This window comes from Rutidosis leptorrhynchoides, chromosome 9, assembly GCF_046630445.1.
Source record: "Rutidosis leptorrhynchoides isolate AG116_Rl617_1_P2 chromosome 9, CSIRO_AGI_Rlap_v1, whole genome shotgun sequence".
Lineage (NCBI taxonomy): Eukaryota > Viridiplantae > Streptophyta > Magnoliopsida > Asterales > Asteraceae > Rutidosis > Rutidosis leptorrhynchoides.
This window is the reverse complement of record NC_092341.1, coordinates 127284930-127357018: the sequence shown is the minus strand read 5'-3', so window position 1 is coordinate 127357018 and position 72089 is coordinate 127284930.

The following is a 72089-nucleotide window of genomic DNA, read 5'->3' as shown; positions in this document are numbered from 1 at the left end:
TTTCTATACAAGAATGTATATTGTTGTGAGATTTTGGGAGTATAGTTGATGATTTGCTTAATCAGATTCGAAAAATGTAATATATTAATTGTGAATTTATATATCTCTCGGGTATTACCTACCCGTTAAAAAAAATTTCACAATTAATATTTTGTACAACAGAATTTTATTACAGTCTTTATGAAAATATATATGTGCATATTTTCTTCAGATGTAACATAGATTTAGTGAGTTAATATTAAATTAAACTCATTTGATTTACGGTTGAAACTAGAACTGAATAATCCCTAAAGACTTTAGAAATTACATAACTTTTACGGAGTATTTATTCAATAAAATTGAAATTATGAATTAATACTTCGTTATTTGTTGGTGTTTGTAACCCTTGCACCATATTCTCTAAAGCCACTACTCGAGCGCGAAGCTCGTTGACTTCTTCTATTACACCGGGGTGATTGTCGATTCGGACGAGCGGATAAATAAAATCTAGAATTTGATGTAGTATATAATTATGACGAGATACTCTGAAAATGAGAGAGAAAATGGTGTTTTAGATCGGTTCGCCGGTAAGTGCTTCAGGTTCATCGCCAAGAGGGCAATGTGGTGGATGGAAGGGATCACCTTCTTCTTGTCTCCAATTATTGAGGAGGCTACGAACCTATCCCCAATTTATCCAGAATAGATGATGGCTAATTGGTTGATCCATTCCAGTCACACTGCTTTCAGAGCTTGAGTGGGATTCCATATCGGAATTCGAGGGACTTGAACTAATGACGAATTCCATTTAGTTCGATTGAATAAAGAATTTTTCGATATGAAATGATTTTTTGGCTATCGGGTGGTATTCTAATTACATAGAATATCTATATATATAGCGCAAAAGATTTCGTAGATTACAGAGGAAATTACGGGATATGTCAGGCAAAGTTTACAGTAACAGATACGCTAAGATATGAATTAGCAGATACGCTAAGATATGAATTTTGTCTATACACTATTCATGCAATCAATACAATAAGATATGTCTAGACTAAGAATGATAAGTAGGTAATTTCTGACAAAAATGATGAGCAAAACTTTTGACATGCAGACACGGTCGAAGTCCAGACTCACTAATGCATCCTAACGACTATCAGTTAGACACACTAATACAGACCTGGTTCGCTAAGACCACCGTTCTGATACCAACTGAAAGGACCCGTTCATATATATTATAAACGATTCACAATAGTTGATTACATTGCGAGGTATTTGACCTCTATATGATACATTTTACAAACATTGCATTAGTTTCTAAAAGACAAACTTTCTTTACAACGAAAGTTGACGGCATGCACACCATTTGATAATACATCCAACTATAATTGACATAATAATAATCTTGATGAACTCAATGACTCGAATGCAACGTCTTTCAAAATATGCCATGAATGACTCCAAGTAATATCCTTAAAATGAGCTAATGCACAGCGGAAGATTTCTTTAATACCTGAGAATAAACATGCTTTAAAGTGTCAACCAAAAGGTTGGTGAGTTCATAGGTTTATCATAACAATCATTTCAATATATTAATAGACCACAAGATTTCCATTTATAAATATATGTACACTCGCAAGTGTATAAGAGTATTCTATAAATTGTAGGCACCCGGTAACAAGCCTTAACGTTCATGTTTTACCCTCTGAAGTACACCAGATCAGGTGTGTTTAAAATAACCTCGAAGTACTAAAGCATCCCATAGTCAGGATGGGGTTTGTCAGACCCAATAGATATATCTTTAGGATTCGCGCCTACCGTACATAGACAAGTAGTTTAATGTTACCAAGCTAAGGGTATATTTCTGGTTGAAACCCACATAGAATTAGTTTTAGTACTTGTGCCTATTTCGTAAAACATTTATAAAAACAGCGCTTGTATTCTCAGTCCCAAAAATATATATAAAAAGGGAGCAAATGAAACTCACCATACTGTATTTCGTAGTAAAAATACATATAACGTCATTTAACAAGTGCAAGGTTGGCCTCGGATTCACGAACCTATATTAATTATATATATTTATATGTTGGTCAATATTTGTCTAACAATTTTTGGTCAAGTCATAGTGTACCACAATCCTAATGCTCGAGACTAATATGCAAAAGTCAACAAAAGTCAACTTGACCCAAAATGACTTCTAAAATTTATACGTGTTTATTATATAACTTAACTATAGTCGTTTTATATATTTAAATATATTTATTAGATTTTATAATAATAAAAGTCATTTATTAATAAAAATTTATATTAACGTTTATATATGATAAAATATACTTTTATATATCTTAAGTAGTAAAATTTATAAAGTTCACTTAATATCTTAAAACTATAGTGGTAAGTATTATTAATGTAATTATATTACGCGTGGTGAAAAATATCTTTGTATCCCCTATTTATTTGATAAAATAATATTGATCATAATAATAATAATAAGTAAAAGTTGTATTATTTTGTAATAATAATTATTATTATTCTATAACAATATTTATATTTACTAAAAATGTTATTATGATAAAATGATAATACTAACATAATAGTAATAATGATATTTTATAATAACAATGATATTTCTATTAAAATAATAATGACGATAGTAATAATAATCATTTTAACAATAATACTAAAATTCAGTTGACTATAACTTCAAATCCGTTCATCGAAACCATTCGATATCTAAATGAAAAGTTCTTAATTTTTTCGCTAGCTTTCCAATGACATGCATAGTATATACCCTATCTCAGTAGCATATGTATATAATTCAGGATTCAACAAACCTATCTAAGGACAATATCGAATGTACAAGCATGCATAATCCTATATACTCGAGCACTAGTCAGGGATACACTATTGATATATAAAAGTTAAGTTATGAGTGCTCACGTATCAATATTGAGATTCAATATTGCAGGAAAGTACGTAGATGCAACGGAGATGATAAACACTAGATTGACCTCACGAGCATACCCATGAACCATGCCCATCACCTCCATAGCTACAACCCATAATTTCCTTAGCTTCGACTCATTCAAAAAACTATTTTGAAATCACTCGGACATCACTCCGTCGTAATATTTTATGTATACTAATAATATCTTGAAATAATACAGAGCAAATATATATATATATATATATATATATATATGTATATATATATATATATATGTATATATATATATATATATATATATATATATATATATATATATATATATATATATATATATGTAAATCGATTGAGAGAGTTTAGAGAAATATATTTTTAAGTTTCTATGAAATAATGAAACCTATTGAATTCTATTTATAATAGATTTTTGAATTATTAAAGTGAATTATTAAAGTATGAATTATTAAAGTGAATTATTAAAGTATGAATTATTAAAGTGAATTATTAAAGTATGAATTATTAAAGTGAATTATTAAAGTATGAATTATTAAAGTAAATTATTAAAGTATGAATTATTAAAGTGAATTATTAAAGTATGAATTATTAAAGTAAATTATTAAAGTATGAATTATTAAAGTGAATTATTAAAGTATGAATTATTAAAGTGAATTATTAAAGTTAAAGTAAAGTAAAAGTAAAGTAAAGGTAAAGTTAAAGTATAGTAAAAGTATAAAAACAATGTATGTATAATACGCGTATAAATATATATAATATTAATTTAAATCGTTATATATATTTAATGAAATAAAATATAAATATCGTTATATTTATTATACTGGTTAAGTAATGAGTTGTCAAAAGTGATTCTAGATATTTATAAAAGTTATATACGTTTTAATAATAAAGTTCTTTTTAAACTGAAAACGTTTTTGTACGTTTGAAAATAGATTAATAGAATATTATGGAAACCAATTCTCCACTAGCTTTTGTCTAACTTTCGTAAATGACACTTTTTATTTTTATTTATAAATAGCTTTACAAATTATTCTGAATATCGTTAAGAGGAATAGATTTTTCAAATCATAGTGGACCTCTCAACAGAGACTTGTAATCATAATTCAATGTTTCTGATAATTCGATCATTTAATATATATTTTTTTAATTTCGTCGATAATCATATTGAAACAAATACGTTCATATAAAGCATTATACTTTTAAATACTTTGTTGACATTTTCAATTTATAACATATACACATATACATACATATTCATATATGTTCATTTAATGGTTCGTGAATCATTGGAATTTGGTCGAGGTTTAAATGAATGTATAAACATAGTTTAAAATCCTTGAGATTTAACTTAACAAACAATGCTTATCGTGTCAGAATAATATAAAGATAAAGTTTAAATTTAGTCAGAAATTTCCGGGTCGTCACACACACACACACACACACACATATATATATATATATATATATATATATATATATATATATATATATATATATATATATATATATATATATATATATATATATAGTTGTATTGTTGTGATGTAGCTAACCCTCCGGGTATAGCTTGATGGCGTTGATCTTATCGTTGTTCGTGTACTTACATTGTTGATTTATTAGCTTGTTGTATAGCGATCGTACGGTATGCTTAGATTAGCTTGCCTTTATGCTCGGACTCCGGTATGTGCTACTTGATTATTGTTGTGTGACGTGTCCATTTTATGCATATATATGTATGTAGTATATTCTTACTCACTAAGCATTAGCTTACCCTCTCGTTGTTTACATTTTTATAGGTTCGCAAGGTGGCGGCTTGGGTAAGCATGGGGACTAGTACTTTGCGGGTTGCTTTAGAAGATTGTGCTTTAGACTTTTGATTAGGATTGGGCAGCGTTCCCAATCACCATGCTCGGTTTTGTTGAAAAGTAAAATAGTCGGGTCAAGGTTTACCTTTTGGTTATGTCAAACGGGTCTTGGGGTTGTATGCCCGTTTTGTATTTCAACTTATGTAATGTATGTTTTAAAGTCGATTAAGCTTACTATTGTAATGAAGATGTTTTTGGAAACATAATTGGGACCTAAATGTTGTAATTATTATTACGTTAAAAAAATATATATGGGCCGGAATACGACGGGTTAGGTCGTTTCATCAGTTGTTCGACAGCGATGGACAACACTATTTAGTGCACTAACAACTCCCCCTTGGACATTGTTGGTGAATCCGTTGCTGTCGATAAGTCATTGAAAACACCTCTTGCAATCTTCAGTCAGTCTCTGCAGTGGTACCGGGTCTTTTGAATCATCAGGCTTCATTAAAGATCTTCTTGAATGCATGTAATACAGAACTTCGCATCTCAATGCTTTTTGGTCATTGAGATTCCGCCATTATGAATTGCCGTTTGATATTCTCGAAGAAACTTCAAATCCACTTGCACTTACCCATATAACCAATTGCAGCAGTACTCCCCCTAAGACTGAAATGAGATCAATCTTTGTCTGACTTGAGTTGAAGTGTCGAAACTCTGAAGCTTCCCCTTAAAAGTACATGGGCTCATCTTTAAAGCTCGATCATTGGCTCCCGCAGGTAGTCCCAATGATTTCGTAGTCGATCAATGATTATTGGTTTGGTAGGTTGATCATCAAACTCCCCATATGATGTAGAAACTTCTTCGAATCTCTAACTTAACCAGTCATTCAGATTACCATCTCACGAAACTGATATCTCTGACGAACTCTTCAGATAAAAGACACTCCCAAAGTATCTTGACGGTAGATTCTTCTTTCTCAGCGTTCAATGTATTCCATTCTCTCAAAAATTTGCTCAAGCATAAACGTCTTCATCAAGACTTGCCTACTGTAATGGACAAAATATCAGAGAAATTCGATCCACAGTTTATTTGATTCATCACATGTCGTCAATCTGGTATCTCATGATTGCGCATCACTTTCACCAATTCTCTTGAAAGAGTGGAATCTTCCCAATCAAATGCTCTATATCCAGCGGAATTTCCACAACCAGGTTCCTTCACACGGTGGAAAACCCAAAATTGCAGAACTTAAATCGTTTTGGCCCATAAATAATCAGATCGTTCTGATTACCCCACAAAAAACTCTTCATAACACTCGTCTCTCGTGTATTCATCTTACACGGACGATGCAGAAACAAACACGTCATTGGCCCATAAACAGTCAGATGCTCCTGGCTGCCCCACTAATCTTCGCATAACACAAGTGCTTTACATAAACACTTACTGATAACTCCTAAATTATACAGTTTTTTGATAACATTTTGAGGAGTTATCTTAGTATTTTTGAGTCATTTTGATACCAAAACACACTAAAATGGGTAAAAATGGGAAAAAGATATTTCTAATGATTATGTCAAAGTTATGTATTAAACAGGATCAAAAATGAAGAAAATTGCAGATCGGCTGTATGAAGCCGCCGGCATGGTTCTAAGGAAGCCGCCGGCTTTGAAGGAAAAATACCAGAATGTTCCAGAATCGATAATAATTGAAAGAACTTGTTGATCAAGAAAAAGGCAAAGGAAGCCGCCGGCTTCCCAATGAAGCCGCCGGCCTATTTTACACGTTTTCTCAACTTATTGATCAAGTTCAAGTAAAAATGAAACAAAATCAAGATAAAATCAGAAAGATCCGGCGAATCAAGTGAAGCCGCCGGCATGGCTATGAAGCCGCCGGCTTCAGTATGACGGTTATAAGGATTGACTTGCTAATCAAGTTTAACTTGCACGAGGAGTTACCGACTCATGGCAAGCCGCCGGCTTCCCAATGAAGCTGTCGGCTTGGCAAACCGCCTCAGAATACTTTAAATTGAAGCTCCTGGTCTCAGTTTTCATATGTTCAAAAGTTCAGAAGTTTGTAGAAGTAGATAGTTCGTTTTTAGGGGTTTTCTCTAAACCCTTAGGTTAGATTTACTCTTTTGTAATCAAGATTCAAGATTTTATTCAAGTAATTTTACATCTACCTTCTTTACAAGGTATGATTATATCTTTAATTTATTGTTTTGTCTATTTTATTTTCTGTAATTATTTCTGTTCGTCTTTTGTCATGAACTAAACGTTCATAGTGATGACGTGGATGAAAGTCAAACTTCATCTGGAATTCAGATGAAACCGCCGGCTTCACACTCAAGCTGCCGGCTTAGTGTGAAGGAAGCCGCCGGCTTCGTGCTTCGTCCTGTGCAGTTTCTGGTTCTTTTCCAGATCTGTATGGTTGAGTTTCTGTGATGATCTTTAAACTGTTTTGAATCTTTTTTGCTTGATTACACTTGTTTGCCATGCTTAATGTTTAAATAACATGATTTTAAGGTTGATTAGTCCTTGATATGATAAATCTATTATCTGACTCATGCTACTTGTTTAGATCTAGTCCATTAAACTTGTTAAATTGAATTGCATGCAACTAAGTTAAAGAGTTTAATAGTGATAAATTTATTTGATTTGAATTACGCTTATATAATAGAGGTTGATATTGTTAGGTTTAATCGAAGATCCTTCGTTTGGATTTGTTTAATTAATGATTGCATGAAAACTTAGTAGTAATTGGCTTTCAGCTACTAACTTGAGTTGATCTACTTGGTGTTTAATAGCTTATATAATTTGTCAGTCTATTTGCATATTGATCCTCATCACAAGATTGGTATGTATTATGTAATTGAATTGAACATGAAGAATTAAGATGTTAGTTATGCACATCACATATCTAGCATATGCTTTAAATCATACTTATTGATTGATATGCAACACTTAGTTTAACCTATTAAGGGATAATAATTGGTCTATGATTGTTATTCTACTTTGTGTTAATATAAGTCGTGAATCTTATTTAATATGAATCCCGTATGAATTGATTGTCCATGTAATCACTTATATAATCACTTGTATAAGCACTTGTATAATCACATGTACACTTATTTGTATCTTTATCTTTATTTTTGAATCTTCAATTCCTTATGTTATTATGTTTATCTTTTAAAATGAAAACTCTTTCCTAAGAGAAATCTATCCTATAAAAGACATAAAAATATATCTTTAATTCTTTAATAAGAATTAAATAATAAAAACAACTCTTATCGACACCACCCGTCTCATGGGACGATAACCTTACATACTACCTCTGATCAGGTTTTGTTGCTGTTAGGGTGTGAAAGTGTAATAATTAAAAGGTTTTATAAATTTAAAAGTTGAAGATTAAGCTAAGCACTACTGCACACACTTTCAACACATCAACTTTTTGGCGCCGCTGCTGGGGATTGGCGTGGTAAATACGGAAATTGGATATACTTTGGTTATTGATATTTCTTGAAAACGGGTGATGACTGTCTTCCTTTAGGAGAGGGTTGTTGGGGTTCCGATTTAAAGGCTTCTGCCCAAACCTAGACGCTGACGGGTCACTTAAGTATTGAAAGATTTAATACGCCGTGTATGTTTGATTATTCGTTGTTATGCGATAAAAGTTGTTATTTAATATTTATATTATTAATTACGTCTCTAATATTTAATATATTTAATAATTTAAAATCTACTTATACTCTAAGATACTTCTTAAATAGAAAATCTAAATATATAAATCCTTTAAGGCTTAAAAGATTTTCTCCAAAACATTTCTTTTCATGATTCTAGATCAAATGATTACTCGATCCAAGAAACCGGTCTTACAAAGAACATTGTCAAATTCTGATATATTATTTAAACTTTCTAAGGATTCTAAAATAGTTAAGAAATTAGATTTCCAAGAAGGAACTACTTCTAGTGATGATTCGTTATCTAGCCCTCCATCTATTCCTGATTCTAATTTGGGATGTCTTTTTGGTTCAGAAATTAAAATGTTTGATTCAATGGAAGCGTTAATGAAAGCTGGTCGTGAAGGATTAGGTCATGCTATTACTCAGCCCAAAATTAAAGAGAATTTTGATATTAAGGGTCCTATTTTTCATTTGCTAAAAGATAAACAATTTAGGGGTACGGATAAGGAAGATGCTAATGCTCACATTCGGAATTTTAAAGATATCTGTAATCTGTTTAACATTAATAATGTGGAGGGTAATATTATTTATCTTCGTCTCTTCCCATGGTCACTATAGGATGAAGCTAGGGAATGGTTGAACTTGTTACCTGAAGGAGATATTACAAGTTGGGATACAATGGTTGAGAAGTTTCTCACTCAATTCTTTCCTGCGTCTAAAACTGTCACCCTTCAAACTGAAATTGCTAATTTTCGTCATAAAACTAACGAGTCTCTTTATTCTGCGTGGGTTCGATTTGGTCAAATGCTTAGAGGTTGTCCGCAACATGGTTTGGATAAGTTTAAAAAGGTAACTACTTTCTATAAGGGTTTTGATATTGCTACAAGAAGAGAAATTGATACATCTACTGGAGGAAACATTATGAGCAAAACTGCCGAAGAAGCTGAAACTCTTATTAACAAGTTGGCTGCTCATTCCCATGAATGGCACCAAGACTTAGATATTTCTCGTCCGGTGAAATCTGTTAGTTATGATTTTGAAGATATGGTTAAAGTAATGAATGTACAATTGGGTAATTTAGGAAGGCAGATTGAAAAGCTTACTAAGGAAATGCATATGATTAAGGTAGGTTGTGAAAAATGGCAAGGTCCTCATGCTACTAAAGATTGTGTTGCTAGTCTTACCATGGAGCAAGTCGAGAATGTTTCGTATGTTAATCAATTTCAAGGAAACCCGAATTACCGAAATAATTATAATACGCCTTATCCTGCTAATAATAATAAAAACCCACATGGTTTCTTTCCTGTTAGAGCACCCTTCATTCCAAATTCTTCTAATGCTCAAAAATCTAATCTTGAAGAAAGCATCATCACTTTTATCAAAAATCAAAATGAAGCTAATGATAACATAAAAGCTCAACTTTCCCAAGTACAAAATAATCATCAAGCGTCCATTCAAAACTTAGAACGCAACGTTACTAAGTTATTCAAACTTGTCGAGAGAAACGTTCCAGTTGAATCTGAAGTTTCTAAGGAAGTTCGTTTTGAAAAGGTAAATGCGGTTACATTTATTAATATAGATGATAGTGATGACAGTGAAGGTTCTGATGATTCTGAATATGATTTCGATAAGGGGCCTAGGGAAAATGATCCTGAATAAAATAGGTTTTGGGAAATTGTTAAGGGAATATCTTAAAGATAACATCTTGGAAGAAAAGTAGTCCGTGAATATGTAGCCTCTAGAGGAGCTGATATAATGTGGGAATATGAATTGACTAAGGAGGAATTGTCCAAAGAGGTAGAAGAAATGAATGGTGGATATCCTGATTCGGAGGAAGAAGATGTTTCTACCAAAACCAAATCCATTAAGGAAGAGGATACTGATTTAGATGAATATGTGGACAAAGTAGTTGAAGCAACCACTCGCAAGATAGATAATGAAGCCGAAGAAGTCACAAAGTTCGCTGAATCATTGGAAGGAAATAAGTGTTGGGTATTTATTCCACCACGTAATGAAATTCAGGATGATAATCTGGTTAAGGAAAAAGAATTTGTTAGTAAAGTACCATTAAAACCAATTAAAATCTCAATCTCTGACTTTCCGATAGTTCGTGCTAATTCTGGAAAATTTCATATCCCTTGTGAACTTAATGGTTCCACATCTGTTCGTGCGTTAGCTGATAGTGGGTCTATTGTAAATATTATGCCTTTTAGTATGTTTGAGCGATTGAAGTTAAACACGCAAGAACCTATTGATGGGATTGTTTATTTTGGTACTCAAAGTTTAAGTCGTCCAAGGGGTATTGTGAAAAATGTTAAAGTTAACATAGATTCAACTAAATTTCTTATTCATTTCCTTGTTATGGATATGGTGGAACATAAAATCACACCTATTCTTTTGGGAACACCATTTCTGTCCATATCCAAAGCCATCATCAATTATGTCAGTAATACTATTATTATTCATCAAGAACATAATAGTGAAACCCTGCCTATAACTTCAAAATCAGGTTTGAAAAGGAAGTTGAATGAGTATGAAAAAGTAAGTGTGAAGAGAATACGCCTAAGGAGTAATTCCGTGAGAAGAAAAGAGACGCGCAAACGACTCTATAATCAAAACTACCTATCTCTATATGTTTGTTTATTAGGACTATATTATGTCCAACTGTTTTAATTGTTTTATTACTTTATTATGAATGTAAGTGCAATATAGCTCCTAAGTGTTTAAATGTTTAAGTGATGAAGAATTATTAATAAAATATTATGTTCGTATTATGTTTGTGTTATTTAATATTCTTATCAAGTTATTTATTCAATTCAAAAGAAGTCCGCAAAAGTGCTCGCAAATCATATTATGATCCTACAAATTGAGTAACATCACTCTTTCCCTTATTTTTTTTTATTATATCCTTTGTTTATTTATTTCATTATTTTATTTATAAATGCAATGAGGACATTGCATAATCTAAGTGTGGGGAGAGAAGTGATTAATCACTTGAAAAAGTATAAAAAATACTATCAAATTTTCCCGAAAAGGTTGAAAAATGGGTATAATTTTAATTTTTTTTTTTCAATTTTTCGAAAGTATAAATTCCAAGTCAAACTTATGTATTTCTACTAACTTAATCTTAATGCTAATAAAAGAACTACTCTCAATTTTGAGATCAGATTACTTGTTTAAGATAAGGAAGTTAAAAGCCAAAAATTGTGAAACGAGTGCAAGCTTATAGCCACTACCATATGGCATAAGAAGCATGGACCACTGAGGCAGCAAAAGAGTCTTAAATAAAGGCCAATTTAGAAAATTGCCAAATGTAAAGTAAATGCTAAGCATGAAAGCAAAAGAAATGAAAAGGAAAAAGAGCCCAATGAAGGCCAACAAAAGAAAAGAGTTCCAATGAGAACCATATATTTATAAAGTTAGAAAACAAAAGATTCCAATGATGACCAAACTGTATAAATCTAACTTAATAAACCTTTAGGACTACTTGTAATCCTTGGTCTGGTTCAGACTAGTTCTTATGAATAATAAATACTAACTTCTTATTAAGACATACTTTTGACTTTGCAATTTTACTTTAATACCCATGATATAATTTATAAGGTTTACTTGAGGACAAGTAAAGGTTTAAGTGTGAGAAATTTGATAACTCCTAAATTTTACAGTTTTTTGATAATATTTTGAGGAGTTATCTTAGTATTTTTGAGTCATTTTGATACCAAAACACACTAAAATGGGTAAAAATGGGAAAAAGATATTTTTAATGATTATGTCCAAGTTATGTTTTAAATAGGATCAAAAATGAAGAAAATTGCAGATCGGCTGTATGAAGCCGCCGGCATGGTTCTAAGGAAGCCACCGGCTTTGAAGGAAAAATACCAGAATGTTACAGAATCGATAATAATTGAAAGAACTTGTTGATCAAGAAAAAGGCAAAGGAAGCCGCCGGCTTCCCAATGAAGCCGCCGACCTGTTTACACGTTTTCTCAACTTATTGATCAAGTTCAAGTAAGAATGGAAACAAAATCAAGATAAAATCAGAAAGATCCGACGAATCAAGTGAAGCCGCCGGCTTCAGTATGACAGTTATAAGGATTGACTTGCTACTCAAGTTTAACTTGCACGAGGAGTCACCGACTCAAGGCAAGCCTCCGGCTTCCCAATGAAGCCGCCGGCTTGGCAAACCGCCCCAGAATACTATAAATTGAAGCTCCTGGTCTCAGTTTTCATATGTTCAAAAGTTCAGAAGTTTGTAGAAGTAGATAGTTTGTTTTTTAGGGGTTTTCTCTAAACCCTTAGGTTAGATTTACTCTTTTGTAATCAAGATTCAAGATTTTATTCAAATAATTTTACATCTACCTTCTTTACAAGGTATGATTATATCTTTAATTTATTGTTTTGTCTATTTTATTTTCTGTAATTGTTTCTGTTCGTCTTTTGTCATGAACTAAACGTTCATAGTGATGACGTGGATGAAAGTCAAACTTCATCTGGAATTCAGATGAAATCGCCGGCTTCACACTCAAGCCGCCGACTTAGAGTGAAGGAAGCCGTCGACTTCGTGCTTCGTCCTGTGCAGTTTCTGGTTCTTTTCCAGATCTGTATGGTTGAGTTTCTGTGATGATCTTTAAACTGTTTTGAATCTTTTTTGCTTGATTACACTTGTTTGCCATGCTTAATGTTTAAATAACATGATTTTAAGGTTGATTAGTCCTTGATATGATAAATCTATTATCTGACTCATGCTACTAGTTTAGATCTAGTCCATCAAACTTGTTAAATTGAATTGCATGCAGCTAAGTTAAAGAGTTTAATAGTGATAAATTTATTTGATTTGAATTACGCTTATATAATAGAGGTTGATATTTTTAGGTTTAATCGAAGATCCTTCGTTTGGATTTGTTTAATTAATGATTGCATGAAAACTTAGTAGTAATTGGCTTTCAGCTACTAACTTGAGTTGATCTACTTGGTGTTTAATAGCTTATATAATTTGTCAGTCTATTTGCATATTGATCCTCATCATAAGATTGGTATGTATCATGTAATTGAATTGAACATGAAGAATTAAGATGTTAGTTATGCACATCACATATCTAGCATATGCTTTAAATCATACTTATTGATTGATATGCAACACTTAGTTTAACCTATTAAGGGATAATAATTGGTCTATGATTGTTATTCTACTTTGTGTTAATATAAGTCATGAATCTTATTTAATATGAATCCCGTATGAATTGATTGTCCATGTAATCACTTGTATAATCACTTGTATAAGCACTTGTATAATCACATGTATACTTATTTGTATCTTTATCTTTATTTTTGAATCTTCAATTCCTTATGTTATTATGTTTATCTTTTAAAAAGCAAACTCTTTCCTAAGAGAAATCTATCCTATAAAAGACATAAAAATATATCTTTAATTCTTTAATAAGAATTAAATAATAAAAACAACTCTTATCGACACCGCCCGTCTCATGGGACGATAACCTTACATACTACCTCTGATTGGGTTTTATTGCTCGTTAGGGTGTTAAAGTGTAATAATTAAAAGGTTTTATAAATTTAAAAGTTGAAGATTAAGCTAAGCACTACTTTCAAGGTTGGAGAACTCGGATCTCGGAGAGATCTCGTTTGGACATTTTTGGGGAGATCTCGACATCTCGAAAATTTCTCGGGGAGATCTCGGACGTTGACTTACGTTGACTTTTCAATTTTTTAATATAAATATAAATATATCTATAAATATTTGTAAATTTATATATACTATTATGAGATTTTACAAAAAAATTCAAAAAATGATTGAGAAAACCCGATAAAATTACTAGATTTGATGAGAAAATTCAAGAAATGACCGAGAAAATCCGATAAATTGTGGCTTTGACCAAGTTTGAGCTCGTTGACCGAGAAATCTCGGGAGATGGACATCTCGTCTCGGCTGTCTTCAAAAAAAGAGATCTCGGGGAGATCTCGGGGAGAAATAAGGAGATTTACAACACTGACTACTGTACAGACTTTCAACACATCACTTACTAACTAAGTTCAACGGACAAAGGAGGTTGTCCACTAAACTTTGTATATCAATGCTTTAGTGAATAGTAAACATCTTCTCTCGGTGTCAATAACGCTTGAGTAGGTCGAATGGTGATTGTGCGTCTTATAAATACACCCCACGAATAAAAATCCAAAGTAGCTTCGCACGAGTTCAAATCTTCATTCGTACAGATCAATCGAACCTATACGACTGAATTTAAGATACGTGTGACATCACTTAACGCATAACAGCAAAGGTTCACGGGCTCATGATGTCTCGTTGGTACTTCTGTCGTGCAAACCAAGGTCGGTCAGAATTATTATGATGCAAGAACCCAGTGAGTCACTAAATTCTTAAACGTGTAGCTTAATTCATATTTCCTGCATAAATCACCTCTCTTACGCTTCTCGATACAATCACATCTCAAATCATCTCGATCAAATCTCAATTACATCTCAATCACATCTCGATCACATCTCAATCGGTAAAACTGACTTTGTTGGTTGACAAACTCATAAGCACATGGGTTAATCGAGTTGCATAATCAAATCCGGAGAGATAAACTTGAACTTCCTTTTGTTTCATGGCTATTTTATTGAATCTTTAAGCATAAAGGACCATGGATGAAAAATATAGTCACTTACAAGCTTCAAGAACCATGGTTGAAAAATTCACTAAAGTTGAAGGACCAAAAATGTAAACTTTAAAACTTCAGGGGACCAAAAGTGTAAATTTTCCAAAGTTCAGGGGCTGAAAATAAAATTTTAAGAAAGTTGAGGGACTAACGGTGAAAATTCTGAAAAAGATTTCAAAATTTTGCATTAGAAGTCCCTTATAATTAACTGCCGTTAAATAAATAACAATGAAGGACTAACAGCGTTAAACATTTAATGGGTAGGTTGTTGGGTCAGAATATGGTTGTAAACGGGTTTGAATCTGGGTTCCATGGGTTGTTGGGTCATGGTGATTCTTTCTATGTGACAAGATATACGTATGTTTTTTTTTTTAAAGAATATCATCTTTCTAGAAGGCTGGGCTAAAGGGGACAAGGTACAACAAAATTCATGTGGTCCTTTGTGGTTTGCATAATTCACTAGACAAAACTGTTTAGTGGTGGGACCTGCGAGTCAAACTTCCCTAAAATTACAAAATTGCCATCGACTAGTCACTGTTTGTCTTTCTTCTTCATTGTGTAAACCACTCATACGCTTTACAGAAACAACAACAAAATTCGAATTTTTTTTAAGTTTAACCATACGGGTCATTTTCTACTCGTACGATTCAAAGTCCAAGTGCACATTTCAGTTACTTCTTCAACATCAAAAACATTAAAACGCATGGATCATCTATTTCAGCCCAAAATTCAATTTCTATCAACATTAAGCGTACGTTTTAGCTTTTCACTCGTATGGATTGAACCTCAATCGTATGTTTGAGCTATCACATGCACGTTTCACTATTCTTCAGCTTCTTCAACCATTTTTAAGAAATCCGACGAGCTTGTTGGTTCTCATGGTGGTTCATGGCGGCTTTCATGGAAACTAGCTCAAAACACAACCAAAATGGCTCAAATATTGCAGGGAGTAGCATTGGAACTCGTCAAACACAATCACAATTCCAGATTTCCCAAACAAACAACAATAATCACGGATTAATTGATTTTCTGTCCACTTTTTAAAAGACACAAAAATTTTCATAACTCGATCATTACAACGAATTGAGACCTGAAACTTTGAGGAATTAATCACTAGATGAATACAAAGCTTTCCCAATTCATAGTTTTATCCAATTCGTGCTAAATCACCAAAACCCAAAAATAGTAAACAAAAGTCAAAATCGAGACCCAAATCTGATTTTCATCAAATTGCTTCAATCAAATCGGTTCTTGTTTGATCTTAGGCTCTGATACCATTTGTTGGATCCCTTACATCAGTTGTTAGGACTTAAGATCAAGGAACAAGAATCGATTAGCAATTTGAGCATTAATATGAGATAAGATGATGAACAAGGATGAACATGAACAAACACAAATAACTCAGTGATAATCAGCTAATTATAGATCAAGATTACATGATATAACAATGAAGAACAATTACAATAACAATTACATGAATCTAATCTAGTCACTTTGTCATTTCCATGGTGGTTGGAGCATCAATCCACCATGGATCCTCTCCACCATGAAGGTGGAGAAGAGGAGCACACACACCTCACTCTCTCTCAAGTGTTTGGTGGAAAAGCCTCAAATGAACAAGAACAAGGAAAACTCTATTTATAGTGTCTGTCCACTATCAGCTTACACGCACGATTGAGTCCTCAACCGTACGGATGACAGTTATCACCCGTACGAGTGACTTCAGTCACTCGTATGATAGACCTATATTACACGTTTGGTCACATATGCTCCTGTGACATGAGTTTTCTAGTTCAAACCTATCCTAGGTGTACAACATAGACCTAAACCATTCTCAGGTTGTTCGACAGCAATGGAAAACTCCATTTAGTGCACTAACAACTCCCCCTTGGACATTGTTAGCTAATCTTGCTGTTGATAAGTCGTTGAAAACACCTCTTGCAATCTTCAGTCAGTCTCTGTAGTTGTACCGGGTCTTCTGAATCTTCAGGTTTCATTAAAGATCTTCTTGAATGCCTATAATACTGAACTTTGTACCTCAATGATTTTTGGCCATTAAGCCGAGACGCACGAATTGCCGTTTGATATATCGGGGTCGATGAATTCCTAGTTATTCTTGAAGATACTTCAAATCCACTTGTTACCCACAGAATCAATTGCAGCAGTACTCCCCGTAAGACTGAAATGATATCAATCTCTGACGAACTCCTCTGATAAAAGACACACTCAAAGTATCTTGACTGTAGACTCTTCTTTCTCGACGTTCAATGTATCCCATTCTCTCAACAATTTGCTCAAGCATGCACGCTTCATGACTTTACTATTGTAATGGGCAAAATATCAGAGAAATTCGATCCACAGTTTATCTGATTCATCACACGTCGTCAATCTCCTATCTCATGATTGCACATCACTCTCATCAATTCCGTTGACAGAGTGAAATCTTCTCAAACACATGCTCTAAATCCAGTGGAATTTCCACAACCAGGTTCCTTCACACAGTGGAACACTCAAAATTGCGGAACTCAAAACGTTTCGGCCCATAAATAATCAGATGGATCTGATTACCCCACAAAAAAACTCTTCATTAACACTCGTGTCTCGTGTACTCATCATACACGAATGATGCGGAATTAAACACGTCATTGGCCCATAAACAGTCAGATGCTCCTGGCTGCCCCACTAATCTTCGTATAACACAAGTGCTTTACATAAACACTTACTAAATAAGTTCAAAGGACTAAGGAGGTTGTCCACTAAACTTTGTATATCAATTCTTCAGTGAATAGTAAACATCTTCTCACTATCAATAACGCTTGAGTAGGTCGATGTTGATTGTGCGTTTTATAATTACACTCCACGAATAAAAATCCAAAGTAGCTTCGCATGAGTTCAAATCTTCATTCGTACAGATCAATCAAACCTATACGGCTGAATTTAAAATACGTGTGACATCACTTAACACATAACAGCAAAGGTTCACAGGCTCTTGATGTCTCGTTGGTACTTCTGTCGAGCAAACCAAGTTCATGTCAGAATTATCATGATGCAAGACCCAGTGAGTCACTAAATTCTTAAAAACGTGTAGCTTAATTCGTATTTCCTGCACAAATCACCTTCTTGTACGCTTCTCGATACAATCACATCCCACTCATCTGAATCTCATCACGATCATATCTCGATCACATCTCAATCCCATCTCAAACACACATCAATCGGTATAAATGACTTTGTTGGTTGATAAACACATAAGAACTTGGGTTAAATCGAGTTGCAGAACCAAATCCGGATGGTTTAAACTTGAACTTCCTATGTTTCATGGCTATATTGTTGAAAACTTAAGCGTATAGGACCATGGTAGAAAAATATCGTTGAACTTCCTATGTTTCAAAGACCATGGCTGAAAAATTCACAAAACTTGAGGGACCAAAAGTGAAAAGTTTAAACTTCAGGAACTAAAGTGTAAATTTTCCAAAGTTCAGGAGCTGAAAATAAAATTATCAGAAAGTTGAGGGACTAAAAATGAAAATTTCGAAAAAGTTTTCAAAATTTTGCATTGGTGGTCCCTGGGGTTTTAGCAGCCATTAAAATAAATTAACTTGAGGACTAACAGCGTTAAAATATCATGCGTAATGGTGTTGGGTCGGACCTTGGGTCAAACCCAGTTTGAATCTGATTTGGATCAGAATCCATAGGTTTGATTTAAGGGTTAAATGGTTTAAATGAATTTGGTTAAGAAATGTGACTAGGTTCAATATTTTGGTTTAGGAGACAAAGTGAATAAAGTAATGACACATGGTATAAGTAGGGTCCACGTACTTTTCTTCATTCCTTTTAATCAACCGACACAAGAAGAATTGGAGTGTAACAGGTGGGCCCAATATTCAGCAAAAGTTCCCCATTGCCATCCGACTCTTTTCTTCCTATTTGCTGTATCTGCTTCTGTATTTCTTCCCAAACAACAAACCAAATGTACGCTTCAGCTTTTTAACCTTCAAAAATTCGAGATTTTTCAATTCATTCATATGTTTCATGTACCACTCATGTATACAAGAAAATCAGACGTACATTTTAGCTGTTTGTGGACTTCTTCTTCAAAAAAAAAAAAACAACTCGTACGGTTCAACCTTAAATCATTAAAATTCGAATCGTATACATGTTAAACCGTACGATTCAAGTTCTCAATCGTGTACACTTAAGCTCAATCGTGTTTTTGAGATCTCAACCGCACGTTTCAGTGTTCTTGAGCTTTTTTAAATTTTTCGGTGAGCTTGGTGGAGGAGCACGGTGGTTCATGGCGGCTTTCATGGAAAAACACTCAAATCACAACCAAAACTCATGAAATTTGGCAGGAAGATGCATTGACCCGCTAAACACTTCTCCATTAACGTATTTTCCAAACAAACAACCCAAATTCACGAATTAATCAATTTTCAGTCCACTTTTCCCAAAATAAAAATTTCTTCAAAACACGATATAATCAACGAATTAGGACCTGAAATATTGAGGAAACAATCACTAAATGATTACAAACAATTCCTCAATCTTAGTTCTCTTTAATTCGTACTAAATCATTGATACCCATAAAAAGTCAACAAAAGTCAAACCGAGATTCAAATGTCAGTTTCATCAAATTGCTTCAGTTTAATCGAATCTTGTTTGATCTTTAGCTCTGATACCATTTGTTAGATCCCATGCATCAGTTGCTTGGACTGTTTGATCATGGAACAAGCATCGATTAGCAATTTGAGCTTAAACTAGTGATAAATGAGATGAACATGATGAATATAGAATGAACAATGAACAAACACAAATAACTCAGTGATAATCAGCTGATTATAGATCAAGATTACATGATATAACAATGAAGAACAATTACAATAACAATTACATGAATCTAATCTAGCCACTTTGTCATTTCCATGGTGGTTGGAGCATCAATCCACCTTGGATCCTCTCCACCATGTGGTGAAGAGGAGGAACACACACCTCACACACACTCAAGTGATCTTGGTGGAAAAGCCTCAAACAACAATGAACCTAGAAAACTCTATTTATAGTGTCTGTCTACTGTCAGCTCACACGTACGGTTGAAGTCTCAACTATACGGATGACAGTTTTCCCCCGTACAAGTGACTTCAGTCACTTGTATGATAGACCTATATTACACGTTTGGTCACATATGCTCCTGCGACATGAGTTTTCTAGTTCAAACCTATCCTACGTGTACAACGTAGACCTAAACCTATTCTCAGGTTGTTCGACAGCGATGGACAACACTATTTAGTGCACTAACACTAGTCATTATTGGCATTGGGTGATACTGGCAGAATTTGACTTAAGTCAAAGTTGGTCAAGGGCAATATGGGTCGTTATTGCCTAAGTTGGGTGATTTGGGCAAGTGATGTTTTTATGATCACTAACTAACTAGTGATCTAGTGTTGAGACCTAGGTTGGTCTATTTGGATTGAATTGTGCCTATTGGTGTGGGTACGGGTTACCACCCGTAGTTGTAATTTGGTTATGTCCATTTAGGTGATTAAATGGGCGGGTTTTGGCGAGCAAGGTGTGATCCCTCGGCTAAGGGTTGTTTGTATCGGGTTCTCTTTTAGAGAATGGTTATTTATGTGCATATTGTACCTATGTGTGATATAGGTGGCTACTTGCTCAAATTTGAGGATGGAGATCATGTTGTACATGACTTGTGCGGGCATTCCAAGGTGAGTGGAATAATTTTACATGTATGTATATAATGTATTTATTTGTGTGGGATGCGATGTGGGATTAAAGTTCGGGCGTGCGATACCACATCGTGTTGGCATGGGATGAGGGTTTAAAGTTCGGGCGTTCGATACCTCATCATCATGTGTGGCATGTGATATGGGTTTAAAGTTCGAGCGTTCGATACCATATCATATATATGGGTGGGCATGAAGTGTGGGTTTAAAGTTCGAGCATTCGATACTACATTTCACGAGACGGGTGGGTTTAAAGTTCAGGCGTACGATACCACCCAGGGGTTAGTGATATATGTCGTTGTACACTAATGGTTATTGTAAACACCGATAGGAAATGCGAGTACCATTCCCTTGTGCTATTGGTTAACCATGGTTATGTGTTGTAGTTTTAGCATATTAAATTGTGAACTATATGCTATTGGCGATGCTAGCTTATTGTGAAATGCGGATATTTAGTTTATGCATTGTGATTGCATGGTTATTGAATTGCTAGCTTGTATGAGGTATTTGTGTAAGTGAATGCAAGTACGTAGATTATATATGTATATGTATAATTATTGCATTCACTAAGCTTCATGATTACTCCCTCGTTGTTTACCTCTTTGTATAGGTACCGTTGGTTGTATTGGAGAATTCTATTAGCTTGGCTAGGTTGCTAGAAGTTAGCTTATGATAGAGTAGCATTGGCTTTGGATGTGGAGTGGGGTTTGGTAAAATCCCCAGAATCATGCTCATGGTATTGGGTTGAGATGTCGAGTCTTTATCCTTTGTTTTGGTGTAATTGGGTCAAAATTGTCACCTTAATTGTAACGGGACATTTTGTTGCAAATAATGATTGGTCATGGTTTGGTGAGACTAAAATGTGTAAACGGTGGTATTTTGTGTCATAATGAACTTGTGTTTGGGTTCTTGGAGTGTAAACTTATGTTTGTATAATTGGGTTGGGATGACACTTAGTCAAATTTAATCTGTAACATGCAGGTGTAAGAGCACCGCTTTTAATGGTAAAAGCGCCACTCCTGGTCAGTAACTGGTGGTCTTTTCAAACAGTCAGCAGAAGCACCGCTTTTGGGCTACAAAAGTGCCGCTCCTGAGTCACAAAAGCGCCGCACCTGTTGGATGGTGCGCCGCTCCTGTAAAAAAAATAGTCGGTTTTTAATTAAACGGTTTGGAGTCGTTTCAGTTCTTTCATGAAAAACAGGATTAACAACCATTTATATAGAATATTTGTTATCACAATAAAGAGGAACGGGGGTGGAAGACTTAACTTCGAGATTTTGAAGAACTTTCAAAATCCACATAATTTCACATATAGCATTACTCATAGATCTATACTCAGATTCAGCAGAAGATCTAACAACAACATTTTGCTTTTTACTTTTCCAGGCAATCAAAAACATTTTCCATGAAAACACAACAACCATTGACAGATTTTTAAAAGAAACAGTTTTTGCTCAATCAGCATCAAGATAGTCATTTAAATTTAGATTTTTAGACTTCACTATAGATACACCCTTTTCCAGGAGATGACTTCAGATATCTCAAAACATGTAAAGCAAGTTTAAAGTGAGATTGTAAAGGACAATGCATAAAATGACTTAAACAATGAACATCAAAGGAAATGTTAGGTCTAGTCATGATTAAATAAATCAATTTACCAACAAGTTTTTGAAAATGAGTAATACCATCAATAGGTAAATCATTTTATTGGCTTCAGTGTTACAAGAAACATTTTGCTCAATAGAAATAAACAAAGGCTTACAACCAAAATAAACCAAACTCATTTAACAACTCCAAACAATAATTTCTTTGATTCATACAAACACCATTATCAATACTTAAAATTTTAATACCAAGAAAGTATTTCAACTTACCTTAATCATTAACCATAAAATTAGAATTTAAGTATTATTTTAAACTTTTCAATCTTAAGAGTATCATTTCCATTTATGATAGTGTCCTCAACATAAACCAACAAGTCAAGAAACACATCTCCATCGGTTTTAGTATATATAGAGTACGTAATCATTAATGCTTTGAACAAAACTATTTTTCTTAAGAACACTAGTTAATTTCTCATTCCATTTTCTAGGAGCTTGGTTCAGTCCATATAAGCACTTAACAAGCTTACATACCTTCGTATCATCATCATCAATAAAGTAACCTTCAGTTAGTTTCATATAAGCATCTGTTAGTCCCAAATCTAGCTAAGATCGATCGGTTTTGTTAGTGTGAGTGGGTTTAGTTGTTAAGAGCAAGTATTATGGTGATAAGGTTGAGAGAAATACTTGCAAGTAGTGAAATGGAAAATAACTCAACTAGTTATAAATGGGTGTGGGAGGTTGCTTTTATACTAGCAACCTCCAAGTGGTAACTTGACATGGTAAGTTACATTTACCATGGTTAAACTAACTAATAACATAATAAGTAAACTACCTATGCTAACATTAAAACCACATGCCATATATAATAGACAATATTCATTGTCAACAGCATCTTCAACAATTTAACTAAGAAAGCATTATTCACATCAAGTTGAAAATAGGCCAGTCATTATTAAGAGCTAAAGAAATAAGACATCTTACAGTAATCATTTTGACAACAGGTGACAAAGTCTCCTCATAATCAAGACCCTCTTTCTGACTAAAGCCTTTATCAACAAGTCCAGCTTTATATCTTTCAATTTCACCATTGGCTTTATATTTAATTTTATAAACCCATTTAGACCCAATAGCTTTTCTCCTAGCAGGGAGATCCTATATTATTCATGTGTTATTCCTATTTAAAGCTTCAATCTCGGATTCATAACATCAATCCAGTGTTTATCATTACAACCGTCAGTATAACAAGAAGGTTCAATACTTTTTTCAAATTAGAAACAAAACACACATTCTCACTGTTCAGATTAGCATAACACATAACTTTATTCAGATCATATTTAGCATTACTATTAAGCACATAATCATTTAACTTAGTGGGTAACCTAGTAGGTCTACTAGATCTTTGGACCTCAGAAGTTTCATGAGTAACATGAGTTGGATTGTTTAAATTATTTTGATATTGATTGTTTTGAAAATTACCCTCAGGAGAACAAGTGCTATAACTAGTATTATCATCAAGTGTTGCAGTGTGAGTACCCTCTTCTGTTTCGCTATTAGTGTCACTAGAAGAGTTGAACTCTATGTCATCACTTACTTCAACATCATTTCCTCTCCTTTCATCATTGGGACTTTGGATATTGGTATTTTAACTCACAAAAATCACTTGAACAAAGAAATTTAAATGATTAAAATCTTTTCCAGAAACATCTTTAATTTGTTGTTTGAAAGGAATAACAGTTTCATAAAACTTAACATCTCTAGAATAAAAAACAGTTTTAGACTCAAGAATTAACAGTTTATAGCCTTTTATAATAGAAAAATAACCTATAAAAACACATTTTTCAACTCTAGAGCTAAACTTGTCACTGTTATTTAAAATAGTTGAAAAATGTAACAACCCAACTTTTTCCATTAACTTTTTGTTAAATACTTAACGACCGTTATTTATATTATATGATGTCTACGTTAATTTTTTTTATAAAACACCTAAGAATATTTCATGTTATATGTCTATTACATTTTATGGTTTTATGTTTCGATTTGAAGTACTCAAAAAATGCATGAAAACGTACGGTTAGTGGAAATCGGGAAAACGTATTTTTAGTAAGCAACGCATGATTATTAAATTTTAATAATTATCTTACAACTTTTGTAAATTTCATTTTCAGTCCCTGAACTTTAGAAAATTTACATTTTTGGTCATGAAGTTTTAGAATTTACACCTTTGGTCTCTTAACTTTTGTAAACTATTGGTACATGATCCTTGAGCTTATTTAAGTAATTATATCTTTCACCAATGGTCCTAAATGTTTACATATTCAACATTTTTGCCTAAAAACCTCAGTAAATTGTAAGACTCAAATATTTATTGTACATAATGTATTTATGGTGTACGATGCGTGTATGAAGTGTACGTGTTGCTTGCTCGAACGTCGAAGGAAACTGGACGTTATCCGAAGTGACAAGGTGTGTACGTATCTTTTCAACCCAAATAAAGTTTGAGTTGATGTTTCAAAGCCTTACCATTGGAAAGAATATCTTATTACGTTTCCAACGATATTTGATTCATCGAAAACGGATTTACGGTCGAGAAGTTATGGCCAAAACAAGTTGCTGAAACCTGTTTTGGGCTCGACCACAATTTCCAGTTATTTGGAGCGGCGCTCCACCTTCTGGTGTGGCACGCCGATTGCTGCAGAGGCAATTTTCAGCCTTTTTAAAAGTTTTAAATGAGGGGTACTTTTGAAATGTCCCGTTCTTATTGATTAAAAACGTTCCATATTAATTGATTTCGTTGCGAGGTTTTGACCTCTATATGAGACGTTTTTCAAAGACTGCATTCATTTTTAAAACAAACCATAACCTTTATTTCATAAATAAAGGTTTAAAAAGCTTTACGTAGATTATCAAATAATGATAATCTAAAATATCCTGTTTACACACGACCATTACATAATGGTTTACAATACAAATATGTTACATCGAAATCAGTTTCTTGAATGCAGTTTTTACACAATATCATACAAACATGGACTCCAAATCTTATCCTTATTTTAGTATGCAACAGTGGAAGCTCTTAATATTCACCTGAGAATAAACATGCTTTAAACGTCAACAAAAATGTTGGTGAGTTATAGGTTTAACCTATATATATCAAATCGTAACAATAGACCACAAGATTTCATATTTCAATACACATCCCATACATAGAGATAAAAATCATTCATATGGTGAACACCTGGTAACCGACATTAACAAGATGCATATATAAGAATATCCCCATCATTCCGGGACACCCTTCGGATATGATATAAATTTCGAAGTACTAAAGCATCCGGTACTTTGGATGGGGTTTGTTAGGCCCAATAGATCTATCTTTAGGATTCGCGTCAATTAGGGTGTCTGTTCCCTAATTCTTAGATTACCAGACTTAATAAAAAGGGGCATATTCGATTTCGATAATTCAACCATAGAATGTAGTTTCACGTACTTGTGTCTATTTTGTAAATCATTTATAAAACCTGCATGTATTCTCATCCCAAAAATATTAGATTTTAAAAGTGGGACTATAACTCACTTTCACAGATTTTTACTTCGTCGGGAAGTAAGACTTGGCCACTGGTTGATTCACGAACCTATAACAATATATACATATATATCAAAGTATGTTCAAAATATATTTACAACACTTTTAATATATTTGGATGTTTTAAGTTTATTAAGTCAGCTGTCCTCGTTAGTAACCTACAACTAGTTGTCCACAGTTAGATGTACAGAAATAAATCGATAAATATTATCTTGAATCAATCCACGACCCAGTGTATACGTATCTCAGTATTGATCACAACTCAAACTATATATATTTTGGAATCAACCTCAACCCTGTATATCTAACTCCAACATTCACATATAGAGTGTCTATGGTTGTTCCGAAATATATATAGATGTGTCGACATGATAGGTCGAAACATTGTATACGTGTCTATGGTATCTCAAGATTACATAATATACAATACAAGTTGATTAAGTTATGGTTGGAATAGATTTGTTACCAATTTTCACGTAGCTAAAATGAGAAAAATTATCCAATCTTGTTTTACCCATAACTTCTTCATTTTAAATCTGTTTTGAGTGAATCAAATTGCTATGGTTTCATATTGAACTCTATTTTATGAATCTAAACACAAAAAGTATAGGTTTATAGTCGGAAAAATAAGTTACAAGTCATTTTTGTAAAGGTAGTCATTTCAGTCGAAAGAACGACGTCTAGATGACCATTTTAGAAAACATACTTCCACTTTGAGTTTAACCATAATTTTTGGATATAGTTTCATGTTCATAATAAAAATCATTTTCTCATAATAACAACTTTTAAATCAAAGTTTATCATAGTTTTTAATTAACTAACCCAAAACAGCCCGCGGTGTTACTACGACGGCGTAAATCCGGTTTTACGGTGTTTTTCGTGTTTCCAGGTTTTAAATCATTAAGTTAGCATATCATATAGATATATAACATGTGTTTAGTTGATTTTAAAAGTCAAGTTAGAAGGATTAACTTTTGTTTGCGAACAAGTTTAGAATTAACTAAACTATGTTCTAGTGATTACAAGTTTAAACCTTCGAATAAGATAGCTTTATATGTACGAATCGAATGATGTTATGAACTTCATTACTACCTTAAGTTCCTTGGATAAACCTACTGGAAAAGAGAAAAATGGAACTAGCTTCAACGGATCCTTGGATGGCTCGAAGTTCTTGAAGCAGAATCATGACACGAAAACAAGTTCAAGTAAGATCATCACTTGAAATAAGATTGTTATAGTTATAGAAATTGAACCAAATTTTGGATATGATTATTACCTTGTATTAGAATGATAACCTACTGTAAGAAATAAAGATTTGTTGAGGTTGGATGATCACCTTACAAGATTGGAAGTGAGCTAGCAAACTTGAAAGTATTCTTGATTTTATGTAACTAGAACTTGTAGAATATATGAAGAACACTTAGAACTTGAAGATAGAACTTGAGAGAGATCAATTAGAAGAAGAAAATTGAAGAATGAAAGTGTTTGTAGGTGTTTTTGGTCGTTGGTGTATGGATTAGATATAAAGGATATGTAATTTTGTTTTCATGTAAATAAGTCATGAATGATTACTCATATTTTTGTAATTTTATGAGATATTTCATGCTAGTTGCCAAATGATGGTTCCCACATGTGTTAGGTGACTCACATGGGCTGCTAAGAGCTGATCATTGGAGTGTATATACCAATAGTACATACATCTAAAAGCTGTGTATTGTACGAGTACGAATACGGGTGCATACGAGTAGAATTGTTGATGAAACTGAACGAGGATGTAATTGTAAGCATTTTTGTTAAGTAGAAGTATTTTGATAAGTGTATTGAAGTCTTTCAAAAGTGTATAAATACATATTAAAACACTACATGTATATACATTTTAACTGAGTCGTTAAGTCATCGTTAGTCGTTACATGTAAGTGTTGTTTTGAAACCTTTAGGTTAACGATCTTGTTAAATGTTGTTAACCCAATGTTTATAATATCAAATGAGATTTTATATTATTATATTATCATGACATTATCATGTATGAATATCTCTTAATATGATATATATATACATTAAATGTCTTTACAACGATAATCGTTACATATATGTCTCGTTTAAAAATCATTAAGTTAGTAGTCTTGTTTTTACATATGTAGTTCATTGTTAATATACTTAATGATATGTTTACTTATCATAGTATCATGTTAACTATATAAATATCCATATATATGTCATCATATAGTTTTTACAAGTTTTAACGTTCGTGAATCACCGGTCAACTTGGGTGGTCAATTGTCTATATGAAACATATTTCAATTAATCAAGTCTTAACAAGTTTGATTGCTTAACATGTTGGAAATATTTAATCATGTAAATATCAATCTCAATTAATATATATAAACATGGAAAAGTTCGGGTCACTACAGTACCTACCCGTTAAATAAATTTCGTCCAGAAATTTTAAGCTGTTGAAGGTGTTGACGAATCTTCTGGAAATAGATGCGGGTATTTCTTCTTCATCTGATCTTCACGCTCCCAGGTGAACTCGGGTCCTCTACGAGCATTCCATCGAACCTTAACAATTGGTATCTTGTTTTGCTTAAGTCTTTTAACCTCACGATCCATTATTTCGACGGGTTCTTCGATGAATTGAAGTTTTTCGTTGATTTGGATTTCATCTAACGGAATAGTGAGATCTTCTTTAGCAAAAAATTTCTTCAAATTCGAGACGTGGAAAGTGTTATGTACAGCCGCGAGTTGTTGAGGTAACTCAAGTCGGTAAGCTACTGGTCCGACACGATCAATAATCTTGAATGGTCCAATATACCTTGGATTTAATTTCCCTCGTTTACCAAATCGAACAACGCCTTTCCAAGGTGCAACTTTAAGCATGACCATCTCTCCAATTTCAAATTCTATATCTTTTCTTTTAATGTCAGCGTAGCTCTTTTGTCGACTTTGGGCGGTTTTCAACCGTTGTTGAATTTGGATGATCTTCTCGGTAGTTTCTTGTATAATCTCCGGACCCGTAATCTGTCTATCCCCCACTTCACTCCAACAAATCGGAGACCTGCACTTTCTACCATAAAGTGCTTCAAACGGCGCCATCTCAATGCTTGAATGGTAGCTGTTGTTGTAGGAAAATTCTGCTAATGGTAGATGTCGATCCCAACTGTTTCCGAAATCAATAACACATGCTCGTAGCATGTCTTCAAGCGTTTGTATCATCCTTTCGCTCTGCCCATCAGTTTGTAGATGATAGGCAGTACTCATGTCTAGACGAGTTCCTAATGCTTGCTGTATTGTCTGCCAGAATCTTGAAATAAATCTACCATCCCTATCAGAGATAATAGAGATTGGTATTCCATGTCTGGAGACAACTTCCTTCAAATACAGTCGTGCTAACTTCTCCATCTTGTCATCTTCCCTTATTGGCAGGAAGTGTGCTGATTTGGTGAGACGATCAACTATTACCCAAATAGTATCAAAACCACTTGCAGTCCTTGGCAATTTAGTGATAAAATCCATGGTAATGTTTTCCCATTTCCATTCCAGGATTTCGGGTTGTTGAAGTAGACCTGATGGTTTCTGATGCTCAGCTTTAACCTTAGAACACGTCAAACATTCTCCTACGTATTTAGCAACATCGGCTTTCATACCCGGCCACCAAAAATGTTTCTTGAGATCCTTGTACATCTTCCCCGTTCCAGGATGTATTGAGTATCTGGTTTTATGAGCTTCTCTAAGTACCATTTCTCTCATATCTCCAAATTTTGGTACCCAAATCCTTTCAGCCCTATACCGGGTTCCGTCTTCCCGAATATTAAGATGCTGCTCCGATCCTTTGGGTATTTCATCCTTTAAATTTCTCTCTTTTAAAACTCCTTGTTGCGCCTCCTTTATTTGAGTAGTAAGGTTATTATGAATCATTATATTCATAGATTTTACTCGAATGGGTTCTCTGTCCTTCCTGCTCAAGGCATCGGCTACCACATTTGCCTTCCCCGGGTGGTAACGAATCTCAAAGTCGTAATCATTCAACAATTCAATCCACCTACGCTGCCTCATATTCAGTTGTTTCTGATTAAATATGTGTTGAAGACTTTTATGGTCGGTATATATAATACTTTTGACCCCATATAAGTAGTGCCTCAAAGTCTTTAATGCAAAAACAACCGTGCCTAATTCCAAATCATGCATCGTATAATTTTGTTCGTGAATCTTCAATTGTCTAGACGCATAAGCAATCACCTTCGTTCGTTGCATTAATACACAACCGAGACCTTGCTTTGATGCGTCACAATAAATCACAAAATCATCATTCCCTTCAGGCAATGACAATATAGGTGCCGTAGTTAGCTTTTTCTTCAATAACTGAAACGCTTTCTCTTGTTCATCATTCCATTCAAATTTCTTCCCTTTATGCGTTAATGCAGTCAAGGGTTTTGCTATTCTGGAAAAGTCTTGGATGAACCTTCTGTAGTAACCAGCTAGTCCTAAAAACTGGCGTATGTGTTTCGGAGTTTTCGGGGTTTCCCACTTTTCAACCGTTTCTATCTTTGCCGGATCCACCTTAATACCTTCTTTGTTCACTATGTGACCGAGGAATTGAACTTCTTCCAACCAAAATGCACACTTTGAAAATTTAGCGTACAATTCTTCCTTCCTCAATACTTCTAACACCTTTCTCAAATGTTCACCGTGCTCTTGGTCATTCTTTGAGTAAATAAGTATGTCATCAATGAAAACAATGACAAACTTGTCAAGGTATGGTCCACACACTCGGTTCATAAGGTCCATGAACACAGCTGGTGCATTAGTTAAACCAAACGGCATGACCATAAACTCGTAATAACCGTAACGTGTTCTGAAAGCAGTCTTTGGAATATCATCTTCTTTCACCCGCATTTGATGATACCCAGAACGTAAGTCAATCTTTGAATAAACAGACGAGCCTTGTAGTTGATCAAATAAGTCGTCGATTCTCGGTAGTGGGTAGCGGTTCTTGATGGTAAGTTTGTTCAACTCTCGGTAGTCGATACACAACCTGAATGTACCATCTTTCTTCTTGACAAACAAAACAGGAGCTCCCCACGGTGATGTGCTTGGTCGAATGAAACCATGCTCTAAAAGTTCTTGTAATTGGCTTTGCAGTTCTTTCATCTCGCTGGGTGCGAGTCTGTAAGGAGCACGAGCTATTGGTGCAGCTCCTGGTACAAGATTTATTTGAAATTCAACGGATCGATGTGGGGGTAATCCCGGTAGTTCTTTCGGAAATACATCGGGAAATTCTTTTGCAATGGGAACATCATTGATGCTCTTTTCTTCAGTTTGTACTTTTTTGACGTGTGCTAGAATAGCATAGCAACCTTTTCTTATTAGTTTTTGTGCCTTCAAATTACTAATAAGATGTAGCTTCGTGTTGCTCTTTTCTCCGTACACCATTAAGGGTTTTCCTTTTTCTCGTATAATGCGAATTGCATTTTTGTAACAAACGATCTCTGCTTTCACTTCTTTCAACCAGTCCATACCGATTATCACATCAAAACTCCCTAACTCTACTGGTATCAAATCAATCTTAAATGTTTCGCTAACCAGTTTAATTTCTCGATTCCGACATATATTATCTGCTGAAATTAATTTACCATTTGCTAATTCGAGTAAAAATTTACTATCCAAAGGCGTCAATGGACAACTTAATTTAGCACAAAAATCTCTACTCATATAGCTTCTATCCGCACCCGAATAAAATAAAACGTAAGCAAATTGTTTGTCAATAAGAAACGTACCCGTAACAAGCTCCGGGTCTTCCTGTGCCTCTGCCGCATTAATATTGAAAACTCTTCCGCAGCCTTGTCCATTCGTGTTCTCCTGGTTCGGGCAATTTCTAATAATGTGGCCAGGTTTTCCACATTTATAACAAACTACATTGGCATAACTTGCTCCGACACTACTTGCTCCGCCATTACTCGTTCCGACACCATTTGCTCCTTTCGTTCTATTAACCCCTGGTCCGTAGACCTCACACTTTGCCGCGCTATGACCATTTCTTTTACACTTGTTGCAAAATTTGGTGCAGAACCCCGAGTGATACTTTTCACACCTTTGGCATAGCTGCTTCTGATTGTTGTTGTTGTTGCGGTTATTATTGTTATTGGGATGATTGTTGTAGTTGCTGCTGCTGTTGTTGTTGTTGTTGGGCCGTTTGTTGTAGTTGCGATTGATGTTGCGATTGCTGGGATAATTGTTGCGATTATTGTTGTAATTGCTGTTGTTGTTGTATTGGTGATTCTTATCACCGTTTTCCTCCCACTTTCTTTTGACTTGCTTCACATTGGTCTCTTCAGCAGTCTGTTCTTTAATTCTTTCTTCAATCTGGTTCACTAGTTTATGAGCCATTCTACATGCCTGTTGTATGGAGGCGGGCTCGTGTGAACTTATATCTTCTTGGATTCTTTCCGGTAATCCTTTCACAAACGCGTCGATCTTCTCTTCCTCATCTTCGAATGCTCCCGGACACAATAGGCACAATTCTGTGAATCGTCTTTCGTATGTGGTAATATCAAATCCTTGGGTTCGTAACCCTCTAAGTTCTGTCATGAGCTTATTGACCTCGGTTCTGGGACGGTACTTCTCGTTCATCAAGTGCTTGAATGCTGACCACGGTAGTGCGTACGCATCGTCTTGTCCCACTTGCTCTAGATAGGTATTCCACCATGTTAACGCAGAACCTGTGAAGGTATGCGTAGCGTACTTCACTTTGTCCTCTTCAGTACACTTACTTATGGCAAACACCGATTCGACCTTCTCGGTCCACCGTTTCAATCCGATCGGTCCTTCGGTTCCATCAAATTCCAAAGGTTTGCAGGCAGTGAATTCTTTGTAGGTGCATCCTACACGATTTCCTGTACTGCTAGATCCAAGGTTATTGTTGGTATGTAGCGCAGCCTGTACTGCGGCTATGTTTGAAGCTAGAAAAGTACGGAATTCCTCTTCATTCATATTCACGGTGTGTCGAGTAGTCGGTGCCATTTCCTTCAAAATAGTCAAATGGAACAAGTTAATCATACAGAATATTAAGAGTAGTTAATTGTATTTCGTAGCATAATATGAACTCATTTATAAAAGCTTTTTCTTCATATTAGCGTTTTATAAATTTAAATTCGGGTAGTACCTACCCGTTAAGTTCATACTTAGTAGCTAATATACAATTCAACTACTACAATTCTATATGAAAAACTGATTATAATAATATTTCGCGTTCAAACTTTTATACAATATTTTACAAACTTACAATACCGCTTATTTTACATAAAGCATGATATATAGCACACAATAACTTTGATACAAGATAGTTGTGAAGATAATTCTAGCTAGTACACAAGTCGTTCAGCAAAGGCAATAAAGACACGTAATTCATACGTCCAGAAACAATTCATGCATTCTGGTTTTACTAGGACTACTTTCCATCCTTGGTCTTGTGGAACATAACCGTTATGGGCGTTGATAAGACAGCGTGTTGTAACATCGTCAAAGGGACGAGGATTACGTAATGTCCAACAGTCCCGTAACAATCTAAAAACCTCATTTCTTACCCCAATTACCGACTCCGTCACTTATGGGAACGTTTTGTTGAACATTACTAATCCGTAAGCATAACATGCTTCTTTATGTTGCATGTTAGCCGCTTTTTCTAAATCACGAAGTCCAATATTCGGATATATTGAGTCAAAATAATTTCTTAACCCATTGCGTAAAATAGCATTTGGGTTCCCCGCAATATATGCGTGAAAGTAAACACATCGTAACTTATGGATTTCCCAATGTGATATCCCCCATCTTTCGAACGAAAGCCTTTTATAAACCAAGGCATTCTTGGAACGTTCTTCGAAAGTCTTACAAACTGATCTCGCCTTAAATAGTTGTGCCGAAGAATTCTGACCGACTCTAGACAAGATTTCATCAATCATGTCTCCGGGTAGGTCTCTTAAAATATTGGGTTGTCTATCCATTTTGTGTTTTTATACTGTAAAATAGACAAGAGTTAGATTCATAAAAGAAAATACTTATTAATACAAGCAATTTTTACATATATCATAAAGCATAAGCACACTATATTACATATATTACACCACACGAATACAACTATCTTATTCCGACTCGCTTGTTTCTTCTTCTTCGGTTTTGGTTTGTTTTGCCACGTTTCTAGGGATATATGATGTTCCCCTAATACGAGCCGTAATTTTCCACATTGGTTTAGAAAAACCTGGTGGTTTAGAGGTTCCCGGGTCATTGTTACAACTTAAGGACTTCGGGGGTTGACGATACATATAAAGTTCATCGGGGTTGGAATTAGATTTCTCTATTTTTATGCCGTTTCCCTTATTATTTTCTTTTGCCTTTTTAAATTCAGTTGGGGTAATTTCTATAACATCATCGGAATTCTCGTCGGTTCTATTTCCCCCACCGGTTCTATTTTTAACCGTTTTATTATTTCCCCCACCGGTTCTATTTCTTCATCCGATTCCGATTCTTCTTCCAGTTCCGATTCTTCTTCCGGTTCCGACTCTTCTTCCGGTTCCTCTTCGGGAACTTGTGAATCAATCCACGAATCATTCCAATTTACATTTGACTCTTCATTATTATTAGGTGAGTCAATGGGACTTGTTCTAGAGGTAGACATCTATCACATAATATCAAACACGTTAAGAGATTAATATATCACATAATATTCACATGTTAAAAATATATAGTTTCCAACAAAATTTGTTAAGCAATCATTTTTCAAGTAAACACGGTCGAAGTCCAGACTCACTAATGCATCCTAACAAACTCGATAAGACACACTAATGCAAAATTCTGGTTCTCTAAGACCAACGCTCGGATACCAACTGAAATGTCCCGTTCTTATTGATTAAAAACGTTCCATATTAATTGATTTCGTTGCGAGGTTTTGACCTCTATATGAGACGTTTTTCAAAGACTGCATTCATTTTTAAAACAAACCATAACCTTTATTTCATAAATAAAGGTTTAAAAAGCTTTACGTAGATTATCAAATAATGATAATCTAAAATATCCTGTTTACACACGACCATTACATAATGGTTTACAATACAAATATGTTACATCAAAATCAGTTTCTTGAATGCAGTTTTTACACAATATCATACAAACATGGACTCCAAATCTTGTCCTTATTTTAGTATGCAACAGCGGAAGCTCTTAATATTCACCTGAGAATAAACATGCTTTAAACGTCAACAAAAATGTTGGTGAGTTATAGGTTTAACCTATATATATCAAATCGTAACAATAGACCACAAGATTTCATATTTCAATACACATCCCATACATAGAGATAAAAATCATTCATATGGTGAACACCTGGTAACCGACATTAACAAGATGCATATATAAGAATATCCCCATCATTCCGGGACACCCTTCGGATATGATATAAATTTCGAAGTACTAAAGCATCCGGTACTTTGGATGGGGTTTGTTAGGCCCAATAGATCTATCTTTAGGATTCGCGTCAATTAGGGTGTCTGTTCCCTAATTCTTAGATTACCAGACTTAATAAAAAGGGGCATATTCGATTTCGATAATTCAACCATAGAATGTAGTTTCACGTACTTGTGTCTATTTTGTAAATCATTTATAAAACCTGCATGTATTCTCATCCCAAAAATATTAGATTTTAAAAGTGGGACTATAACTCACTTTCACAGATTTTTACTTCGTCGGGAAGTAAGACTTGGCCACTGGTTGATTCACGAACCTATAACAATATATACATATATATCAAAGTATGTTCAAAATATATTTACAACACTTTTAATATATTTGGATGTTTTAAGTTTATTAAGTCAGCTGTCCTCGTTAGTAACCTACAACTAGTTGTCCACAGTTAGATGTACAGAAATAAATCGATAAATATTATCTTGAATCAATCCACGACCCAGTGTATACGTATCTCAGTATTGATCACAACTCAAACTATATATATTTTGGAATCAACCTCAACCCTGTATAGCTAACTCCAACATTCACATATAGAGTGTCTATGGTTGTTCCGAAATATATATAGATGTGTCGACATGATAGGTCGAAACATTGTATACGTGTCTATGGTATCTCAAGATTACATAATATACAATACAAGTTGATTAAGTTATGGTTGGAATAGATTTGTTACCAATTTTCACGTAGCTAAAATGAGAAAAATTATCCAATCTTGTTTTACCCATAACTTCTTCATTTTAAATCCGTTTTGAGTGAATCAAATTTCTATGGTTTCATATTTAACTCTATTTTATGAATCTAAACATAAAAAGTATAGGTTTATAGTCGGAAAAATAAGTTACAAGTCGTTTTTGTAAAGGTAGTCATTTCAGTCGAAAGAACGACGTCTAGATGACCATTTTAGAAAATATACTTCCACTTTGAGTTTAACCACAATTTTTGGATATAGTTTCATGTTCATAATAAAAATCATTTTCTCAGAATAACAACTTTTAAATCAAAGTTTATCATAGTTTTTAATTAACTAACCCAAAACAGCCCGCGGTGTTACTACGATGGCGTAAATCCGGTTTTACGGTGTTTTTCGTGTTTCCAGGTTTTAAATCATTAAGTTAGCATATCATATAGATATATAACATGTGTTTAGTTGATTTTAAAAGTCAAGTTAGAAGGATTAACTTTTGCTTGCGAACAAGTTTAGAATTAACTAAACTATGTTCTAGTGATTACAAGTTTAAACCTTCGAATAAGATAGCTTTATATATACGAATCGAATGATGTTATGAACATCATTACTACCTTAAGTTCCTTGGATAAACCTACTGGAAAAGAGAAAAATGGAACTAGCTTCAACGGATCCTTGGATGGCTCGAAGTTCTTGAAGCAGAATCATGACACGAAAACAAGTTCAAGTAAGATCATCACTTGAAATAAGATTGTTATAGTTATAGAAATTGAACCAAAGTTTGGATATGATTATTACCTTGTATTAGAATGATAACCTACTGTAAGAAACAAAGATTTCTTGAGGTTGTATGATCACCTTACAAGATTGGAAGTGAGCTAGCAAACTTGAAAGTATTCTTGATTTTATGTAACTAGAACTTGTAGAATATATGAAGAACACTTAGAAATTGAAGATAGAACTTGAGAGAGATCAATTAGATGAAGAAAATTGAAGAATGAAAGTGTTTGTAGGTGTTTTTGGTCGTTGGTGTATGGATTAGATATAAAGGATATGTAATTTTGTTTTCATGTAAATAAGTCATGTATGATTACTCATATTTTTGTAATTTTATGAGATATTTCATGCTAGTTGCCAAATGATGGTTTCCACATGTGTTAGGTGACTCACATGGGCTGCTAAGAGCTGATCATTAGAGTGTATATACCAATAGTACATACATCTAAAAGCTGTGTATTGTACGAGTACGAATACGGGTGCATACGAGTAGAATTGTTGATGAAACTGAACGAGGATGTAATTGTAAGCATTTTTGTTAAGTAGAAGTATTTTGATAAGTGTATTGAAGTCTTTCAAAAGTGTATAAATACATATTAAAACACTACATGTATATACATTTTAACTGAGTCGTTAAGTCATCGTTAGTCGTTACATGTAAGTGTTGTTTTGAAACCTTTAGGTTAACGATCTTGTTAAATGTTGTTAACCCAATGTTTATAATATCAAATGAGATTTTAAATTATTATATTATCATGATATTATCATGTATGAATATCTCTTAATATGATATATATATATACATTAAATGTCTTTACAACGATAATCGTTACATATATGTCTCGTTTAAAAATCATTAAGTTAGTAGTCTTGTTTTTACATATGTAGTTCATTGTTAATATACTTAATGATATGTTTACTTATTATAGTATCATGTTAACTATATAAATATCCATATATATGTCATCATATAGTTTTTACAAGTTTTAACGTTCGTGAATCACCGGTCAACTTGGGTGGTCAATTGTCTATATGAAACATATTTCAATTAATCAAGTCTTTACAAGTTTGATTGCTTAACATGTTGGAAATATTTAATCATGTAAATATCAATCTCAATTAATATATATAAACATGGAAAAGTTCGGGTCACTACAACTTTGGTCTTTTCAATTAGGGTCGGTTTGGGGTCATCAAGACTGACCTAGAACTCCATTGAAGCTCATTTCTCACCCACACAAACACTCCCATCCTCAAACCCTAGAGAGAGATTGAGTTCTAGTGAGAGAGAACTCCATTTGGAGAAGAAGGAGGTTGTTTCGGGTCAAACCTCAAGCATTAAAGTTGTTCTACTCGTCAACGGCATCATTTTGGCGGTATTGGTAAGTTCTAACTCCGAATTTCATTGTTGATTTTGCTATTCAAAGTTAGGGTTTGAACTTGATTTGTTGATAAACCCATTTAGACTCATGAAGTGGGTTTAGTGATGCTAGTAATCGGGTTTATTGTTAGTGTTGGTGGATTTTGGGTTGGTGAACAAATTGGTTATGTTTAGAACTTGAATTTGGGTTTAATCACTAGGTTTAGTGATTATGGAAGTATTGCAACCCATTTAGGGTTATTTGGTTGACTAATTTTGACTATGGGTCAAAATTAGGGTTTGGTGATGGTTATGACCCAATTGTCGATTTAGTAAGGTTTATAAACTTAAAATGGATTAAGTTGAAGTATAAAACCGAGTTAAATATGTTTTGGTGTCAAAACTTGCTAATGGCGTGTTATTGACTTCTTATGGGTCAAATTAGGGTTTAAGTGTCTTTATGGGAAAGATAGGTGTTTAACACCTATGATTGGGTTTAATTGGCGTATTAAGACCATTCTCACTTGTGTTAGTGATTATTGGTTAATTTTGGGCGCGGTTTGTACTTAGAAGTGCATTTGGGTCAAATTTGCACTAAGTGTCAAATTGGGTTGGTTTGTAAATCCAATCTAAGTGTGTTGTTGAATTTGTGATAATGGAATAGGTACTTTCCATTGACGAGTTGCAGATTATTCGGTAGCATTCTTCAAGGAGACAAGGTGAGTGGAATAATTATATGTGTAGGTATATAATGTATCTATTTGTCGTAGCGTGAAATGTGTAGTGTCGAGGTGTTAAGACACCACGTTTCACGTGAAGAGTGTAGCATCGAGGTGTTAAGATGCCACTCGGGTGTAGCATCGAGGTGTTAAGATGCCACCTAGGAGTGTAGTATCGAGTTGTTAAGACACCACTCCGTAAAAATAACGAGTGATGCATCGAGGTGTTAAGATGCCACTCAGGGTGATGTGCCGAGGTGTTAAGGTGCCACCCTAGGGGTTAGTGGTGCGAGGTGTTAAGTGCCCTAACGGATGTTATGAACACCGATGGCGTTTTCGCGAGCGCCGTTCCCTTGTACTATTGGTTAACCATGGTTATTTGTGTTGTAAGCGTATTATATTATTCGAGTTATATTCATATGCGGTTGTTATGCTAGATTGTGGTATTGGAGATTTATAGCTTGTTATCGTGACGATAAGCTAAATGTGTATGCTAACATGTTTGCGGTTTGGTGTGTAAGTGTATGCAAGTAGGTATAATTATATATGTATTTGTATAATTATTGCATTCACTAAGCTTTGCTTACCCTCTCGTTGTTTACTATTTTTATAGGTTCGGTTTTGGACAAGGGTAAGGGCATCGTTTTAGACTAGAGATCCCGCTTGATGCTAGGGGACGCTTTTGGCTTTAGTAGCTCTTGGAGTTTGACCGATAGTTGGGTAGTTTAATCCCAAACGTCATGCTCATTGTGTAGTTTGGAACTTAAACTTTTTGGTGGTCGAAACTCGTAAATTGTATTAAACTCGTAAAACGGCCGATGTGGGCCCCGCTTGTAAAACATTGATTTTATATTTGAAACAGGTTAGTTTTAGATATTTGGAGGTATGGTAAAAAGCGTTTCGTCTAAAAGTGTCGGGAACTAGTCAATCTTTTTCGCATTTTGAGACTTTCCGGACAGACCCGAATGGCACGCCGCGCGGCCATCCTGGCGCGCCGCGCCAGTTCACTGTGCAGCAAATTTTTTTTTATTTTGTATTTTCACGTGGTTTGTTCGCGGGTTGGTTTGGGTTGTTACAAGTGGTATCAGAGCATGGTCTAAGGGATTTAGGTGACTTGAGATAGGCGCCTAGACTTAGACTTTTTGTGTGCGCGTTATGCGGGACTTGTAGGACTTTAAGTCGGAATGGGATTGGTTAGTGCATAGGTTTATGTGAACTAATCATGTACTAATTGTTTGTGTTGTGTTTAGCAATCATCAAGTGAGATAGACGTTGTACTAGCGAGTTAACGCGACGTGCTTGCGTAACAACGACTAGCTACCGTTGTTACGGGTGCAAATCATGTCAAACAAGTAATGTACAACGATTGTTGAGCAAGATGGGGTAGTGTGGTATATGTATATATATATATATATATACATACGTGTTATATGTTTTCGTTCCATTGGTTAATCTATTTCATTTCTTAAGAATGAAGACGGAAGATGAATACGGAACGGAAGGGCCTACTCATGAAAGGAAGGGTGAGTTAGCGGTAATGGTTGACGCCGCGATTGAGCAATGCGTCTTGGGTTTCGCCAACGGAGTTGGTCAAGTAGTCAAAGAGTCAATCGAAGGACGAGTAACCGAAATGGTCCGAGACCAAGTGACTAGGGTTGTAAGGGAAGAGTTTGAGAAGAAGTTTTCTAAACCTCGAGGTAGTAGTAATGAGGATGTACTTGCAAGATTGGAGCCAAGTGCTCCTGGTAAGAGGACAAGAAGTGCGCCTGAAGGCGTCAGAAACGTGAAGAAGAGGAGTAAGGGAGGTCATGTACCTACGTGTTATAATTGTGCTGAAAAGGGTCACCTGTCGCGTGATTGCACGCTTGCGCCTCCTAAAGACGACATATGCTTCAAGTGTCGAAGAAAGGGACACCGGAAGTCGGAGTGTCCCGAGTTGTTTAATAATCAAAGTAGAGGTGTAATTGAGGCGGCTAGTAGCATGAAGAAGGGAGAGTCGGGCCCCTGTGGGTTGAAGTGTTACAAATGTGGGCAAAGGGGACATAAGGCTCGCGAGTGCCCATCGGGCAAGAAGTTATGTTTTTACTGTTGGAAGGAAGGGCACCAAAAGCCAAAGTGTCCTAAATTGATTGCTAAAAGAGATTGTAAGTTGGGGGATTTCGCGCCTACGGGTTATGATCATCTACAACGAGGTTATATGACACGCGATTGTGCAAATATGACTTCAAGTACGATCATGTGCTTTAATTGCCGGAAGGAGGGACACAAAAGGTCGGAGTGTTCTGAATCGTTCGCCGATCGAGTTAAGAGGTTAGAGCGCGAGTATTTGATGGATAGTGAAGCACAGAAGTCCAACGATGATGTTTCAGGTATTTTCGTCTTTGGTACAAATATGCCTTATTATTGTTTATTGTGTGCCGATGGATTCATGTATGTATTAGAGACTTAAACTTTGTTTCATGGTCTAATTAGTCTCAAGTGAGTGTATGTTTCAAAGGTACCCATAAGGGTGCGGGATTAGTGAACTCGGTGAAGATTCGGTTTGTCAGCGATTTTGATGATAGTGCACCGGGGTAGCTTTTGAGTCGTTGACTCGTGGAAATGCGCCCTGAGGATGAATGCATGGCGGTAATACGTAGTATTAGTATGGGTGGCATTCCTAATGGAAACACCCTATGATGACGTTTGGTTGTCGGGCGAAGGGCATAAGACTTGGTGCAACCAAGCATTCTTTAGTGTTAGGAAATGTTTCTACCAAGCCATAGGTATGTGCATTGGTGTTCGATTATTAGAGCGTTTTGCTTTCGTGTTGAAGTTGTTGAACCATGAGGTTCGACGGGTGGATAGAACCCTTGAGATAGTGTTTTGGGTCTCGATGTATGTTGGAAATGGAGTCTACGGGACGCAACGTTAGGTGCCTCTTTCATACCTACTAGCGTGGTATTCGACTCCGATGGTGTTGCGGCTACATTGTACTTAGGGTACCGGATAGAAACCCTTAGGTACATGAGTGACTAGGTTGAAGTTTGACAAACTATAGCAATTGGATTATTGCAAGTGTAAGGTTGGTGTAAATTGTGGTAGACTCTTCGTTCAAAGAGTTTAAGGATAGGTTAAATTCCTTCGTATGCTCAAGGTTGGAGCAAGATTATGGTAACGTGCGTATTAAGAGATGCAAGACGGGTGAACCTCGTCTCTCTCATAGGAGTTACGGTAATGCGATTTGGCGCATTAGTTGTTAGGTTAGTGGTCATTCCACGGGATGCTGTTATTCGATGATGTGGTTACGAAGCGGAGTCCTAAGTGGGGGAGTTTGTACTCTTGCACGAAGGTGTTCTATTGCAGTGATATTTGGACGATGCTCGTAGGGATTCGAAGCTAGTGTTGAGACCTACATTGGTCGATTGTGGTAAAAGTACGATTTAGAATAAATTATACTTACGGTTTTTGGATTTAAATTATCACCGCGGTGGTAAGGTGGTAAATCTCATTGGGAGATAATTTACGTGTTCGACGAGCAAGGTAAGATCCCTCGGTAAAGGGATGTGTATACCGGATTCTCTTCTAGGGAATTATTGTTGTGTCTATGAGTAATGTGGGTGGTTCTTGGCTCGATTGTGATAGCCGTGTGGTTACCTTTGGGAATAGAGTAATGGGACTTTGAGAAAGGTTACGATGCCTCATTATCATATACTTTGGGTGGTAGTTACACAATAGCCATTTTGTGAACTACAAGGTGATTATGTGGTGTTTATTTGGGGTTATCTCTATGTTGACCGCGTTTGACTTAAGATAGGTGACGAGGGATATCCGGAAGGATTAGCTCTTCGTTAACCACTCGTGGTTGTGAGTGATAGCCGATTTTTACTCACACGTTGATAAATAGTGATGCGATAGCCGTGTTTCGCTCACATATGGTTGGTAGTGTTGCAATAGTCGTTTTTGCACACTACGGATATATCACGATAGCCGTTTTTGTACACCATGGGTTTCGTGTGAACTAACCTTCGCGTTGTTGGACTTGAGAACCACTGGTTGTTTTAAGCTCTGATGGTTCGGTCGTAAGGACCATGTTGTGTGATTAGTGATGTAATAGCCGTATTTTGCTCACGTAATTGGGTAGTTGCGTATTAGCTATGTTTGCGCACTACTAAGGGTGTTAGATGGTAAGTGTTATCCGTAAGGATTCGTCTTTACTTGGTCTTCATCGTTTGGGTTGTTGACCTTAGGTCGATATTTGGTTGTTTTTAGCATTATACTTGGAAAGGGTACACTATAGGGTTGATATCTCGGTACGAGATCGGTTGAGTTGTCCTGATGTATGGGGGATTGAGCAGGTTTTAGTGCTCGGATTTTAGTTTCGATAAAATCGTGGGTGACGATTTTAGTTGTTAAAGGCGATTCATTGGGAAGAATTGCTTAGAAAAGTCGGATTGGGACTTATAATTGAGGACCGTTGAGTAGTTTCGAATTGGTTAAGTGGAGAAGATCACGAGGACGTGATCGAGTTTAAGTGGGGGAGAGTTGTAAGACCCAAATATTTATTGTACATAATGTATTTATGGTGTACGATGCGTGTATGAAGTGTACGTGTTGCTTGCTCAAACGTCGAAGGAAACTGGATGTTGTCCGAAGTGACAAGGTGTGTACGTATCTTTTCAACCCCAAACAAAGTTTGAGTTGATGTTTCAAAGCCTTACCATTGGATAGAATATCTTATTACGTTTCCAATGATATTTGATTCATCGAAAACTGAGTTACGGTCGAGAAGTTTTGGCCAAAACAAGTTGCTGAAACCTGTTTTGGGCTCGACCACAATTTCCAGTTATTTGGAGCGGCGCTCCACCTTCTGGCGCGGCGCGCCGATTGTTTCAGAGGCAATTTTCAGCCTTTTTAAAAGGTTTAAATGAGGGGTACTTTGGTCTTTTCAATTAGGGTCGGTTTGGGGTCATCAAGACTGACCTAGAACTCCATTGAAGCTCATTTCTCACCCACACAAACACTCCCATCCTCAAACCCTAGAGAGAGATTGAGTTCTAGTGAGAGAGAATTCCATTTGGAGAAGAAGGAGGTTGTTTCGGGTCAAACCTCAAGCATTAAAGTTGTTCTACTCGTCAACGGCATCATTTTGGCGGTATTGGTAAGTTCTAACTCCGAATTTCATTGTTGATTTTGCTATTCAAAGTTAGGGTTTGAACTTGATTTGTTGATAAACCCATTTAGACTCATGAAGTGGGTTTAGTGATGCTAGTAATCGGGTTTATTGTTAGTGTTGGTGGATTTTGGGTTGGTGAACAAATTGGTTATGTTTAGAAATTGAATTTGGGTTTAATCACTAGGTTTAGTGATTATGGAAGTATTGGAACCCATTTAGGGTTATTTGGTTGACTAATTTTGACTATTGGTCAAAATTAGGGTTTGGTGACGGTTATGACCCAATTGTCGATTTAGTAAGGTTTATAAACTTAAAATGGATTAAGTTGAAGTATAAAACCGAGTTAAATATGTTTTGGTGTCAAAACTTGCTAATGGCGTGTTATTGACTTCTTATGGGTCAAATTAGGGTTTAAGTGTCTTTATGGGAAAGATAGGTGTTTAACACCTATGATTGGGTTTAATTGTGGTATTAAGACCATTCTCACTTGTGTTAGTGATTATTGGTTAATTTTGGGCGCGGTTTGTACTTGGAAGTGCATTTGGGTCAAATTTGCACTAAGTGTCAAATTGGGTTGGTTTGTAAATCCAATCTAAGTGTGTTGTTGAATTTGTGATAATGGAATAGGTACTTTCCATTGACGAGTTGCAGATTATTCGGTAGCATTCTTCAAGGAGACAAGGTGAGTGGAATAATTATATGTGTAGGCATATAATGTATCTATTTGTCGTAGCGTGAAATGTGTAGTGTCGAGGTGTTAAGACACCACGTTTCACGTGAAGAGTGTAGCATCGAGGTGTTAAGATGCCACTCGGGTGTAGCATCGAGGTGTTAAGATGCCACCTAGGAGTGTAGTGTCGAGGTGTTAAGACACCACTTCGTAAAAATAACGAGTGATGCGTCGAGGTGTTAAGATGCCACTCAGGGTGATGTGCCGAGGTGTTAAGGTGCCACCCTAGGGGTTAGTGGTGCGAGGTGTTAAGTGCCCTAACGGATGTTATGAACACCGATGGCGTTTTCGCGAGCGCCGTTCCCTTGTACTATTGGTTAACCATGGTTATTTGTGTTGTAAGCGTATTATATTATTCGAGTTATATTCATATGCGGTTGTTATGCTAGCTTGTGGTATTGGAGATTTATAGCTTGTTATCGTGACGATAAGCTAAATGTGTATGCTAGCGTGTTTGCGGTTTGGTGTGTAAGTGTATGCAAGTAGGTATAATTATATATGTATTCGTATAATTATTGAATTCACTAAGCTTTGCTTACCCTCTCGTTGTTTACTATTTTTATAGGTTCGGTTTTGGACAAGGGTAAGGGCATCGTTTTGGACTAGAGATCCCACTTGATGCTAGGGGACGCTTTTGGCTTTAGTTGCTCTTGGAGTTTGACCGATAGTTGGGTAGTTTAATCCCAAACGTCATGCTCATTATGTAGTTTGGAACTTAAACTTTTTGGTGGTCGAAACTCGTAAATTGTATTAAACTCGTAAAACGGCCGATGTGGGCCCCGCTTGTAAAATATTGATTTTATATTTGAAACAGGTTAGTTTTACATATTTGGAGGTATGGTAAAAAGCGTTTCGTCTAAAAGTGTCGGGAACTAGTCAATCTTTTTCGCATTTTGAGACTTTCCGGACAGACCCGAATGGCACGCCGCGCGGCCATCCTGGCGCGCCGCGCCAGTTCACTGTGCAGCAAATTTTTTTTTATTTTGTATTTTCACGTGGTTTGTTCTTGGGTTGGTTTGGGTTGTTACATAAATTAATGTTTTATGTTTCCGGATTTGAATATTCGAGACGATTAATCCATGTAATTAAACGTCTGTCAACAAACAAAGTCATTTATACCGATTGAGATGTGATTGAGACGCATTTGAGATGAGTTTGAGATATGATTCAGATAAGATCGAGATGGGTTTAAAGACGGGGTTAAGATGTGATTGAGATACGATTTAGATGATATCAAGATGTGTTGAGACGCGATTGAGATGCTATTAAGATGTGATAGTGAGAGAAAATTTACTATTCACTGAAGTATTGATGCATAAAGTTTAGTGGACCACCTCCTTAGTCCGTTGAAATTATTCAGTAAGTGTTTATGTAAAACACTTGTGTTTTGTGAAGAATAATGGGCCAGTCAGGAGCATCTGACTGTTTATGGGCCAACAACATTTTTATTTTCGCTTCTGGAATAGAAAAAGAGAAGGGATTCACGGGCAGTGAAGGCAACCAGAATCATTCCATTCAATTTCGAAGCCTAGCGTCTCCTGTAAGACTCTATCACCTTAATTCTTTTATTGAGGTTCTGGCACTTCTTCCTCCGGCCCTCTATTTACATAGCGAAGAAAGGCAAAGGCTCTTGCGATTCATGATTTACTGTCTAAGTAATGTATGACCGACATAAGTGTAATGAAGTGAGTTTTTGAGGGGTAATCAAAAGCATCTAATTATTTATGGGTTGAAAACGTTTTAGTTTCACATTTTGAGTGATTCCACTTTGTGAAGGGAACCTGTTTGTGGAAATTCGCTTGATGAAGAGTATTTTTTTTGAAGATTCCGCTTTGTGGAGGGAATTGATGAGAGTGTTACGCAATCATGAGATACCAGATGATATGTGATGAATTAGATAACATGAAGACTTATTTGGGATTGTTAACTGTGGATCAGATTTCTCTCCATATCTTGCCCTTATATTTATCAAGTCATGATGAAGTTGAGATTTTATGTCAAAAAGGGATACAACCAAAAGTGAGGAAGACAATTCTATAGCCATTTACTTTAAGAGTGTCTTTCAATTTAAAGAGTTCATCAGAGATTGGTATCGTGAGATGATAATCTGATTGACTGGTTAAGTTAGAGATTTGAAGGAGTTCCTGCATCTTATGGGGAGTTTTCGCAAGGCTTATATCAAAAGTACTCTATGGAACGACATGTAGTTCAAGAGGCATGTCTCTGTAGTTAAACCGACGGTATGAATGCCATTATGTATGAGTTAGAGTCCATGAACTTTTAAGGGGAAGCTTCAGAGTTTCAACACTTCAACTCAAGTCAAACAAAGATTGATCTCAACTCAGTCTTAGGGGAGTCTTGCTGCAATTGGTTATGTGGGTAGAAACTCTGAAGATTCAGAAGACATGGTACCATTGCAGAGACTGACTGGATTTGCATTATTTTGAATTTTTATGATTTTTCTACAATTATTTTTCTCTGACCGCGCAAGCTGAAAACATTGTCTAGGAAAACATCTATAACTTCAGTTCTAAAATTGATTTGCATGTGAGATAAGAATTTTTTGAAAGGTATTAAGTTAGTCTACAGGTTAGGAAGTTTGTTTGGTGCCATGATACTTGAGTTGTGAGTTTTTATTGTTACATTGCATGAAATTAGGAAATGCTTAGTATTTGAAACGGTTCATACACATATGATGATGTATTGCAGTTAGGAATTATTTAATTTATAAGTGTATGATTTTTGTGATAGAGCATTTTCTGAGTTGTCCGTTGCTGTTGAACAGATTGAAAAATTTGGGTCTATGTTGTAAACCTAGGATTGTATTAAACAAGTAAACTCACGTCACATGAGCATATGTCACAAAACTGTTGTATTATAGGTCTGCCACCCTAGTGATAGAAGTCACTTGTGCGTGTAAACTGTCAGCCATATGGTTGAGGACTCAACCGTGCGTGTGAGCTGACAAAAAAGGCACACATTATAAATAGAGGTTTCTAGTTCATTTGTCATTTTAGTTTTTGTGCATGGTAGATCCATGGTAGATTGATGCTCCAACCACCATGGAAATGCTAAATTGATTGTTACAATTCGTGTAATCATTATTGTAATCGTTCTTCCTTGTTATTAAATGTAATTGTGACAATTATCAGCTGTTATTTATTGTGTTTATCACTTGTTCTTCAGTGTTCATCATTATTATCATTACTTTGATCTTAAAATAACATTTTTACCTGTATGAAGGTGTTAAATTTGATTAACTGTATACATGAGTGTAGTGTTTAGTAGTGTCGTGCACTAGTTGGGTGAAACCGAGTAGTGACACTACCGAACACTACCGTTTTATTCATACTGCTATGTTATTAAATGGTACTACTATATTGTGAGTGTTGACCTATGTTTTGTGACATTGACCTGAGTTGACTTTTGGTTTCACCTTTAACTTTGTTCCTTGACTTTTTAGTTGACTTTTTCTGAATTTCTGTGTCGTGTATTTTGACTGTAACTCTTTCTCCGAAAACAATCAGAAAGTATAATTAGACTTTTTGGAAAGCTAACTTGAAAATCTACTGATCTGGAAGTTATGAAAAACTTATACATCTTTATGTGGGGATAGAAGACTGATTGTTTAAGGATAATCATTTCGCGTCTTTCCCAAAAACGTTATGAACAATGAAAACACACATCTTGAAGGACAAAACCTTACTACTTGATGTCGAATAATAAGTTGACATTTATGTTAACTTTTATTTGCAAATGTTGACTCTAAAGCTTGATTGACCTATATTTACTTTAGTTGACTTGTGACTAAACTCTTGAATCACTTTTATGTCGGATTCGAGCAATAGAATTATGTTTACAATATGCCCCGACTTAGTTGATAGTCACTTAATGATCGACATATGTTCTCGGTTGAGTCTACGAGTCAAGGAATATAGCTAGATTTCATTGTTTGTCGAATACTTGATGTGCTACTAAGGTGAGTTTATAGTCCTGTTTTCTCTAATCTTTTTGGGGGGAGAATACATGTGCTTTTGAAAACTGTTTTACGACATGAGACAATTATTTAAATGAAATCTTGTGTATTTCATGAGTTCAGACTAAAAATCCCTAAGTTCGATTATATTAAATCGCTTAGGCAGGCGCGAATTATATGGACATATCTGTTGGGAGTTGACAGCCCCACTCTACGATGTGATTAAGGTGCATATTACTTCGTTTTTACATATACCTAATCAATGTATGCATATGAAAGTCTAAACACATGTTGAGGTTAAGCTTCATAATTCGGGTACTCATGAATGCATACTTATGAAAATGTATTATGATTTAAATATCATGGTTAAACATCTTGTTTATACTTATGACAAACAAACCTATGAACTCACCAATTTTATGTTGACCTTTAGCATGTTTATTCTCAAGTACTTACATGATTTGCTTCTGCTATCTGCTAGAGGTTGCATGCATGCATAGCTGGAGTTTAGCTTTTTTTTTCAAACACTATTATTCACATTTACATATGTTACTTATGTTTTAAAAGTGTAATTCGATGTCTTTTGAATTACTTATCTATTTTGGAAACTTTCATTTTTTTAGAAACTTTTGGAAATAAATGTGAATCTTTTGGAAAACATCTCATATAGAGTAGGTAACCATTGTTATGGGACCGTTTGTTAATTACCGCATCTATACAGTTGGTATTAGAGCTAATGGTTGTAGTGAACTAGGAATTGCATTAGTGTGTTTGAACGCATTAATGAGTCTAGACTATAAGCCAACCAATAGCTTTTATTTGATATTACTTACATTACTATATATGTAGATATGTATTGCATGCGTACTAACTTTGTAATGCCTTGATTCTCATTCCTGAATTTGATCCCTACTTAGCGTCTCCGTCTACCACTTACCTTTAGCATGGGAATGTTATTATTATGTTCCTATGGAAAATTACGCACCCATGGAACCTGAATGGAATGATTATGAAGAATACAATTCAAATTGGGATTATTTCCAAGAATATATCCAAACTCAACAACCAGAGGACGAGGAAAATTATGTGTCTGAAAAATTCTTTAGATTATATGAAAATCAAACTCGAAGAACTTGATTCTCAAAATGAACAAATGAGAGAGTTTGTAAATAGGCAAGCTGAAACTCTATCAGATTACACACCTGTTGATCTGAGGAGTATTGTGCAAGAAAATCTCATATCATCGAATTTTGTTGAATTCGAGAGCTCCGAAATCACCAACTATCCTGATGATACTTTTTATTCAGTCTTACCAATTTCACAACATATCAACACATTAGCCACTACCGACAAAATCATCGATCCATCAATGGATGAAGAAGAAGTAAGGGTGACAAATTGGTACTCTTGGGAAAACGATAACGTTGAAAATTTTACCCCCGAGACCAAAGTAGTGGAACCGATAAGGAACGTTAATGAAGAAGCATTTGCTTCGATCCAGCCACAACCTTCCAACCCAATATCCTCACTAGACGAGTCATCTACAGAAGATGAACTACGAGCTGTAATAGATAATGACACCTCGAATTTCACCCAATTGGGTAATAGAAGTGAAAACTTTGATCCCGAGAATGAACGGAAGGAAATGTTAGGAATTGTCCACCCTAAAGAAATATGTATGTCGGTGTATATCGATCCATTTGACCAAGAACCAGAAAAGAGACATATCCATTTACTAAAAGCTACACTTAAAAAAGAATTAATTAGTAACGATCGGGTGAGTCTAAACTTTAAACCCATTAATATATTATACACCACCCGAGATGTAAATAACTGGCTCACTATTCTAATTCGTGGAACTTATTCTACCGACTTCACATGTCATCAGCTAAGTGTGGGGAAGTTTAACCCCACTTAACGTTAAATTAGGGGTTCGGGTTAGTGCATAACTCGTTAATAAACATGCATGATGAGTAAGGGTAAAAGACGTATTTTCAAAGATTAGCAGACAGTTCAGAAAAGGAACCATTTTTGAAGAAAAACATGTGTGATAAAATGAACGATGAGGCGCGCCATCTATCATTCGACGAGCTTTGCAATTATAAACTGGGTATTTTTAATCACTTTTCTACACTAATCACCCTCATGAATTTATAAATATAGTCTGATTTCATGCAAATGAGGGTATTGCATGATCTCAAGTGTGGGGAAGGGTTATAAATTCTCTCGGGTTTATACTTGATTTATTTTCTAAATTTTATGAAAATTTGAAAAATTTTCAACTAAATGAATTCAAAATCATGTTTATACATATTTATGAACGATAAAACTAGGTGTTAATGCCGAAATTATTGTTACCTCGAAAAGGACATAAATTGAGAAACAACTAAAACGCTTGAATTTATTTATTAAGATATAAAAAGACGCAAGAAAAAAGCCAAGTGTGGGGAGAATGTACCAAGTTATTCAATTAAAAACTATTTATCACATATTTCTGTAAAGTTTATTGCAGGTGCTTTTGTTTTGGACTAAATTAACTGTTTTACCCGGTTTACTGTAATATATTTGAAAGAGAGATGGATCTACACGATAGAAATCAATTCCACCATTAAAAGGAAGTAAAGTCTTCCTAAAAAGACACGTGCTTCTTGATTTAGGTCAAGAAGTTGTCGTCCAGACCGGCTGTAGGTTGACGAAAAATCTAGAAAAGTCATCACTAAAATCAGCAGGAAATCCATGGACCTCAGCATCAAACAGGGTCGCCAAGTGGTCAGACATATCCTAACCATGCGAGTATTTGTCTCGTAAAATGGGGAGGGCGCCGTGCAAATTAGCTTGATAAGACTAATGAATCAGACCCCCAGAAAGGATAATCTCCTAAAAGATTAAAAATCAGCTTTTAAGCCTGATATTACTCAATCCTTGAGATTGACCTTAAAGATTGAGAATTACAAACTCATGAAATTCGATGATATCTAAACTCGAGCTTGAACGAGAAAATATTTTGAACAAAGTAAAACAGATTTGTTTTCTGAAAACCTATTTTCAATGCGTTCATTACTATTGAACGTAAAATCCTGAGAATTCATCAGAATTCATTAGGTCACCTGAACTAAACCGGGTGTCAACCGTAAGTTGATGATAATCTTCTGTAATTAGATGAATGTTACCCACACGACCATCAAGATAACTATCATAAGAATTAACCAGGCTTGACAGTAAAGCTATATCCTCACTAATCTTTTCTTTCCCAACTTTCCTTACGTTTTCAATCTTAAGTGCAGAAAGAACAACTGATGCAGTCGGTGTAGATGACTCTGTAGTGTTGGAAGTAGGCTGTGATTGAGTATTGAGAGAACATGGTAAAACTTGTGGTGGATACGAAGGTTGTTGAATAGATGCACTGCTAACATTCAAACCATACATATTCTGATTGTTCGTAGCAAAAGCAGTTTGAAATGGTGCATGAGTTGACTTAGGTGTTGTGTAACCATTTGGACAATACATTTTCGTGTCTTGAACTTGTTTAGACCTCTTAACTTTGTTTAACAACTCTAATTCTTCTTCCTGAAGTCTTGCAATAAACGAGTTCACTGTAGCAGTAGCATGTTCTCCACTGGTTTTCATAGTTAATACAAAACCATTCCATTCTAAAGGTAATGCTCCAGCTAGACATGTTACTTTGTCTTTTTTAGCAATTGTCACATCATGCTTGTGTAGTTCAGCTAGAAAATGACGATATCTTTCAACCAATTCCGTAATAGATTCTCCAACTTGCCAGTGAAAACGATCAAATTCAGCTTTCAACTCTAAATCTTTTCTAGTTCCGTAAGATGTATTTCTTTCATTGAAAGTATGAAGTGCTTCCCATATCTTGAATGAGTTATCATGACACAGAAATTGATGGAAAATTGGACCATCAAGGGCACTTGTCAAGTCACAGTACATCTTTTTCTCCAAGTTATACTCTTCACGTTCTTCGAAAGGCATATTATGTAACGTATACAATTCATTTGTAACAGGTGAACGTGGCCTTTAAAATTCGATTTCAATGTACTTCCAAAGCTTCGTGTCTTGACCATCAGACCAAATCTTAAATCTCGACTTCCAAGTGGAATAGTTATCCATATTCATTAACCTCGGACATTTCGTACCACTTTCGGGATTCACTCTCAGCAAGAAGTAATCGTTGAGTCATATTCGTAATACTCTGAACTAACGGTGCAGCTAACGCATAATCATTTGAATTAAAGATCTTGAAAATTTTTACCAAGGATAAACCGTGCGGTTCAGAAGATCAAACGTACGTGTGATAGTATCAACCGTACGTGTCACTGATCAAGCGTACGTGTCACAACTTAATCGTACGTGTGACTAAACTAATCAAAAGATCCAATCACCAAACCTCAGACGTGCGAGTCAGGATCACCCGTGTGATTACTCGTACGTGTCACAGTCAACCCTTTGATCACTCATGTGATCAGAATTTAGTCACTTAACCTCAAAAGGTTATGCTAAACCGTGCCTGTGAGTTCACGAGTGATGTCAACCGTCTGGTCAACCGAGCGAGCGAGCCAAAAATTTTGTCCTACTCGTGTGAGCTGCTGTTCACCCCAATTCAATCAAAAACCCTAGAAATTGTTGTTAAACCTCAATTTCTTCATCCACATGCTGGATTAGCACTAAACTAACATAAACACACTCTCTAATCACAATTACACACATAAAGATGATTCCGTTTTGATCAAAATCACTCTAAAACTCAAAAACCCAAAATAACAAACTCTTTAATCACCAAAAATCACTAGATAATGTTGAAATCACAACCAACGCTCTGATACCAATGATGAAACATGACTAGGAACTTTGAAATCAACAAGTTTAATTCACACAAAGGCGGAAGTAGTGAATCAAACCAATCTAGTTAATATGTGAAGCTTTTTGGGATTAAATTAGTCGAAACACAACAAGGATTGTGTGATTAGATTAATTCCTAGAGCTATTGTTCACCTCTGGAGTGATTTGGGTTGAGAGAGAATCAGATATGGCTACCAGATCTGAGTGATGTGTGTGTAATGAGAGGCTTAACCTAAAATGAAGAACATAACACTTAAATACCCCTGCTGTTAAGTCAACCGCGCGAGTCAGCTGTCACTCGTACGAGTGATCTGTCTCAGCCGTGCAGGTGATCACTCACTCGTATATGTATATTCAGATTAGATTTGTGACTCAGCTCAGCTCAACCGTACGTATGAGCTTGTCAGTCGTATGAGTGAGACTTCACTCGTACGTGTGACAGAGTCTAATATAGTCAATTATTCTTTTTGTGTTCCTGAAGTACCTGTAATCACATATAGACACATATAACTGAAGTACTAATCACAAACGTAAGCTAGATGTCCAGGGACTTACAGAAAATGCATCAATAATTACAAGCCCATTAACATAGGTAAGAAAATAAATTTCGATCAGATGGTATACAGCTGGGTTCCATCGAGTAGCAGTCATTATGATAACATCACTTTTGTTTCTTCACGTTCTAAATTCTTCAAAACTTTCTTGTGGGTGCGTGAATGAAACCCAATTGGATTAACTTACTCCGTTTCTTTCTCATACATCTACCTTCATATTCATCGTAACAGTAGCAATTAAAGGAGCAGCAGCTGCAGGTTTTGTAGGTTTTATAAAATTGATGGTTGTGGTGAGGTGGTGGCGTTGGTTGAATATAAACAGAAAGTGTAGCTGTAGCAGTCGATTAGTAAAAAGAAACGACAGAAGAGTTCAACTGTTGTGATGGGTTGTGTGGTGGTGGTTTTGAACACAGAAAGAAAACAAAAGTAGGAATAGCATTTGCAGGTCCATCGTGAACAATCTGCAGCAGTAACATAAACAAGATGGTGGCATTGATGTGCCTGTTTTGAACCAGGATCATAAAGAGGTCGAAAGCTGAGTGTTCTAGGGATGAGTCGAAATAAAAAAAATAGTATGCAACACAGTAACATGTTTTTTGATCGAAAAAGAAACAGAAATAGATGGTTTGTGAGGTTTTCAAAAAAAAAGGTGACAAGAAAAAGGTGGGTGGTGATAAAAATGTGATGATGGTTGAGTTGTTGGACATGAAAACCGTAAACAGAACATGGTGGTGATGTGTGGTGGTTGATGGAGATGATAAAGGTGAAGGATAGGAGTGGTGGTGGTTGATGGTGTTGAAAGCTTGATGGTTTGTATCTTGAAGCTTTCATAAAAGTAACGATACACAAGTGGGTTTCGATGGTACATAGTGGTTTGTAAGAAGGTGTCGTGAAGGTGGTTATCGGAGGTTGTAGATGATTGTTTGTTGGTGGTTCTCGACCAAACACTGAGCCATATATTGGTAATGGTTTGGTCGATTACTAGAAGTAAAATAGAAGTTGTAGCAGTAGTTCGATATGAATGATGATAATGATGATGGTCGGTGGTGTTCGGGTAAACCATAAAACAAAAGACGATGGCATCATTTAAGAGTGATGGTTTGTTGTCGTTAAACGAGATGGTGAAATGGTTTGAGTTAACTAGAAGAGGAAGAGAAAGGGGTAGGTGTTAGGTGATATATATCTATTAGTATTCTCTGCATATTTATATCTATATTCTATATATAGATGGTATGGTGAAGACAGAAGTAAAACAACCAACACACTATTATTAATAATGTATCGAGTAATAGACAGAAAAGAAATGATGTGGCTTGAAGTTGGTGAATGATGCATGAATATGTACACTTAAACATAGAAATATCAAATACAGTAATCCTACTTTTTAAAAGAAACAATAATCATTTGATTAAAAATGTGTATGTTGTTTCATTCTACCTACGAAATTTCTCGGATTGTTATATCGTACTCCGTTGTAAATGAGTGGTGTATAAAAGTATTCGAAAAAAAATCCCAAATTTTTATAACAATTATCTTTATTTATTTCATTCATTATGCTATATATAAAAACCGGTCATTAATTCCTTAAAATTATTACATAAAAATTAAATCAACTGTCCGCGCTCGATTCCAGGTAAAATATAAAAAATGTTAAAATTTAACAAGTAGCTCTTAAATACATTTTTAATAAGCCTATAATTTATATAACTCATTTTTGGATCATCGTTTATTTTAAAATAATATAAGTTTGAATTTAACTTGTTTAAATAACCATCGAATGATAAACGAGTGTCATCGTCGTTTACTAAATAAATTTGAAATCACAAAATATATATTTAATATACTTTATTTATATAGATGTGTTTTAAATCATAATATCATATTTTTATTTTATTTTACATAATTAATTCTAATAACAACAAATATTATATTTTCAATTATTATATATATATATATATATATATATATATATATATACACACACACACACACATATCTATTTACAATTAATTGTTCGTGAATCGTCGGAAATGGTTGAAGTCAAATGAATGTACGAAAATAGTTCAAAAATTTTGAGATGCAACATAACGGACTTTACTTATCATGTCAGAATTATGAAATCGTATCGTTAGTTTGGTTCAAAATTAGTCGAAATTTTTCGTGTCATGACAGTGCCTACCCGTTAAAGAAATTTCGTCCCGAAATTTGATCGAGGTCATCATGGCTAACACTAAAAATGTTTTCATGACGAATATGAGTTTGTAAAAAGAGTTTTATTACCGTTGAGTAATATGAATTAGACAATGCGATTACTCGATGTATAAGTGAAGCTATCACAAAAGATTGAGATAGAGATTTAACTTTTAACGTGGTCACGGTGGATTTTCGGAATTCAAGGAATTTAAAGATAATCTTTGAAATCTATATAAGATTCGGTTCTTCAGTGAATAAGAAAATTAGGATCCTATTTAATTAAATGCGATCATCTGCCTCGATTGTTAGCCTGATATTTCGCTATAAATTCATCTCTTCCGTTCCATTATTTTCACCCCTCATATATCTCTTTCTCAATTCATACTTTCAAAGATCAGAGAAATGCTTAATCCAGTTCTGATCCTTGATACTTTCCTGACTATCGTATCTGTCATTCTTCTTTTCCATTTACCACTGGAGGAATCTATTCACTTCTACTCTTTCCTTGGGGTTATAATATTTCTAATTCTCACGTGTCTTTACATGGCTATAAGCATTGATATACACGGTTTGTAATTTCTTGTTTGATGTCGCTCATATTCTTTTTTATATTCAGAATCTCCATGTTTTTGTTTATCTTCCCGTTTCCAAGTAAAGCAATTAAGATGTCTCGGATTCTTAGATTAAATCTTTAAATTTCGAATGATCATGGCTAACGTTCTAAGAAAGAAGTGGTAATAGCACGATCTGACTTGTTAAATTACCAGAAAATCTGGAAAAGATAGAAATATCAAGAAACTATGTTCTTGATATGTTTAGATGTTATGTAGAATAAAAGAGTTATGTAACATGGTACATGATGACGGCATAGTCTGTGAATCATCACATTCCATTAAAAATTCAGCATGACTTACTGTAATATAATCATGTTGGCCGGGCATCATTATATTATACTAACTCATGCTTCAATTCCCAACACTTCTCCATAAACATTCATAATTTAAACTCAAATTTATAGAAGGATAGAAACTAAAACAGTTTCTTTTATGATGTAACATAGATAGCACGAGGAGATAGATAATTTCGGACAAAGATATTTATGAAGGTATCTTCAGAAATATCAAAGATATTTATAACGAAAAATACGATGATATCTTAGAATTTAAAATATCTAGAATCAAAGGATGTTGCAGAACTTTTTCGTAAGAATTTAGAATAAGTAAGGAGCAAAGTATTTGCTAAAGATTTCAGCAGATACTGAACCATATAGATTCTGTAAGTACATATTTTGTGATTTATCCACAGCCTCCTTCATAGTCTGCTCAATCCGTTTTTTAGTTCCAAAACTGAGCCTTTTCAATACACCATTCTTTATTATTAAGCTTCTGGTCATTAGGACCATCTATAGCTTTTGCTGCTTCATCGGCACTCTTACATCTGAATTATTGGTTACCAACCCGAGGTGTTTTCAAGAATTTTGTAGGGTTTGAACGCAGGTTGTAATCGTCAAGATATATATGATTGTTTAAGATGAAATCAAGTGGCAAACTTGAAGGAATGTTTAACTGTAACGGATGTAATTTGTTAATGATATTTTAAATCAAAATGTGTTATAGTTAATATTTCCTACTCTTTTAATACTTTTTAATTATCCAATGTTAGTAGTCCAATGTTAGTAGTCTAATAGTCCAATAGTCCATAATGAAGATTATATTATATTGTCTCGAGATTAACCAAGACTAGTATATTATGACAGTATTTAAATGATGATAAATAAAATTGAGAGTATTAAAATTATGATAAATAAATTGCGATAATTAAAATTGCGATAGATAAATTGCGCTAATTAAAATTGCGATAAATAAATTGCGCTAATTAAAATTGCGATAATAAATTGCGATAATTAAAATGACAATAAATAAAATGTAATAAGGAAATAGTCATAACGGTTATAGGAACAGTTAGCTAGGAAAAGTTAGCTAGGATTTGGTTAGTATAGATTTATAATTTTTATGTAGTTAACTAATTGGTTACTAATCAATTTGATTTTGTCCACTATTTTCTTCATTATGCCACTCGTCAAATCTTGACTTGGATTTTGATCGGTCAAAATCTGAATATGAAATTGAATTTGAATGAAAATTATTGTTCTTTGGTGAACGAATACGTATATTTGCGGATGCAAATAGGATAGTTAATGATTGTTGAATCAGAATTGAAGAATTTACAGTATAACATGTTAATATGAAGTCTAAATATTCCTCGGGTATTACCTACCCGTTAAAATATTTTCACCATTAACAGTTTGTACAAAGAATTTCTAATTACAATCCTTATGAAAATATATATACATATATATTTTATTCAGATGTAATCATGGATTTAATGAGTTAGTATAATATTAATCTCATCTGGTTTTCGGTTAGGACTAGAATAAATAATCTCTAAAACTTTTAGAAACCACATATTCTTCGCAGAATATTTCTCCAATTAAGTTATGAATCAATACTTCATCGTTCGTTGTTGTTGGTACTCCTTGGTATCTATAGTGTATATGATGTTGATGTTCGTGGGACAGAATGTGAAGTTGAGGCTTGGGATGCGGATGTTGTTGTTGATAGTATTAGTGCTGTTGGTGCTGGTAAGTTTCTCACCATATTCTCTAAAGCCACTACTCGAGCGCGAAGCTCGTTGACTTCTTCTATTTCTCCAGGATGATTGGCGGTCGGAACGAGTGGATGAATAAAGTTTAGAATTGTAGATATTATGTGATCGTTGCGAGATATCCTGGAAATGAGGGTAAAAATGGTGTTTCAGAGTGGTTCGTCGATAAGTGCTTCAGGTTCTTCGCCAAGAGGTAAATTCGGTTGGTGGAAAGGATCGTCTTCTTTTCGTCTCCATTGATTTAGTCGACTACGAACCCATCCCCAATTTATCCATAATTGATAATGGTCGATTGGTTGATCGATTCCGGTTACAGTGCTTTCGGAGCTCAAGTGGAAATCCATATCGGAATAGCTGTCGGAATCCGAGGAACTCAGCTGGTTGCAGGATCCATCTTGTACGGTCGGATAAAGGACTTTCGATAGGAAATAGATTATAGGATTTAGTGTAACACCCGTTTTCAGTTACGTGCTATTTCGAACGACATTCGAAATACGAGGCATGTAAGCGTATATTTGGATCCCAAATAAAGTTGGATTTGATGTTCTAAAACCTTACCATTGGATAGTAAATCTCATTACATTTCTAATGATATTTGATTCATCAAAAACAGAGTTACGGTTTAAAAGTTACGCCCAAAACAAGTTCAGTTTCCTGTCCTAGTTGTTGTGAACGCCGTCCAGGCATTTTGGACGCCGTCCAAAGTGCTTGACGGGCCAGCAGCTGTATTTTAATGAAATTAAAAGGGGTATTTGTGTCTTTTCACTTGGGGTCAGTTTTGGATCATCAAGACTGATCTAGAACTCCATTGGAGTTCATTTCTTATCCACAAACACTCCCAACTTATTTTAGAGAGAGAGGATAAGGTTTTAGTGAGAGAGAGCTCATTTTGGGGAAGAAGAAGAAGGAATCTTGCCTAAGCCCGAGTTCTAAAGTTGTTCCTCGCGTTCTTAGCTACATTTTGGTAGTAGTGGTAAGTTCTAACTCCGAAATTTCATTGTGTTAATTTGATATTCAAATTAGGGTTTGAGCCTTATTTTGTTAGAAACCCTTGAAATGGGTTTGTTGTGGTTAGTAGATGGGTTTTTGACCCGTTATTGGTGGGTTAGGGTTTGATGACAATTTGGAAGTATTTTCATGATTTGAGTGTTAAATCACTAAGATTATAGTGTGTTAGTGTTTAGATGTTCTTAAAGAACATGCTAGTTGGTCAAAATGGGTGTTAACCTCAAATTGTTGTCAAACTAAGTTTTGAGTCAAGAATTGAAAGATCGAGTATATAAGTGTTTGATTCAAGTGTTAAATGGTATTTTGGAAAGTTAATCACTAGCCGTTAGTGATTAAAGATGTTTTTGGGACATATGCCAAAATGGGTTGACTTAGATGGGTCAAATTTGGTAATGACTTTAATTTTAGATTAATTGGATGATAAGCAATTTTGTTAAGACCTACATTGGTTTAAATGGTGTCAAGTATAATTTTGGTTAAATGCTACTTGTTTGATGGGTCGGAATTACCACCCGTAGTGGTAATTGGTGAAGTCCACTTTAGATGTCTAAATGGGCGGTTCGTGGTCATAGGTGTAAACCCTTGGTTAAGGGTGTTGAAGTCGAATTCTCTCGTAGAGAATGTATGTTGATTTTTTGTATATCTATATGTGTATTATAGGTAAAAGGTTTGCTCGATTGCTTTTGGAGGCGAATTACATTTATGACTTGTGCGGGCAATTCGAGGTGAGTGGAATATCTATGTATGTATGTATATGATTTATGCGACCGTGTTAATGGTGTCACATAGCCGTTTTTGTGACCTTAGTTGTGGGACATAGCCATATTTGTCCACATTGATAGTTACCCGTAGTAATAGTGTCACATAGCCATTTTTGTGACCATAGTTGTGGGACATAGCCGTATTTGTCCACATTGATAGTTACCCATAGTAATGGTGTCACATAGCCATTTTTATGACCATAGTTGTGAGGCATAGCCGTTTTGTCCACATTTGATAATTATGCACATAGCCGTGTTTGTGCATATGGTGGTGAGTAATATCCGTGTTTTACTCTCACATTGTTGCCCATATTAATTGTGCACATAGCCATGTTTGTGCACATGATTGAGTGTAATAGCCGTGTTTTACTCACACGTTGATCAAGTGATGCCATAGCCATTTTTGGAACACTTGGGGGTGATGCCATAGCCATTTTTGAAACACCTCGGGGGTTAGCATACCATAGCTGTTTTTGGGAGCTAACGGTTGTTGTAAACATCAATGACTTGTTTCGCGAAGTCATTCTCCTGCGAAGAATTGGTTAACCATGGTTTATATTTATTAATGGTAGCATTTAATTATTATTATGATTATTTATGCTAATGACGTTGCAAGTTGTACGATTTGACGATACTAGCCATTGATTGCTTATGAGGTTGCTAGTTGTACGATTTGATGATACTAGCTATTGATACGAAAGGGTATGTGATTATATGTATTTATGTGATGTCGTGGATGCGAGTAAGCAAGTTGTATATGCATGTATATATTTATTCTACTCACTAAGCTTTAGCTTACCCTCTCGTTGTTTACCTTTTTATAGGTATCATTGATGCGCAGTTACCTAGTTGCTAGAGTAGGGTCGATAGACATTGCTTAAGCTTGGAGGATTAGTTTTTGGATATTTGGACGCGTGTTGGGGATTTGGTAATCCCCGGGATTATGCTCTTGGTATCGGGTTGGGTTGTAGAGTCCTAATCCATCTAAAAAGATAAATGGGTCGAAATCGCTACATTATTTGTAAAACGGGTCATTGTAGGCTGGTGTTGTAAAACTTGTTTTTATTGAGGAAATCTCTTAATTTTACTTATATTAATGTGTATTGATAATTGGTTTCGTTGAAAAGTGTCGAGAAGCGGGTTTTTCGTTCGTGTCAAAGAAAACTGGACAGCTCACTTTAGTTCATTTGGACGCCGTCCAAGAACTTGGGACGCCGTCCAAGGCTTCATTACAAGACGCCGTCCAGGGATCTGGACGCCGTCCAGATACACTGCCACACAAAATATTTTTTTTAAGGCTTGTTTTTGTTAAAACGAAGTCGGGTAAGGAGTTATCGCGTACTAGGAGTTATCGCGTACTAGGAGTTATCGGGTAAGGTGTTTTTGTTCACGGTAAGGACTTTGGTCATTCGGGTACTAGGAGTTATCGCGTGTTATTTCGTGTGAATGTTGCGTCAGTCCGGGTAAAGTACTTTGCGTGACCATGTGAAACTGGTAAGGTACGTATTTGTAATAATGACCGATCACCATTATTACGAAAGTGTATCTTGACATCAAGCATGACATGACGAGTACCGAACGGAGGAAACGTGGCATGGTTGGGGTAGATTCGGGATAAATGAGGAATCTTTATTGGTTCCTAGGTGATAGTTGTCTCGAGTGATGTGCTTGTTGTCATATCGTGTTCTTTGCGAGCCGGGAAGTGTTACGGTGGATTCGGCTAGTTAAGGTGAGTGAGCAAAACTCACGAGTTCGGCGCGTACCTAGTCACCCTAAGTAGTGGGTGCGCTATTGAGACTGTTATTGGTTGTAGTTACTCATCGTAACTAGGATGACCGATTTATGTGTGTGCGTGTGTACGTCGAGGACTTGAATTCCGTAAAGGAATGCGACAAGTCTGATGATTGTAGTTGGGTTACACTCGGTAGAGTGTGTGTGGTTAGAGAATCGTGTTAAGATTCTAATTGTGATTCGCCTTAGAATTGGCGAATCGAGGAGTCTTCGGGTCATTAAACTCATGGGAGTGGGACCCATATGATGATGTTTACGATAGTTAGTTAGTGTGTTGTGGATTATAGGGTAACATTCCTAACGGAATACCCATGTTGTTACAATTGTGCCGATATGTGGAAGGGTGTAAGACTTGGTGTTCTCAAGCATCTCCCTAGTGTTAAATGAAGGGCTTCGTTAGACTATATCGTTTTGGCCTTGTGGAAATTGCGGATAGCGTGTGATCGCTAGGAACTTTCGATAAGACAATAAACCGTAAGGTTGTCGGGTAGTTATGACTTTGGGTCATTATTATAGAGAGATGGGTGACATCGGGTGTATGGAATCTAAAGATCGATTTTCTAAAATTCGATTGATTGTGTTGGGAGTCTGCATGACACTGCGTCAGGTGCCTTTTTATACCTGCTAGTGTAATGTTCAACTCCGGTAGTGTTGTGATCACTTTGTGCTTAGGGTGCCCGTGAGATACCCTTGGAAGCATCGGGGATTATAATAGTGATCGACGGGTGAAGATTACCGGTGAACCGATGACGGACTTAATGGTCGGTTAGGCCAAAGGTTATGATGAAGTGCTGATAATGCGGTCAATGCAATTACTGTGTCGGATTGGTCACTTTTCTCCAGGAGAGTGAGCAATTGTTGATAAAGGTTCATTGAGTAGAAGGTCGAGTGATCTCGACTGAGAGGCACGACTGATTAAGCGGAGTGGCATATGCCTAGTCGTAGAGGCGCATGTGAGACCTTGGTGGAGTTCGCTTTGCAAACAGTGAAGGACTGTTATTTGTAATTGTGGTATGAGGGTGCGATGTTGTCGCGTGTACGACATCTCAAGTGATTGTGTATGAAGGCTCTGAGAGCCTAATGTGAGTTTGTAGTAATTTGGTATGTATGACCAATGATGAGAATGGTCATGTATTTCGTGAAATGGTAATTTCGCAGGATGTTATCATCTCGGCGGTTAGAATATGGAGCTGAATCCTAAGTGGGGGAGTTTTTACTGTCGTATAAGGAAGCTCCGATGGTGTTAGATCAAGCGAAGTGTAAGACTTCTTATGTAAGGTGGTCGTGTAGCACCTTTGTGCGGTGTGAGACCAAATGTGAGATTTGAAATCTCGGAGTGAGAGAATGAAGCTGTCATTGTGAGTGCTCTCGTGATGTAAATTTAGGTTGGTGTGAAACTTGGATAGTTCTGATGGGGAGTACGAGTTAGATATTGTGGCGGTTAATGTATTTTCCATGTCTAGAAACGTGATCGTGGAAATTGTCAAGTGGATTATTCCACTTTATGGACGATTGTGAGGCGGAGAGTGGCGGTTCTGATCGTCTCACAAAGAGACACGCGGAAGTTGTTTGTTTGTAAGAGTGTGTACCCTAGTGACGTGACGCGTAGGTTGCATTGAAATGTCGAGGCCATCCTTAGCGGACGGTCTAGGTAGGAAGGTTCACCCGGATTTGGTGACTATTTTGTGAGTCGTGTGGCGAATTGCGTAGATTTTGTGATGATAATTCGCCGTTGACGGGATTTTAGTATACGAATAGCTTCTATGCTAGTACTAGGAATCCGGATTGTATGGTTCAGGGGAGGAACCCTATGATGATGTGTTGATGTTTCGTCTAACTCGTGGTGTACTATTGTCGTCCTGGATTAATCCAGTGGCGGATAGTCGTGTGCGGATCGATCGGCGGGAAAGTAGTACTTCTAAAATGTTTATGTTGGGGTTTCCAAAATTTCTTCGTTGAAGGAATGACCCGGACATGAACCCGGAGCAAGTTGGTTCTTGGTTTGGAGAATATTCAGGAATGATCGGTTGAGTAGTACGGTTATGAACCGAATGGGTACGGGGTTTTCAGGAAGCATGAATCCTTCTCGATTTGGATTAATGCAAGATATGGTCTATGACGTAGTGGATTTAGTATAATGCGTTGAGTGATATGGTTATGGATATAGCTTGTGGCGAGTTGTTGCCGAGAAAACTTGAAGGGATATGTGGTGTTGTTCGTATTTTCCTAAATGGAAATTATGGACATTGAGTGTATGAAATATCGCATGTTGCGGTAGTGCACGCTAGTGATTATTAGCGTGTGGTGAGATCTTAAAATTCACGGTAGATGTTATGGATGTCGGGCTTGGTTGTGTTTCGTAGGATCGTGAGGCGTGACGACGATGGTTGTCGGTGAATTGTTCTACTTTTAAGATGATTGTGAAGTTATGGTACGAGTTTGGATACTCGGCGTAGGCGCAAATGGTTGCAGTTGTTTTGACTCGAGGGTTGATTACCCGATATTGTTGTAATATGATGCATTAGTACACAAAGCGAGAATTCGGATGCGTATACTACTTGTGTGACTCCGCATTGGAAGCGGAAATGTTCGTGGTAGAAGTGCTTAACTTCTAGTATAGGTACGGATCACGAGGACGTGATCCAATTTAAGAGGGGAGAGTTGTAACACCCGTTTTCAGTTACGTGTTATTTTGAACGACATTCGAAATACGAGGCATGTAAGCGTATATTTAGATCCCAAATAAAGTTGGATTTGATGTTCTAAAACCATACCATTGGATAGTAAATCTCATTACGTTTCCAAAGATATTTGATTCGTCGAAAACGGAGTTACGGTTACACCCAAAACAAGTACAGTTTCCTGTCCCAGTTGTTTTGGACGCCTTCCAAGCATTTTGGACGCCGTCCAAAGTGCCTGACGGGCCAGCAGCTATATTTTAATGAAATTAAAAGGGGTATTTGTGTCTTTTCACTTGGGGTCGGTTTTGGATCATCAAGACTGATCTAGAACTCCATTGGAGTTCATTTCTTATCCACAAACACTCCCAACTTATTTTAGAGAGAAAGGATAAGGTTTTAGTGAGAGAGAGCTCATTTTGGGGAAGAAGAAGAAGGAATCTTGCCTAAGCCCGATTTCTAAAGTTGTTCCTCGCGTTCTTAGCTACATTTTGGTAGTAGTGGTAAGTTCTAACTCCGAAATTTCATTGTGTTGATTTGATATTCAAATTAGGGTTTGAGCCTTATTTTGTTAGAAACCCTTGAAATGGGTTTGTTGTGGTTAGTAGATGGGTTTTTGACCCGTTATTGGTGGGTTAGGGTTTGATGACAATTTGGAAGTATTTTCATGGTTTGGGTGTTAAATCACTAAGATTATAGTGTGTTAGTGTTTAGATGTTCTTAAAGAACATGCTAGTTGTTCAAAATGGGTGTTAACCTCAAATTGTTGTCAAACTAAGTTTTGAGTCAAGAATTGAAAGATCGAGTATATAAGTGTTTGATTCAAGTGTTAAATGGTATTTTGGAAAGTTAATCACTAGCCGTTAGTGATTAAAGATGTTTTTGGGACATATGTCAAAATGGGTTGACTTAGATGGGTAAAATTTGGTAATGACTTTAATTTTGGATTAATTGGATGATAAGCAATTTTGTTAAGACCTAGATTGGTTTAAATGGTGTCAAGTATAATTTTGGTTAAATGGTACTTGTTGGATGGATCGGAATTACCACCCGTAGTGGTAATTGGTGAAGTCCACTTTAGATGTCTAAATGGGCGGTTCGTGGTGATAGGTGTAAACCCTTGGTTAAGGGTGTTGAAGTCGAATTCTCTCGTAGAGAATTTATGTTGATTGTTTGTATATCTATATGTGTATTATAGGTAAAAGGTTTGCTCGATTGCTTTTGGAGGCGAATTACATTTATGACTTGTGCGGGCAATTCGAGGTGTGTGGAATATCTATGTATGTATGTATATGATTTATGCGACCGTGTTAATGGTGTCACATAGCCGTTTTTGTGACCATAGTTGTGGGACATAGCCGTATTTGTCCACATTGATAGTTACCCGTAGTAATGGTGTCACATAGCCGTTTTTGTGACCATAGTTGTGAGGCATAGCCGTTTTGTCCACATTTGATAATTATGCACATAGCCGTGTTTGTGCATATGGTGGTGAGTAATAGCCGTGTTTTACTCCCACGTTGTTACCCGTATTAATTGTGCACATAGCCGTGTTTATGCACAAGATTGTGAGTAATAGCCGTGTTTTACTCACACGTTGATCAAGTGATGCCATAGCCGTTTTTAGAACACTTGGGGGTGATGCCATAGCCAGTTTTGGAACATCTCGGGGGTTAGCATACCATAGCCATTTTTGGGAGCTAACGGTTGTTGTGAACATCGATGACTTGTTTCGCAAAGTCATTCCCCTGCAAAGAATTGGTTAACCATGGTTTATATTTGTTGATGGTAGCATTTAATTATTATTATGATTATTTATTCTAAATACGTTGCTAGTTGTACGATTTGACGATACTAGCCATTGATTGCTTATGAGGTTGCTAGTTGTACGATTTGATGATACTAGCTATTGATACGAAAGGGTAAGTGATTATATGTATTTATGTGATGTCGTGGATACGAGTAGGTAAGTTGTATATGCATGTATATATTTATTCTACTCACTAAGCTTTAGCTTACCCTCTCGTTATTTACCTTTTTATAGGTATCGTTGATGCGGAGTTACCTAGTTGCTAGACTAGGGTCGATAGACATTGCTTAAGCTTGGAGGATTAGCTTTTGGATATTTAGAAGTGTGTTGGGGATTTGGTAGTCCCCGGGATTATGCTCTTGGTATCGGGTTGGGTTGTAGAGTCCTAATCCGTCAAAAAAGATAAATGTGTCGAAATCGCTACATTATTTGTAAAACGGGTCATTGTAGGCCAGTGTTGTAAAACTTGTTTTTATTGAGGAAATCTCTTAGTTTTACTTATATTGATGTGTATTGATAATTGGTTTCGTTGAAAAGTGTCGAGAAGCGGGTTTTTCGTTCGTGTCAAAGAAAACTGGATAGCTCACTTTAGTTCATTTGGACGCCGTCCAAGAACTTGGGACGCCGTCCAAGGCTTCATTACAAGACGCCGTCCAGGGATCTGGATACACTGCCACACAAAATATTTTTTTTTACGGCGTGTTTTTGTTAAAATGAAGTCGGGTTGTTACATTTAGTTTGGTATCCTTCAATACATAAATTACATATGTATATATAATTTACATATATATAAAATATGTATAAAATATCATAATTTACATATGGATTATGGAGGAATCTTCGGAAGCGGTCAGACAAAGTTTATAGTAAAAGATATGCTAAGATATGAATATGTCTATACACTATCTATGCAATAAATACAGTAAGATGTGTCTAGACTTAGGAATGATAAGCATGTAATTTTCCACTAGAAATGATAAACAAAACTTATAATATGCAGCTAAGGTCGAAGTCCAAAATTGCTAATGCATGCTAACGACTATCGGTTAGATACACTAATGCAAGACCTGGTTCGCTAAGACCACCGCTCTGATACCAACTGTGATGTTGGGGATGCATCCCACTCAGTGCCTTCCCCGCTAACCACCTGGTGACCACTGAGCGTACCTCAGATACTGATTTTATAGCCCTGCCTCTCGGTAAAGCCAACCATAATCGGACCGCGAGGAGTAAGAGCCAATGATTCATCACAGGTAACATTGTGAGAACCCCCTCTACGATTAAGCCGATGAGACAGCTTAAACCAGCTCTGATACTATCTGTGATAGCCCGTCCTAATCCACCTGGACGAACACTTCAACATTTGGTCCCATTGCAAGGTTCAGACCTAAAAATGCCATGAACGACTCCATGTAATATCTTTAAAATGAGCGAATGCACAGTGGAAGATTTCTTTAATACCTGAGAATAAACGTGCTTTAAAGTGTCAACTAAAAGATTGGTGAGTTCATAGGTTTATCGTAATCAATCATTTCTATAATTTTAATAGACCACAAGATTTCATTTTTCATAAATAACATTACACTCGCAAGTGTATAAAAATCATTCATATGGTGAACGCTTGATAACCGAACTAACAGGATGCATATAGAATATCCCCAAAACAGAATCCTCTCGTCTGTATAATATAAATTCGAAGTACTAAAGCATACCATTTTCCAGTATGGGGGGAGTTAGTGCCCGTAGATCTACCTTTAGGATTCGCGTCAACTAGTGGCCATTATACCGGCTCCATACCATTTTCCAGCATGAAGGTTTTATAATAAACACTAATTCTTAGGTTACCAAGCTAAAAAGGGTGATATTCGATTTCGATAATCCAACCATAGAAAGTAATTTTTGAGTACTTGTGTCTATTTCGTCAAACGTTTATAAAACAGCACATGTATTCTCAGTCCCAAAAATATATATTGCAAAAGCATTTAAAAAGGGAGCAAAATGAAACTCACGATACGATATTTTATAGTAAAAATATGCATACGACGGAACTGAACAATGCAGGGTTGGCCTCGGATTCACGAACCTATATCAATTGTATATTTATTAACACATAATGGAAATTACATAATTTCATTTATTAATATATATTATTTATATATTTGTAGTTATACAGAATTTATACTAAATTCCATTTAAAAATGTATACTTATATTATATCTTAAATTATATGTTATATATATTTATTTTGTATATATATTTAAAATGATTAATATCTATACATTTAGTTATATAAACATATATAAAATATCATTAGTTTGCTATATGTAAGTATTTATATAAATAACGTTATTATTTCTGATATATAGTTATATGAAATATTAATATAATTCTAGTATATGTAATATGTATATTTAATGTACAAAATATTTATTTGTTAGAATGATAGTTTTGATAATATTGATTTACTAATAATAATAATAATAACTTTATTAATAATGATAATACTAATAACAAAAATGAAAATGATAATTTTTAATAATAATGATACTAATAATATTATTAATAATAATAATGAAAACAATCATAATAACATTGAAAATAATATTAATACTAATAATAATGTTAATAATAATAATAATAACAAAAATTTTATTAATCATTTTAATACTAATGATAATAATATTAATAGTAATAATAATAATAATCATCATCATCATCATAATAATAATAATAATAATAATAATAATAATAATAATAATAATAATAATAATAATAATAATAATAATAATAATAATAATAATAATAATAATAATAATAATAATAATAATAATAATGATATTACTAATACTAACAATAATGATAATAATATTAATTGTATGAATGATACTAATAATTATATTTTTAATATTTGTAATAACCTAATAACAATAATAATTAATAATAAAAATAATAATAATAAAAATAATAATAATAATAATAATAATAATAATAATAATAATAATAATAATAATAATAATAATAATAATAATAATAATAATTATTATTATTATTATTATTATTTTAATAATAATGAGTAATATGTAAACTACCTCAAAGTAGCCCTTAAAAAAAATGCCCAAGTCCGGGTTCGAACCCGCGACCTCCCACTAACCCGATAACATCCTTAACCATTACTCTGTATCAGTTTTTCTATTATTATTAAGATTATAATATCTTTTAAATTGGTTTTGTGTTTTGAATCACCATCAATCATATCATTCATCATCATCACATCATACCCGTTTTCTTATAACCATTATTATCTCATCTTCACCATCGTATTTACTACTGTGAACATCATCACCATCCTAAAATCATCGTCATACTCACTAACATAATTCAATCACCTTCGTGATTCATCATCTTATCATTTTGTATTATATCATCATCGAGCATCACCAAAATCCTAATAATGTTATCACTATTAATACTATCGTACATATTAACATCAATACCATATCATCACTGTTTATCATCTTTGTAACATCATCGTACATTCATCGTCTTTATCACATAAACATAAACATAAACAATTAGTAGTTCGAATATTTGTTGCAGTCGCAGCCTCTTTTTGTGACTGATAGTAACATGGATAGTTAGAGTGTTCCAAGCAACGTTATGTATCCAGGGCCCAATGAAAGAAGATAATACAGGCCCATTAACATAGGTAAGAAAATAAATTTCGATCAGATGGTATACAGCTGGGTTCCATCGAGTAGCAGTCATTATCATACATCACTTTTGTTTCTTCACGTTCTAAATTCTTTAAAACTTACTTGTGGCTGCGTGAATGAAACCCAATTGGATTAACTGTACTCCATTTCTTTCTCATACATCTACCTTCATATTCATCGTAACAGTAGCAATTAAAGGAGCAGCAGCTGCAGGTTTCATACATTTTATAAAATTGATGGTTGTGGTGAGGTGGTGGCGTCGGTTGAATATAAACAGAAAGTGCAGCTGTAGCAGTCGATTAGTAAACAGAAACGACAGAAGAGTGCATCTGTTGTGATGGGTTGTGTGGTGGTGGTCTCGAACACAGAAAGAAAACAAAAGTAGGAATAGCATTTGCAGGTCCATCATGAACAATCTGCAGCAGTAGCATAAACAAGATGGTGGCGTTGTTGTGTCCGTTTCAAACCAGGATCATAAAGAGGTCGAAAGCTGAGTGTTCTAGGGATGAGTCAAAATAAAAAAAAAATAGTATGCAACACAGTAACAGGTTTGTTGATTGAAGAAGCAACAGAAATAGATGGTTTGTGAGGTTTTCAAAAAATAAGGTGACAAGAAAAAGGTGGGTGGTGATAAAAAGGTGATGATGGTTGAGCTGATGGACATAAAAACCATAAACAGAACATGGTGGTGATGTGTGGTGGTTGATGGAGATGATAAAGGTGAAGGATGGGTGTGGTGGTGGTTGATGGTGTTGAAAGCTTGATGGTTTATATCTTGAAGCATTCACGAAAGTAACGATACACAAGTGATTTTCGATGGTACATAGTGGTTTGTAAGAAGGTGTCGTGAAGGTGGTTACCGAAGGTTGTAGATGATTGTTTGTTGGTGGTTCTCGACCAAACAGTGAGCCATATATTGGTAATGGTTTGGTCGATTACTAGCAGTAAAATAGAAGTTGTAGCAGTAGTTTGATATGAATGATGATAATGATGATGGCCGGTGGTGTTCGGGTAAACCATAAAACAAAAGACGATGGCATCATTTAAGAGTGAAGGTTTGTTGTGGTTAAACTAGATGGTGAAATGGTTTGAGTTAACTAGAAGAGGAAGAGAAAGGGGTGGGT